Source organism: Sesamum indicum, linkage group LG1, assembly GCF_026168435.1.
Source record: "Sesamum indicum cultivar Baizhima isolate 11 linkage group LG1, ASM2616843v1, whole genome shotgun sequence".
NCBI lineage: Eukaryota > Viridiplantae > Streptophyta > Magnoliopsida > Lamiales > Pedaliaceae > Sesamum > Sesamum indicum.
The window spans coordinates 12530139-12591086 of NC_142657.1; the positions used below are offsets into that span (position 1 = coordinate 12530139).

At 32.7% G+C, this 60948-nt stretch overlaps 7 protein-coding genes and 1 pseudogene across 10 annotated transcripts in view; 5 read left to right on the forward strand and 3 right to left on the reverse strand.

Annotated features, from left to right (window-relative positions):
- Positions 1 to 4576, forward strand: part of LOC105159034 (uncharacterized) — a 15462-nt gene extending 10886 nt beyond the window's left edge. Inside the window, exon 6 of the mRNA XM_011075965.3 lies at positions 1 to 4576. This exon is cut by the window's left edge and continues 1099 nt beyond it. Coding sequence (XP_011074267.2) covers positions 1 to 4234 — 4234 coding nt within the window. The 3' untranslated portion in view covers positions 4235 to 4576.
- Positions 4577 to 7845: 3269 nt separating this feature from the next.
- Positions 7846 to 13691, reverse strand: LOC105158572 (mitochondrial adenine nucleotide transporter ADNT1). Of its 2 annotated transcripts, XM_011075374.3 has the most exons (9): positions 13375 to 13691; positions 12439 to 12487; positions 11493 to 11656; positions 10691 to 10728; positions 9870 to 9982; positions 9649 to 9762; positions 9111 to 9455; positions 8189 to 8295; positions 7846 to 8093 (listed from the first exon to the last, which is right to left on the reverse strand). In XM_011075374.3, the coding sequence occupies exons 1-8, from the start codon at positions 13539 to 13541 to the stop codon at positions 8212 to 8214; spliced, it is 1074 nt and encodes a 357-aa protein (XP_011073676.2). In that variant the 5' UTR covers positions 13542 to 13691; the 3' UTR covers positions 7846 to 8093; positions 8189 to 8211. The 2 variants fall into 2 exon arrangements, with proteins under 2 accessions (XP_011073676.2, XP_011073667.2); XM_011075365.3 differs by having other exon boundaries at positions 7846 to 8295.
- Positions 13692 to 23886: 10195 nt separating this feature from the next.
- Positions 23887 to 29264, forward strand: LOC105158588 (uncharacterized). The gene is made up of 5 exons (XM_011075385.3): positions 23887 to 24671; positions 25116 to 27459; positions 28114 to 28174; positions 28308 to 28531; positions 28832 to 29264. The coding sequence occupies exons 1-5, from the start codon at positions 24557 to 24559 to the stop codon at positions 28896 to 28898; spliced, it is 2811 nt and encodes a 936-aa protein (XP_011073687.2). The 5' UTR covers positions 23887 to 24556; the 3' UTR covers positions 28899 to 29264.
- A 2506-nt stretch (positions 29265 to 31770) lies between these two features.
- On the forward strand, positions 31771 to 34973 carry LOC105158597 (protein trichome birefringence-like 23). The gene is made up of 3 exons (XM_011075397.3): positions 31771 to 32363; positions 32660 to 32967; positions 33839 to 34973. Exons 1-3 carry the CDS (start codon positions 32117 to 32119, stop codon positions 34610 to 34612), a joined length of 1329 nt encoding a protein of 442 aa, XP_011073699.2. The 5' UTR covers positions 31771 to 32116; the 3' UTR covers positions 34613 to 34973.
- Positions 34974 to 37314: 2341 nt separating this feature from the next.
- On the forward strand, positions 37315 to 38157 carry LOC105158604 (uncharacterized). Its single transcript, XM_011075412.3, has one exon. The coding sequence runs from the start codon at positions 37393 to 37395 to the stop codon at positions 37873 to 37875; it is 483 nt and encodes a 160-aa protein (XP_011073714.2). The 5' UTR covers positions 37315 to 37392; the 3' UTR covers positions 37876 to 38157.
- A 2694-nt stretch (positions 38158 to 40851) lies between these two features.
- Positions 40852 to 42867, forward strand: LOC110012146 (uncharacterized; annotated as a pseudogene). The gene is made up of 3 exons (XR_016066753.1): positions 40852 to 41328; positions 42213 to 42230; positions 42322 to 42867. The product of XR_016066753.1 is annotated as an uncharacterized LOC110012146 (transcript).
- A 117-nt stretch (positions 42868 to 42984) lies between these two features.
- On the reverse strand, positions 42985 to 44395 carry LOC105158610 (putative WRKY transcription factor 53). Its single transcript, XM_020695816.2, has 3 exons — positions 44085 to 44395; positions 43864 to 43992; positions 42985 to 43754 (listed from the first exon to the last, which is right to left on the reverse strand). The coding sequence occupies exons 1-3, from the start codon at positions 44393 to 44395 to the stop codon at positions 43148 to 43150; spliced, it is 1047 nt and encodes a 348-aa protein (XP_020551475.2). The 3' UTR covers positions 42985 to 43147.
- An 8094-nt stretch (positions 44396 to 52489) lies between these two features.
- LOC105158621 (putative polygalacturonase) lies at positions 52490 to 56514 on the reverse strand. 2 transcript variants are annotated; one of them, XM_020696359.2, is made up of 6 exons: positions 56365 to 56514; positions 55434 to 56163; positions 54833 to 54953; positions 54355 to 54529; positions 53943 to 54013; positions 52490 to 53258 (listed from the first exon to the last, which is right to left on the reverse strand). In XM_020696359.2, the coding sequence occupies exons 2-6, from the start codon at positions 55773 to 55775 to the stop codon at positions 52618 to 52620; spliced, it is 1350 nt and encodes a 449-aa protein (XP_020552018.1). In that variant the 5' UTR covers positions 55776 to 56163; positions 56365 to 56514; the 3' UTR covers positions 52490 to 52617. The 2 variants fall into 2 exon arrangements, with proteins under 2 accessions (XP_020552018.1, XP_088741949.1); XM_088885823.1 differs by having other exon boundaries at positions 55434 to 55781; positions 56365 to 56513.
- Between the last annotated feature and the right edge of the window lie 4434 nt (positions 56515 to 60948).

The window sequence follows — 60948 nt, forward strand, 5'->3', positions numbered from 1 at the left end:
ATATCTTATTACTGAATCAAGCCAGTTAAGTGAAAAATTGGCTGAGAAAGAAAGAGAGCTTTTAAGTCACCTGGAGATTCATGAGGCTCACAAAGAAGAAGCAAGAGAGAAACTGGAAGCAGCAGCAAACGAAACTGCTAAGCTAAGTCAGATGCAAGAGGCTGCTGAAGAGGAGAAAGCTAGTCTTTCCTTAAAGATTTCAAAGCTTGAGGACGAGATAAAACAGGCTGAAAACAAGATTCAGGATCTTGCTACTGAGTCAAGCCAGTTAAGTGAAAAGTTGGCTGAGAAAGAAGGAGAGGTTTCCCGTCACCTGGAGATTCATGAGGCTCACAAAGAAGAAACAAAGGAGACACTTGAAACAGCAGAAAAAGAGATCGCAAAGCTAACTCAGATGCAAAAGGCCTCCGAAGAGGAGAATGCTAGTCTCTCCTCGAAGATTTCACAGCTTGAGGGTGATATAAAACAGGCTGAAAAGAATATTCAAAATCTTGCTACAGAAGCAAGCCAGTTAAGTGAAAAATTGGCTGAGAAAGAACAAGAGCTTTCTAGTCACCTCGAGATTCATGACGCTTATATACAAGAAACAAAGGAGAAACTGGAATCAGCAGCAACAGAAATTGCTAAGCTCAGCCAGATGCAAGAGGCCTCCGGAGAGGAGAAAACTAGTCTTTCCTCAAAGATTTCACAGCTTGAGGATGAGGTAAAACAGTCTGAAAATAAGATTCAAAGTCTTGTTATTGAATCAAGCCAGTTAAGTGAAAAATTGGTTGATAAAGAAAGAGAACTTTCGAGTCACCTGGAGAGTCATGAGGCTTACAAAGAAGAAGCAAAGGAGACACTGGAATCAGCAACAACAGAAATTGCTAAACTACGTCAGATGCAAGAGGCTGCTGAAGAGGAGAAAAGTAGTCTTTCTTTAAAGATTTCACAGCTTGAGGATGAGATTAAACAGGCTGAAAGCAAGATTCAAGATCTTGCTACCGAATCAAGCCAGTTAATTGAAAAATTGGCTGATAAAGAAAGAGAACTTTCCAGTCACCTGGAGATTTATGAAGCTTACAAAGAAGAAACAAAGGAGAAACTGGAATCAGCTGCAGCAGAAATCGCTAATCTAAGTCAGATGCAACAGGCCACCGAAGAGGAGAAAACTAGTCTTTTCTTAAAGATTTCACAGCTTGAGGATGAGATTAAACAGGCTGAAAGCAAGATTCAAGATATTGCAACCGAGTCAAGCCAGTTAAGTGAAAAATTGGCTGAGAAAGAAAAAGAACTCTCCAGTCACCTGGAGATTTATGAAGCTTACAAAGAAGAAACAAAGGAGAAACTGGAATCAGCAGCAGCAGAAATCGCTAAGCTAAGTCTGATGCAACTGGCCACTGAAGAGGAGAAAACTAGTCTTTCTTTAAAGATTTCACATCTTGAAGATGAGATAAAACAGGCTAAGAATAATATTGAAGATCTTGGTACAGAATCAAGCCAGTTAAGTGAAAAATTGGCTCAAAAAGAAGAAGAGCTTTCCAGCCACCTGAAGAGTCAAGAGGTTTACAAGGAAGAAGCAGAGGAGAAACTTGGAATAGCAGAAAAAGAAATCGCTAAGTTAAGTGAGATGCAAAAGGCCGCTGAAGAGGAGAACAGTAATCTTTCCTTGAAGATTTCACAGCTTGAGGATGAGATAAGCCAGGCTGAAAACAAGATTCAAGAACTTGTTAATGAATCAAGCCAGTTAAGAGAAAAATTGGCTGAGAAAGAAAGAGAGCTTTCAAGTCACCTAGAGGTTCATGAGGTTCACAAAGAACAAAGCTCAACTCGTATGAGGGGTTTGGAACTGGAGCTGGATTCATCACACACTCAAAGAAGAGAAATTGAGCAACAGAAGAATGATGAACTCTCTGCTCTTCTTAAGAAACTTGAGGATCAAGAGATGGATTCTTTAAACAGAATAAATGACCTCAGAGTACAGATCAATGCTATTCAAGCTGAGGCAGAGTCCTTGAGGATCCAGAAAGGTGAATTGGAAGAACAAATAGTACATAGAGGCAATGAAGCCTCAGCTCAAGTTAAGGAATTGACAGATCAGGTCAGTGCAAAGCAGATGGAACTGGAGTCTCTACTAAGCCAAAAAATGGAGTCGGAGATACAACTAGAGAAAAGAGTTCAAGAAATCTCCAACTTCCTAATCCAGATAGAGAGTCTGAAAGAAGAGTTGGCAAACAAAATCTCAGAGCTAAATAGGAACATAGAAGAAAAGGAGACTCTTTTGTCACAAGTAAAGGATCTGGAACTAGAGGTCAACTCCATACGTACTGAAAAATTGGAAGTGGAGGAACAGCTAAAACAAAAGAATGACGAAGTTTCAGAATCCCTTAGTCAGATAGAGACTTTAAAAGAAGAGTTGGAGAAGAGGACCACAGAGCAAAAGAAAACACTGGAAGAGAACGAGAGTCTAGTCTTGCAAGTAAACAACCTTAATGTGGAGCTCAATACCCTGAGCAACCAGAAACATGAATTGGAAGAGCAGTTGAGGAGCAAACGCGAGGAGCTTATTCGGTTGCAAGAAGAAAAAGCAGAGCTGCAAGATAAAAGTTCTGAGGTTGAGAGAGCATTGATTGAAAAAGAGAACGAACTCTCCACTTTATGCAAAAAATCTGAAGATGCAGAGAGTGAAGCATCTGCCAGAAACATCGCATTGACTGCTGATGTGAACAGTCTTCATGAGCAATTGAGTTCTTTGGGTGCTCAGAAAAGTGAGGCAGATATCATTCTTGACAAAAAGACTGCAGAAATATCAGAATTCCTTATACAGGTTGAAAAGCTGAAAGAGGAATTATCAGGAAAAACTGTCGAAGAAGAAAGACTGCTGGAAGAGAAGGAAAGTCTGGCAGCACAGCTAAAGGATCTGCAACTGGAGCTGGAGACTCTTCGACGTGAAAAGGATGAACTGGAAGATCGGATTAGTAGCAAAGTTAATGAGGCAAATCAGCTGAGGGAGGAGAAGAGTGGCCTAGAGAGCAAGATTTCTGAACTAGAATCGACGCTAACAGACAGAGGAGATGAAGTCATTGCCATCCAGAAAAAATTGGAGGATGTGCAGAAAGAAGCATCCACTGAAATTGCTGAATTGCAAAAACAGGTTGGCTCTTTACAGCAGGAGCTGGATTTGCTGCATTCTGAGAAAAGCGAATTGGTAATGCAAATCGAGAGAAGTAAGCTAGAGTCCACCGAAAGGTTGGCTTTGGCTGAGAACAGCAACACTGAATTAGTGAACAAGATTATAGAACAGGAGAGAAAGCTGAAAGAACAGGAAGATGTATTCGTAAAATTGTGCGACGAGCAAAAACAACTGGAATTTCAGTTCCAAAACTCTGAGGAAAATCTCAAATCCTCAGAGATGAAGATAGAAGAGATTACCCAACAGTTCCAAAACGGCATTGATGCAAAGAATCAGGAAGTCAGTAAACTGGAAGAAGAGATAGAAGAGCTGAAGAGAGAACTTGAGATGAAAGTCGAGGAAATCAGTACACTGGTAGAAAACGTACGAAATACCGAGGTTAAGCTACGGTTAACAAACCAGAAGCTGCGTATCACAGAACAGCTATTAAGCGAGAAAGACGAAAGCCACCTGAAAAAGGAAGAGAAGTTAAATGAAGAACATAAAGTGCTTGAAGACAGAGTTGCAACATTGTCTGGAATAATTGAAGCTTATAAAGAAGTTCAAGTGAAAACAATAACAGAGATCACAGAGAAGGTAAACGACACATTGACTGGAGTCGATGCATTCAGCATGAAGTTTGAGGAAGACTACGGCCACTTAGAGTCTCGCATTTATGAAACAGTGAACGAGCTCAAGGTGACAACAAACATGATCAGAGAAACCATTAACGAGAAAGATCAGCTAAAGAAGGAAGTAGCCAACTTAGTTCAGCAACTGAATGATGAGAAAGATCAAGAGTCAATGTTGAAAGGAAGGATCAGTGAACTGGAGAGCATACTGCACAAGGAAGAGGACGAGAAGAAAAGCTTGATACAAAGTGTGCAACAGAGAGATGAGAAGATGGGAGAGTTGGAAAGAAGGATGACGGAGAAAGACATGGGGTTGGTGAACTTGATTGAGGAAAAAAGAGAGGCCATAAGACAGTTGTGTATCTTGATTGAATATCATCGCAATCGGTACGATGATCTCAAGGACATGGTGGAAAAAACAAGAGGCGCAAGAAGGCAGCTTGCTGCTTAATGCAAAGAGCACATCAATGATCAAACTCTCTTGGAGTTGGAGGTATGGTTAGCGTTCTTCATCTATACTTTGAATTTGATTTGTTGGTATATTTCGTCAAAGTCAAGTCATTTTTGTTGAAAGGAGTTGTCAGTAAAAGAATTTCTATTCTTTGGGGTCAGTAATCAGCATAGGGTGTGTGTGTGTATAGGAAAAATATTACTCCGATTTGTTTTGTTTGTGTAGTCATTCAGTTCAATTTTAGCGCCGCCGGGTGCCAGCTATTGCCTAGTGATATTTATGACATCACTGGGCATTTTCTTTGTATAGCAAATTCAGCAAAAGTGTGGTTTTATCGTCTAATCTCTTTTTTACTTCTGATTTTGTTTTTCCTCAAGTCTCCTTCCTTTTTTAAGGTTCATCTCTTCTTATAAATTAGTAGGAATTATGTGTGTTTCACCTAATGCTTATTATCTTGACAAAGTGATTTATATCATTTAAATTTTTAATTAAGTAAAATATAAAAAAATTATTTTAAAATTTAGTAGGTACTTTATAAATAAAAAAGATTATATTTATTAAGATTAATGAGTTTAATTTTTTAAAATTATTGTAAAAAAGCTTTCTATTCAGTGAAAGTTTAAAAGCTATATAAAAATATAATTGACAAAGTGGTTATATAAACAAATGGTTACATTATTCATTTGCTTGTTTGATTTGGTTGGCAGGAGAAATTTCTCTTGCCGGTTTATGAGTTTCTTGATTTTTCTCGATAAAATTATTAATTATCTCTCATTTGCTTGGCGTTTGAATTTTAGTGCCGTCTTTCTTATTCATCATTTAATGTTACCACTATCTTCTCGAAATAATGTATCATGTTTTTATCAATTTAATGTATTGACTTAATCAACGTTATTTAAAATTTTAAACCAATCAAGATTGAGTAAGTTAATGGATGTTTTATTTTTTTATTTCATTCTTTAATAGGGAATGTATCCTTATAATTGCATTAGTCACAACATTCAATTTTTAATCCATTAGCTCTATCTTTTATTTAGTAGCATGAATATTGATAGATGTTTACATGCTCATATCTCCTAAATATTTGGGTTACGTTATAAACTGAAAAATTAGTAATTTTGAGAATCAAAAATACAAAAAAATAGCCAATTTTATTAAATGAAAACTCTTTATGGTGAAATTAGTATTTTATTATTGTTCAAGTGTTAACAATTTATATCAATTATGAGAATATATATGTAATTAATATTGTCGAGACAATTATCAAACTTTTAATAAGTACGTATCTCTTGTTCTTCAAGAACAATGTTATATGTATAATTTACACTCCTTGACTTTTTTCAGTATTTGTTTACATCATATGATTAACGCTAGAATATTAATGCTTTATTATGTCTTCTATTTCTATCCTAATACATGTTGTATATTGCATAAATAATATTAAGGGTGCATGAACTTAAATTTTTTAAATAATTCAACTTGATCTTTAATAACGTATTAACTTTAGTTTCTATTATAAAAGCAATCCAAATTGTGAACAGGCTATTAATTTAATATTAACTTTTATCTTTATATGTCATACTTTTCTAGTTAGTGTTTTAGAAGTGACAATTTTTATGGCATGTAATTGATTATAGTAGGCTTTTAGATATTTTAAACATAGAAGACATTATTGATTCTATTCTTTATGTTTATAGTTGTAATAAAAATATTTTTTTTCTACTTATTTAAGGAATGTATTTGTTCTTCACTTTTTTTTTTATTATTATTATTTTGAACAACATTTGAAAGTGTAACTTTTAATTTTTATTATATTTAAATAATTAAAAATAATGTATCACTAAAGGGATTAAAAAAAGGGTAAATTTTACATTGATTTTCCCTAAAATTTGGCATAACTATAAATACCCCCATGTTATTTGAAAAATTACCAATACCTTCTAATTTAAATGGCAATTTAACAATTAGCTCAATTTGTTAGGCTCCAGTAAGTTTCTATCCATTTTTTGTACTGAACTGACCAAAATGCTATTGTAGACTAAGAACTAAAAATTTATTTAATTTTTTTATTTTTCTATGAATTAAGGGGATAATTTTATTATAATTTTGCAAATTTTTCCATCCACTCATCCGATTTTTTTACAAATTCTTATTTTTTTATAAAAATATATATAGTAAGGACAAAGTTGACAATTTCATACATCCATCTAAAAATTAAATTATTTCATTAAACATCAGGGGATACTTGTAATTTTTCAAATAAGAAAAGAGTATTTATAATTATGTCAGATCTCAAGAAAAGTTGTTGTAATTACCCTTAAAAAAATATGTAGCAATTGAGGAGCCTCATGTATTTTTGATTCATTGTTTGAAAAATCATATAGGTACACAAATTAAAAAGTTATATGTGACGCTCTAAACGCAATACACGAGCTTGAATACATAACACAATGTCACTTGCAGTCAAAATCATATCATAAAACTTCAATCTTTCCTTTAGAGTAATCTTATTAATGTGTTAAAAAATATTAAAACTTATGACATAAGTTTCTAAATATAATAATATGTATCTTGAGGTAAAAGACCCTGCTTCTATTATTTTCTTATAATTCTTTTGATACTTGCCGATGTTCTATAATGTGTAATATATATATCTTCCAAATCTATGTTTAAAATCTCAAAGAGATGTATTGATGCACTTCATTGTTTTACTATTGATTTTTATTTTTTTTTTATCTCATGTTGATATTGTATCATGCGTACATTTACTTTACCATTTTTTATGATTGTCAATTAAGAAATGAAGAAAATGCTCATCAAAAAATTAATATAATTATATAATTTCTCCTTAGAATTCTTCTATAATTTATGTGGTGCTTTTTAAAATTTTGTGGACCTTATATCTTATTCATTAGCACTACTTAAATAAACACGGAAAGAAAAGACAATAATAATATAGATTCAATTCTCTTACTTTTTTTTTTCTATTTTTTTTCTTAAATATTATGATTTCAAAATTAAATTTTAAAACATCATTTTCATTCCAAAATTAATAATTTACTCCACTATAATCCATTTATATTTTAAAATTTTATTTAACTGTGAACATTTTTACTATTTCAAGATATAATATCTATGATAACAATTTAAGTTTATATCAAAATAATTATATAATTATTCAATTAAATAAATATATCATGAATAATTAAATGGGTGCAATAGAACTCAAAAAGAGTAATACCCATAAATTGATAAATTTGAATAAACATCAGGTAGTTATTACTGGATAAGTTTCACCACCTCATGATTGAAAAAGGCTATAAGTTATAACTTAGTGAATGACCAAATTAATAACTATTTCTACAATACCTATTACATTCATATTAGTAATATATTATATAAAACTATAATTTATAATCAAAACTTTTACAAGATCTCTTTTTCATTGGCAGTTTTTATAAGAGTATGGCAGTTAAATTATCAAGACACCTCTAGTCTCCAACTGATATGGCAGTTTAATTATGAAAACAATCTTGCAGACCAACCGAATGAAGTTTCTGACGCAGGCAATATCTGTGAAGCCCAATTTATGACAAATCAAGGACCAGTGGTAACATCCAAAAGAAACCATCAACTCTTTACCAATTGAACTATAAAAGGGTAAAATATGAAACTGAAGGCGACAATTGTGCGAAAGTGAAACCCCAACGGTAACTAAAGAGCAGCTTAAAACCTAGAGAATGAGCTTTCTATTTGACAATTCCTTTACTAAGTGTGTCCCTATTACCACAAGAAAAAGGCCATAGAATACAAGGCCGACGGTCACAAAATGGCTCAAACTTCATAGCTTCCTAGTTTCCTGTACATGGAGAAAGCAAAACATAAAATTTCCCCATATATTCATCTCTAACTATTCCAGGGTGCACGAAATCACATGGAAGTTCAACAAATAACCTCAACTCCCTTAGGAATGTGTTTCAATCTGGTATTTTCATCTCTACTCCAAGAATGTCCTTTACCACCTCATATGTCACAAATGCAATAGCAATGGAAGGGACCACCTAAAAGAGAGAAATTTTGTTACACAATCTAAAAACTCTTTCAAGTCTAACAAAGATGATCAAAAAGCTCTTCACACTATGTAAAAAGGGCATTACAGCTTTGAGAAAACTGCAATTAACTACCACATCTTAGAGGATTTAGTTCAAGTATTAACATGATACACTTATTAGAAGATGTAAGGTTGAGCTATAAATAGAACTTATAAGATGTTGTAAAATAGCTAGCAAAAGTTTTTTGAAAAATGAGCTTTTAAATTCTAAAGAAAGATGTTATGAACATACAAGCTCCTTTAGAAAAGATAAAAGAGTTCCTATCATATTTTTTGCATTGAATAAGCTAATTCATATTTAGATCATATTCTTCACTAAAATATAATTACTGAGATCTTATAATTATTATCATATTAATTTATCCTAACACTTTAATAGCTTATTCTTAAGATAATATCGAATATTTTATCAGCCCCAATAACATCTTGTAAAATGTTAGTTTATAAGATTTTTTTAAGCTCGGCCAAACACTCTCTTAATGTCACATGGACTTATGGCTGGGTATCCAAAATTGTCGAATAAGGTGGTCTCTTGAACAGTAATCAAGAAAGAAGCTCTCCACTCTAAAGGTTGACGCTGCTTCAGCATCTTATGCAGTCCAGCCTAGCAAACTTATGTCACTCAAATATCTATTTCTATATTGCTAGAGACTTTTGGTTGTGTGTGGTATTTTATTCTTTTCCGGCACCCTCATATGCAGATTAAAATGCCAAATAGTGACCCTAGTAGTATCAATCAGATATTAGAAGAAGCAGTTCACTAACCTTGACAGAATTTGGAATCAAGCCCTTGTACAGAGCCCCAAATCCCTCGTACCGAACTGTTTTCCTAAATGCATCTACCATTCCTGTATACTCAAGGGGTGTTTTGCTCTTTCCGTCTCCAGTGACAACAGAAGCAGCATGCCTCCAACCCACCATCTGCATTCTTCGACGGATGACATCAAGTGGGTAAGCAACTGTCTGGCCAACAGCGCCTGCAGCAGCGCCACAGGCAAGCCTTGTGGTCACATTCAAGTCGGAGTTTTCTACTAATCCATATGGATTAGTTTTGATCAACCAATCTTTCAGAGACTCATATACAGCAAAGTTGAGACCCACATAAGGTACCTGAAAATTAAGCAAACATATGAGGCTGCACTAATCAAAAGTAGAAAGGATTTTATGTTACAAATAACATACCAGAATAGTATAATGAAAATTTTAAGACAATGAAAGCTAGCACTTGATTGACTCCTACCAGAGATGGTTATGTTATCTGCCATGTTTGGGTGATTATCAGAAGTAGTGAAGAACTACTTACAACTCCTATCACAGAAGGAAGCCATCCTTTATATAAAGCACGAGGACCTTCTTCAGTAAAAACTGTTCTAAGAGCATGAAAGATTCCCCTGTACTGTGTAGGTGATTTGTTGGTCTGCGAAGAAGGCCAAGTTAAAACTAATTCTTAAATGCTAAATATATTACAGAAAATCAGCACCTACGAGGAATGCAATAAGAGAGAACTACATATCCCAGCAGTACCTGGACAGTAAGCCGACCTCGTACCATGTCCATTGGGTAAGTAGCTGACATGGCAATGATCCCAGCACATGCTCCAGCTCCAAGGCGTAAAAGTGGGGTCAGTTGAGCATCCTCTGCAAATGGAAATGGTGGAGTGAGAATCTAATAGTGGTTATATAAGTTCCCCACACAAATAAATCGACCAATTTCCCTATGTCTTATAAGTACCCTATAAAGTGTCCATGCCATTTTGCACCAATGCCATCTTGCGAGATGTGCGATTTCATTGAGTACTAGCACTACACAAGCATAAAAATGACTAATTCTAAAATATTAAAGACAACACGTAGCATGTTTCTCAGGAAATATGGCATTCGAAATACCAACTCTTCAGGGTTTCCAATATCAAGGTCTTCGTCTTAACATTATTGTTAAGGGAAAATATTCTACAAAGGCCCTGTTAACAAAGCCTGCCTTCAATACTTTTGACCAAATCAGAATGTTGAGGATCAAACAACAACTTAAAACAGTGTATACTCCTTTGCAAACATGAAGCTCAATACTAACTTTTGAGTCCATTCTCATTCACAAACATACTCACCAGCACTACAAGATCATTAATATATGAATAAACTAATCCAAAAAGAATCAACTGAATCCCAAACAAGGAAAAAAAAATGCACATGGAAATAGACCACCAAGAAGACTGGCAACCCAGAAAATAATTTAAATGCCACAGGCATGCATGAGCAAGCCATAAACCATCAGAAGCATTGAATGAACTCCACTCTCCACAAACTCAAGATTAGAAGCAGAGGAAGCAAAAAGAGACAGGACTCTACCAGTTCCTGTTTGCTGACGATATAGCCATAATATTCCCCTGTTCAAAGAGAGAAAAATTAGGAGAAAAGAGGCATCTACCATCAACTCACTGAAAGAGAATACATATATGTATATATATTACATGAATAGACAGACTGCATACCAAAAACTAGCCAATGATAGGACTGCCACTGCAAAAGCAATTTGAATGCTTAACTATTTTTTCCTTAAAATTCAAATCAATTAATGAATAATCATTCCAGCAGATTCTCAAAGCGCACAAGGTGGGAGAACACAAGAACACCAAGAAAATCCATAAGCAAAGCAAGTTAACAGTTGAGCTTATATTCTGGGGGTTTTATGGGGGGAAAAAAGAAAAAGAAAAAGAAGCAGCAACAGATATCAGGAACATCTCCATATTTTGTGGTCCAACTTAAATGTGTTTCAACTTGAGGTCAACGATGGTAAAAAGTACAAGTCCTAGACCTATAGCAACTCTTTCCCTTTTATAGTTTCCATAGTTACGAGAAATAAATAAGAAATTAAATACAGTAACAGAAGTTAAGCCAACTAAAACAATAGCTTTCGCTAGCACCATGAACAATTTTTATTGAAGAGATCATAGAGCTAAAGTTAACCAGACGTTCATTGTTGACCAATGCAAATGTTGCAACAGGATTTGTGAGAGCATTTATTTCCTAAGTCAATGCATTTACAGATCATAATGAAGGGCCAGGGAGTAATTGATACGATAGGGCTTAGGTATGAAGATTTTCTTTTCATATTTAAAGAAAAAGCATAAAATTGAGCACTGGAACCTACTTTGACGCCTCCTCATAGCTGAAGAACTTGACAGCTGAGTTTGGAACAATACGAGCACAATTAGTGCCATTTCCTTTGAACAGTCCCCTGAAGCCCTCTGTTCTCCATATGTATTTCAATCCCTGAACTGTTCCATTATACTTGATGTTGTGTGGATTTTGGACCTGCAATTTTCACGAATAAGTATTTGTGGGTTGACTGCTCACAGCAACAAGTAGATAGACAAGGTCAAACCAAGTAGCAATGCTTATACAATACAAAGTCTTTAGAACACAGTTCAGACAGTTATTGTTGGCAAGGAATTGTGGGTTGAATAGAGTTGATGTTAGAGAAATGCAAGTGAGATTGGTTTAAGCCACATGTAAAATATGTTACCTTAGCAATAAGGAATACTATCTAAAGTTTACATTTGCATGTACATTTTTCTTATTTTGCTATGCATGAGAAGAATTTTCAAGAATTTATTCCTTTAGCAAAAGAGAACAATGTTTTCACATGGCATACAAAATATGCAGGTTGTCTCAAAGAAAACTTCATAAATACAAACCAACAATGCATTCAGGAAGCTGACAAACATCCCAAATATGCAACATTAACCATTAGAATAAGATAATTTGTCTGCATTAAGTCATATCATCACCAAGAATTATGAGAGCTGAAAAACCAACTTATTCACACATCTTCTCTAGTTTTGTCTGCATGCACCTTGTTGGCTGGCTATGTCTTCTGAAAAAGGATGACTGAATCATCGAAGAAACGTAGGAATAATGACTGGATACAGTTTCAAACCAGGTTACTTCCTATGCTTGACATTTATCAGAATAAGTGTTGGAAAGAAATTCAAATGTCAACTGTACACAGTTCAAAAACAAGCATCTCTCATCATCACCAGTTGGCTAAAAAATGACATATGTAAAAGTATAATCAAGCATCCAGAGTTCTGAACCTGAAGTAAAATTTTCAACCGCTCCAGTGGAGCAACTGCAGTACGTGACCTGTGACATGAGAAAAAATGGATACCCAAATATCAAAGACAACACAATTAATTCAACAGAATGCATATATCAGCTCTATTAAAAATGATATTAGCCTAGAGAAAGAAGTAAACATCGATCTGTCTGAAACAAAAAGAATGCAGCAAAATGATGTGTTGCTAATGCAGATACAGGGTTCAAACTTTCCATTTCTCATAACACCATAACCCCCTTACCCTCCATCTATTCTCGTTTTAAGGTTTGAGGATAGGAAGCCTAAACTCAGAAAACGTTCTACAAGTTAGTTTTAGAGGATTAATGAATAATTAAGACGAAGAATTTGTGTTACTCATATTTGCCCTTATGTTACTCTACTTTGAAGTTCTTTTTTGGATTAAGGCTTCAAGCAACAAAAGATAAAACAAGAATCAGCAGAGTTGAACCCTAAATTAGTAATACTTGTATTTACAGTTCATACACCTCTGGACCAAACTTAATAGAGCACGTCCATTGCTTCCTTGTTTTTGGTTTTGCCCATACAAGTTCTTAATTAGCAATAACAGATAACTGGAAGCATCAATCACAACAGATAAAACCGAAATCCAGAAATAATGAACAAAATTAGTATCACTTTCAAAATCAGAACTCAGATAACTTAACTAAATCCAGAATTGAACTAATAAAACACAAAGCATATCTTCATAACAACTCTGAACTCACGAATTACGAAGTCTAAAACGCGTCATTTCATTTCAAAATCTACATACATGTCCACCGTTCTCAACACATAAATGTGCTAGCATGCTGAAACATAAAAGTAACTCTGTTCATGTATACTTGTACATGTACGGGTATAAGTATTTTAAAATCGCTACATAGAGATACAGAAAGAGAGTGAGTGAACTGACACTCCCCCTGCGACGCCTCCAGCGAAGAGAGATTTACAGATGCTGCGGAAAGTACGGCTTGGAGGTGTAACACCTTCAGGATAATCCTTGGCTTCCTCAGCAAGATTTACGATCGTCGATACTGCTTCAGTCTCGCCTGTCTTCCCTACCGTATCCTCCGACCCCATACAGATGAACTAGACAAACTCTCGGAACACAATTACTCTATATTCCCCTGGCCGAACCCTAACCCAAACCGCCGAACGCCGTGACTGGATTCTCCGGCGAACGAGACAAAAAGCGCGGGGCGGGGAATTGGAGTTCAGTGATAACGAGAAAAGACAAAATTTATAGTTGGGCGTGCGTGTGAAGCAAATATCTTTCGCACGTGTGATTCTCTTTTAATTTATTTAGAATGTTAATTTTTTATTTTTTCTAAATTAAATAATTGTTTTTATTTTAGGTAAATTTTTTAATCTATATAAAGAAAATAATATAATTTAAATATTTTATAAAAATTATTCACATGCATAGAATGTATCATACACACTAGTAATAATTAGATCAAATTAAATGTATTGTAATTACCAATAAAAATAATTAATAGCCATAAATATTTATTTAGTCAAAATTTATTGAGATATTATCCAATATAACTAAATGAAAAGGTAGGAATGCAACACATGTTTCAAATCACACTTTGTATGAAGTTCCAAATATAACATGTTTCAAATCACACTTTATATGAAGTTCCAAATATAAAGATTCATTTGAAAATTTATTGGATATTTAGTGATTAATATCAAATATTTTGTTAAAAAAGTCACTTTTTTCGAAAGTTCATTTTTAATTTATTTTGGTGTGTTTTGTGGAGATAGATAGAAAAAAACAAAGATAAATAAGTATGTGTTAAAGAAAGTGTGTATGTTTAGATTTGTTTTTAGAGATAATATAAAGTAAGTATGGTATATTTGATGTTGTTTAGTGGGAGACAAAAAGTATTATTCATTGCCAAATCATGTCTTTTTTATATATATATGTGTGAGTATGTATATAATTTACTTAATTGTGAATAGATTAAAATAAATAGTATTTTCTAATTATATAAATACGCTTTATAAATAATTAAATGCACTCTAGTAATGGATAAACAATATTTTTGTTAGTCATTCTATTCGAGGTGATAAATTTAAATAATGAAAAAAAATGGGTTTTAGGGCTCTGAACCTATTCTATATTATTTGTCCTCATAATACTCTTCCAAAACACCCAAAAGTTAGTCAAAAATGGACAAAACAATTCAGGCAGAACATTTCAATGTTTTCTGATGGGCCAAAATCGAAACCAAACACTATGAATGATTTTTCAAAAAGCATTTATTGCAATTTTTGTCATGCAAATTACTAAAGGTTGATGTTTTTTTAAATAAAAAATTTATTTCTAAAGCATTTACTACAATTTAACTATTGAGGTCGAAAAGAAATATACATACTATTTGTTATATTGTATTTGGTTCGATAAATTTAAAATTAAGATTTAAATTCATTGTAATAAATTTATCGAATTTATTTGGATAATTAAATATTATGAAAAAGTTTAAATTCTTTAATTTCATTTTGAATTATAGTTTATCACATGATCAAAGATTTTAAATCATTACCAAACACAGTCTTAGAGTCTTTCAAGGGACGTTTTACATCGAGCCATGGTTTGAACTAAAGTCTTGCAAATATTAGTTCGTTGTATTTTTTTTATAATTGTAAAAAAATATACACTATTATATTTGTTTAGTTTATTATATTTTTTAAACTAATATAATTTTAATATTATAATTTTTTTGAATTTTAATATATTATTAAAAATAAATTAAATAAAATTAATTTATAAAAATAAACAAAAAAATATTAAAAAATGGGGAATCACATCCACGACATGACCAATATTTAAATGAAAAAAAAGAAAATGTTCAAATCGTGGATGTACGTTATAAATCTATTATACATTTTGTATATATTTATATAATTTTTTTTATAATAATAAAACAATTAACTCAAATTAAAAATTGATTATAACTACGTAATAAATTTAAATTAACAATCAATATATGTCAATTATCATTATCAAATATATGTATATATATAATGGGTAAATTACAATCTACTTACATGTATTATAGAAAATAAGCAAACAACATTCTTATGAAAAATAAGATAGTAATTTATCCATATGTGTTTTAAAAAATGAAGCAATTTACCTCCTTAGACAGGGAGAGAAATTGCTTCTTTTTTTAAAACACAAGGGATAAATTGCTATTTATTTTTTTCATATTGGGTGATTTGCTCATTTCTGATATCACAATAGAGTAAATTGCTACTCGCCCTGTATATAACTAATTAATAACTATTATTAAAGTAGACTAGCTCACAGTCTCACATATTGGTGGGATTCAAATACATGATCTTTTGATCATAGTACTTTAACTTCGCCAATTAAATTAGACTTCATTAGAAATTAACTACGTGACTATGCATGTGGAAGGTTAGAATTCGGCTGTTCAGATTTGAATCTGAAAAACTGATTAATATAGTTAAAAGTGGTTATATAAAAATATCAAATTAAATAATGAGTAGAATAACTATTATATCATAAAGTAACATTCAAATTAATTCGTTGTCCAGAATAGGCTGAACTCGGTACATTTTTATGGGGTGTTTGTAAGAACTGAATTAAAGTGCTTATCAGCTAATTACAATTAAGTACATATTTTATTATTAATTTTTTTTTGATACAAAAAGTCTGACATGACATGACATGACACGATCATTGGCAATGTATAAATGCGCTCACGCACACATATATATGTTAAATAAAAGAAATAATATATAAGTGATGTAAACACGATACTCATAATAATTTTACGAACAAAACAATTAGATAATTTAATTGTTTGAGTTCTAAACTTATAATTTATTCTTTTGATAAAAAAATAAATATGAGATGATTATTAGTATAATATTTCGTATTCTTTCTCATTTCATAAATACTCTAAAATTAACGCTTTAAAAGGCCTATAATGATGTCTTGGTCTAAAAAGTTAGTTGAGATTTCATGAACAAATTCGATATCATCATAGGTTCGAGTCTCATAAAAGATACATGTATTACGCAGTCTGTTGATGTAATTATATAATCACCGCTTCTTAAAAATAAAAATAAAATTCTAAATCCTTCCAAACATCTCATGTGTTAGATTGTTACAAATTTCTGACCATCTTTAAAGGCTATTCATGACCCTCATGGACAAAACAAGAGTTAGAGTAGGGTTAAATGCAATTTATCACCTACGAGCATTAACGAAAAAGTGTAAATTGCATCATTTTAGAAATCACAATGGGTGAAATTGCACTTTGTTTTTTCACATGGGCTTTTTGATATTTTTTTATTAATACAGATGGGTAAATTGTATTTAACTTGTTAAAGTTTTGGACTGTTTTCTACTCATTGCAATTAAATCACACAGTAATATTAATGATATCTTAGCATAGTGATTATGATTGCAATTCTATAATAAGTTTGAGATCAAATGTTGGAGTCTTATCGAATGGGTGAGTGTTTATCTTATTTTTATCTCACATAATTATGAAATTAAAACAAAATCACACATTAAACAGATAAGGAAGAAGGACATGACATTTAGACAATAGAAGTGGTTAGGACAGCCGGCGGTTGGGTGGTTGTGTAGCTTCATTCATTAACCTACTCTAACATGATTAGAAACATTATTGAACCAAACGTAACAAAATCTTACATCCAATCACATCACCCCACGTGTTCGAAAGATAAGCAAATAGTACTAGTTTACATGTGCCCGAGACGAGAGTCCACTCATCAAAGCCGTCGCTAAAACATGAAGCAGTTAGATTGAGTCTGAGTCTGACATTAACTATCATGACAACGAGCGGAGAGGAAGAAGAAAGACAAGGAGTTCCCGAGGTGTGGGATTGTGGGAGTCCGTTGTATGATGCTTACGAGCTGGTTTCCGTCGCGAATGTCATTGAGAGGCACACAATGGCGTTGCCGTCGCCTTTTGGGTTTACGACAAGCTCGTTAGAGTTTGAGGAAGACTGCAAGAAGACGACCGATATTGTTATTCGTAAAAGGAGGCATAGGGAGAAGGCCAAAGGTGTGAAAAGTAGAATTTCCACTCTTTTTAATCGAATTCGTAATTTGATCATGATCAAGAGATGATCATTATACCATCTTTTTTTTTTTTTTTTTTTTCACAGTCTATTTGATTCTGATCGGGAAATTATGGTATTATGTATGTTATTATGGTCTTTCATATGATATACATATATGTATAAATGATTAATTTTGATTGTACAGACAATTACTGACTACGTGAATGATAGTTTTATCGATGAATTAAGTTCATGAAATCGAGCCATAATAAATGAAAAGAATCTATCTATAAATATATGTTGTTTTGTTCAGACATTTTAATGAGGCGATATTATTACAACTGCAACAAGAGCATCATTAACTGCAAGAAGTTGGGCAAAGAAACGCTAAGATTGATGTATGAAACCATTCAAAATTAAACCTAACTTCTCGAGATACGTCTGAAATTGATCGATAAAAGTTTGTACAGACTTGATTCACTGAATTTGATAAACCAATCTTGAATAATTATTTTTGTTTGAGGAGTACTTTTGAAATTCGATTTGAACTTGATTCGATCAATAAAAAAATAACACAATTTAAAATATCAAATTACTCAAACTTGGCTCATCTTTTTGATTTAATTAATGCTCGTTTTAGCCTAAATTGACCAATCATCAAATAAGACCGGAACATAATTTTTTAAAATCCATAATAATTTAAATAAATTGAGAAAATAATCACTATTCTTAGTTTCATGCTTGGGCATTTTTCGAGACAAGATAAAAACACACTCGATGTTTATTTTTGTGATTTTTACACCTTATCTGTATATTTTTTGTTTTTCAACTTTCTATATATAATATATATATACTATAAAAGAGACATGATTTGACAATAAACAGTGATTTTTGTCTCTAAAAAATACAACATTAAACATACAATATTTACATATATATTTATATATAAGAGATAAATTTTGACAATGAATCATGATTTTTGTCTCTCAAATCCCAACATCAAACCTACGCACATTTTAAAATAGTTTAAATTACCTTAAAATACAAATTCAAACATACTATCTATCTCTAACACACACTTATTTATCTCTATTTTTCTCTCTCTATTTCCAAAACATCAAAACAAAACACTCAAAATACAGTTCCAAACACTATGAATAGGTTGAGGCCGAATCCATTTGTTTACACCCCTAAAGGCTATCTATCGCAAACACTTAAGTTACCAATTTGGGGCCCCAATTTAAAACCAAAGTTGCTTATTGTGCTGTTATGGTCAAGCTTACAAATTCCATATTTTTACTAAAAGACTAAGTTAATAAAATTATTTTTAAGTTAATATTATACTAAATTAATTTTAAATTATTGAAATTTAAAAAAATTAATATAAATACTTATCACGCAAGTTCAATTTTTTTTGTACTTATTTTTTTCTCAAAAATTATGTACAAATGTTATTAGCGAGAAAATAAAAAAAGAAAAATTATATATATAGGTAATCTAGTAAATAAAAATAACATATGTACTTTTTTGTTTTTTTTGGTTTCATACTTTCACTTTTCCACTCAATTTTTGGACGAAAATAAAATTAAACTTTGAATGGATTTCAAATGAATTCAACTTTACTTTCCCTTCGTTTATTCTTCCCAGCCAAACACTAACACTATGTTTGTTTTCATTTTCAAGTTATTTTCGGGACAAGTCAAAACATACCTAATGTTTGCCATCATTCAGAAACATCTTATTTAGGTGTTTTAAACTGTTTTAGCATAAATACATACATATATATATATATAAAAGACATGATTTGACAATAAATAGTAATTTTTGTCTCTCAAAACACAACATTAAACATACAATACTTATTTTAAATTATCTTCAAAAATAAATCCAAACATACATACTTATTTATTTTTGTTTTTCTCTCTCTATTTTCACAAAACATAACAAAATACTCAGAAAACAAATCCAAACATTATGTAAGTTTTTTTCTATTGTTGTTTTACTTTCATTTTTATTATACACCTATTTTTTACCCCAATCAAACAAACTCGAGTAATACCGTCCCACCAAAACTAAAAAAAAAAAATAAAAAGTTGCACAAATTATAAATTTATATACTTTTCTAACTTCATATTGATTTCTTATATTGGACTTGGTTGTTTATGGTTGATTCAAATAAATTTCATTACCCAAAGAAAAACAAAGACAGTCCTAATGTTTTATTATAAATATTTGTTACATCTTATATTACACTTTGTACATATTGTTATGAAATTTAAGAAATTCAAAAGGCTGTGGATGTTCATCTTCATCTCCCATAAATTGAAAATGAGAGTTTTGGTTGTAATTTTGGAGCCTTTAAATAGGTCATTTTATGTTGTATGATTATATAGTGAAACGTTATAAGAATACTCTGTCACCTCTAATTCCCATATTGTTGCAATATTATACAAGTTTCATAATATATATGCTGGTATTACACCTTCTATTCACAAGGGCAAAAAAGTAAATTTATATATATGAGTCATAAAATAAGTACATACACTCTACACACTGCATAATTTCCAACACCACTTTAAATACTCAAAATATTATTTTTTACAAGAGGTTACTATTTATTGATTTTGACCTATCATACATACCAAAAATCCTCTCGTATACCGCGTATTTTCACCTGGTGCGTAATTGTATCGTAGGTAAAATTCTTGTTTCACCCTTTCGTTAAAATCACAACCACATCAAATATATATATGCTATCTGTATATTTAAAACATAAAAGCTTTTAATTTTACGATTATTGATCAATCTGTTGAACGTAATATGTTGAACGTCCTAGACGTGCACAGATTTAATGCTTCTAATTCTATTTTAAATAAGATTTGAGCTTTTACTCGGCTTGTTCCGACCTAGCTAGTTTTGATCCAATCTAAGTTCTGGTATGTATGGATTAATGTTGATCAATTAATTATTTTTAAATTTGTGATTCACAAAAAATTATAATTTTTTTTTTTTGTAAATATCAACTCTTCATGCCCTAAGTACAACTTTTGCTATTCTAATATTTCTTAAGGTAAATTACAATTACCTCCCTGAAGTTTGGCAAAGTACAAATTTTTCTCATTGTTTGAAAAATTATAAATACCCATTTAATTTTGATGTCCGTATAACAATAAATCCATTCCGTTATGTTTTTATCAATTTTTATAGTGAACTGTCAAATGCCATTTTGGATTATAAATTATAATTTTTATATACTTTTTAAAATTTAACAAACGACTTTTATGAACTAATATTTTCAGTGCATAATTTACTTTACCAACCCTCAAATTTTCTTTATATTTTTTTCAAATATTTTCTTTTTTTATAAAAAAAAATTGGCAAGGGTAAAGTAGTAATATATATTTACCTCCCCTTTTAAGGACTACATAATTATTTTCATTCGAGTGAGATATTTGTAAGTTTTCATAACGAGGGAGTATTTGTAATTATGCAAAATTTCAGGGCTGTAATTTACCCTATTTCTTATGATCTTAAGCGTACATTCCCTATGACCTATCTAGGTTAGGCATCTAACGTCTATAATCAAAGCTTTTTCAATACGATTCTTACAATTTTTTGAATTGTACGTCTTCTGTTGGGAGGAATTTAGGCGAACTCACACCATCTAAAAAGCATATTTCATTCAGTGACATCAACAAATTTAAGATTAAATTACGACACATCACCTATATTTTGAAAATTACGATACAGGGGAGTAAATTGTTATATTTTAAAAAATACAAGGAGATAAATTGCTATTTTATTTTTCATAGAGGGACTGTTTGCCTATTTTTTATAATACAAAAAAGTAGATTGCAATTTACCTTATATTTTATTACATAAATATTAGATTTAAAATTCATTAAAAGCGTATCTGAATGAATTAAAAAAAGAAAATTGCGTCATATGCTTCCTCAGTGTTTTAGGTTTCACCCCACGTTGACTAGTCGTGGGTTCATTAAATCGAAATCTAAATTTGAGTCGAGCTCCAATTTATCTTATCTAGAGTCGTTGTTTAGATTATAATAGGATCGAGATTAGGCAATCTCGATTTTACTAACATAAAATAGTTGTTGTGAAAATTAAGAAATTCATAAAAAATAAAAATATAAAACTATACAAAATTTAATTATAATAACCAACTTATTTATTTGTTAAAAGAAATGATGTAATTAAGTAGTATATTTTATTACAAGATTTGCATATATTATTCGTTTAATAAAATCAAACTGAGATTTGTAGGCGAATCGATTCGCTGTTTGTAATTACAAATTTTTTTTGGATATTGTTCGGAATTTGATAAGTTGATTTTTTTCATTAATAATATAAATTATTTAAAAAAGAAATCTTAAAAACAATGATTTCTTAAATAAAAATACTATTTCAATATTCAGGACGATTTGATAAATTGGTGCAAAATCTCACAAAATTGAATTTTTAAATTCAGTTCGAAAAACATAATTCTCAATTTTGACTCGATTTATCAAATTGTAAACGCGTATAGGAGTGGTGACATATTCCAAAAATCATACTATGATTAATTATATATGAAAAAGAAAACGCATGAGAGTCCAAAATAGACAGAAAAATGTCACATCAGATGTCCCAATATTATGAATGAAATTAGTTCATATTTAGAATATGGGGATATGAGTTTTAAGGATGTAGAAAGCAAGACTTAGAATGGTCTTCTTGGACAAGTCCACATCACCCCTTCAACACATTTCTACTCTCTCTTACCTTATTACATTGCACTATAAAATCAATACTTCAATATACTTTTTTAATAATTACTAAATACCAATTTCACGTAAATTGAAATAAATACATTTATGTTTGATTAAATTTAAATTCGTGATCCGTTAGATTTTATAAAATTTTTAAATGTAATTATTAGGTTAATATTTCAATAGCGATTCGTTACTGTACGCAAAACACTGATGTAATGTTCTTTCCTTATGTTTTATTTTTATTTTTATTTAAAGTGATGAACTATTATTAATTAAAATAATTCAATTATAAGTGTTCTTGTTAAGTTATTACTTTTCCATTATGGCTTTTATAATTTTGCTAATAAAATTACAAATATTCCCTCGTTTTTCTATATTCCTGATAATAATATTTGTCCAATAATTGACCCATGTTATTATAAAGCTTCAATTAGGGTTTTATCCAAAATCTGTATCGAAAATGTCTTTTTGAACTATGAATTGTACGTTTAAATATTTTTTTTTAAAAAAATTATATTTATTTTATAATAACATTTATCCAACATCAGTTTCTTACAATTTTTTTTATAGTGATGTCCACCCAATATTAGTTTTCTTATATATATATATTTATTTATTTTTTTAAATTAAAATTTTATATAATTATGTAACATATTAGGAGATAATTGTAATTTTTTCATATAACTAGAAAGTATTGGTAATTGTAAACCTCAAGGGAGCTCGATTTAATTTACATTAATTTTTTTTAACTAACTATTTGATCTTATTTACATCAATTTAATCTTTTCATTAAAGAAAAACTCTCCATAACTACCATTCAATGAATCAAATTCCCTAATAATTAATAAGAAAAAAATAATTATTAATTTGCTTCTCAAGTAATAAGAAAGAAAATCGAGTTTATATAGTTTCAAATTATATTATAAAGCAAAAAAGCATCATTAAAAATATAATATTTTTAAGGGGCAATTAGATTGTCATTTCCTAATATTAGATCAAAATGCACAAATACCCCTTATTTTTTATAAAATTACTGCTACACCCCCTAACGGATGTCAGTGTATGCTTTTTTTGTAAGCAGTGGTCTTTACAAATGGGGTATATTTGTAATTATAATTATTTTATAATTTTATAAAGGTCAGGGGATGTTTGTGTTTTTAACCTAACACTAATGTTGTAATTTTATCCAATTTTGAATAAAAAAACATATAAATTTAATCCTTGTAAAATAAATTTATATTAAAAAGTTACAATTTCGAAAGGGTGTATAGATCCATATAAACAGAAGCATAAGGGGCATTTTGGTAAAAGAACAACATATTCCCCAGTGACGACTTTCGGCTAAGAAAGAGCAAAAGCTAAAAATTGAATCTTGGCAGACGTTTTTAACTTTAACAGCGTCCACTGCCCTAAGAAACGGTGTTTGCCAAACACAGCTGCAGTCCGCTTTTGCTTTTGCCAAAGCAGCTTTTGACAAAGTCATAACTACGACGCCGTACTGTAGCTTACACTCTCCAAACTACGCCGTTTGGCCCTGCCCCTCCCCCCCTGCTAATAAATTACTCACTGATCGCAACAACACAATCAAAATTTCATCACAGAAAAGCAAAAAATGTCGGGAATGGAGTCGTTATCATATTCCCTCCTTCCCTCCAAATCCAACCATCCCCTTTTCTTGGAAAACCCAAATCTCAGCTTTTTACATTTTCCTTTTTTTTTAATTTAAAAAATATATAATTTTAAAAATAATTCCTGCACTTTTGTAAATCAAGCATAAAAACAAAGAAAAACAAACAGACCAGTAGGAGTCTTGTTTTGTAGTCCCAGAGAAGCTTTGTTTGCTTGTACTTGCATTTGTTGCTGTTCCTGAAAACCTCTGTAATTGGGAAACCAACGAAGTCAAGCATTTCCACTCCATGTGTTTTTAGTACCATTCCCACGTCTTGACTGTGACATTTTTACTTAATGTTTCCTTTCATTTTTTTAGCAGAACAAAGAAAAAAAATCCCATTTTGTGGTTGATTTGATCTTTTTGGTTAGTTGGGGTGCATTGATGATCTTGGCGTTGTGGGGTTCAAGATTTTTAAGGTTCACTTCATGGGATTACTTGTTTAGGTTGTCTGGTTTTGATTGTTTCTTGGTGGCCAGTAAAAACGTGAGCTACAGCGTAAAAGATAGTAGGATTTTGTAAATAAAGATTTTGATTTGGTGAAGTATTTGGAGATAAAGGAGAAAAAATAAATAAAAAAGAGAAATGGCAGAAGCTGCAAAAGTTCGGTTGGTTCGTTGCCCAAAGTGTGAAAATCTCCTCCCAGAGCTCCCTGACTTCTCTCTCTACCAGTGCGGCGGCTGCGGTGCGGTTCTCAGAGGTAAAGTTCGTATTTTGTGCATTTTTTTTGTGTGTATTTATGTGGGCTTGTTCTGGGTGTATATGTTGATGAAGAATTTGTCCGTGCTTTATATTAGAGAGGAACTCTTAGTTAGGCCCTTGAGCTACTGGTTGAATATGTATTTCAAGACCTATAGGTTGTGTGATCTTGGAAGAATCATTTAATTGCAGATGCTATGTGCCTAATGAAATGGAAAGATTCTTCTTTTAGAAACTATTGAGCTGATTTGATGTGAATCTTGATGTGTGTGTGTGTCTGTTTCTGTGTTATTACAACTGGAATGGCAATAGTTCCGTGTTATCAGGTAGATTGATTCCTTGGAAATGAAACGATGTTATAGTCATGATATTGGGGCTCAATGGTATTTTTCTGGAGGGAAAACTGAAGATTTGATTGTTACTTGTGGTTCTTTTGATTATACAGCTAAAAAGAAGGGGACTCCGGAAGATGGATTGACAAAGATATCTGACGATGTTGATGGTGGAGGAGCTTCTGAGGAAGGTAGCATAGTAAAAGTTTCCGAGGTTAACGTGGAAAGTGCTGATGGGAGTGGAGGCACTGGAGGGGAGAGAGTCCAGAGGGAAGGAGTGGCTTCAAATGGTAGTTCCATAACCGGAGCTGAAAATAGGGAGGTTATGTCAGATTCAGATATTGGTCGGAGAGGAAAAGAGAGGATGAGAAGACGAGAAAGTTTAGATGACGAGTACATGTCATATTCTCAAGGTTTTGTTCGTAACAGAAATTTAGGCAAAAATGGTGACTTGAATGTGGATAGGCCAGAATATGTTAATTTTCATGGTGAACATGTTAAAGAAATTAGGCCTCCAATGGAGTCAGTAAGGTCGAGGCCTGCTATGGACCAGTGGGCTGTGAAAAATAATGGGCCGGTGGCGTCTTATCGGCCTGCTGAAGGTGCTCCTGCACGGGTGAGGTTTGATGATTTTCTTTATCATGATGAGGGGCAGTCGAGTTATGATGTTAACTCTTATTATCAACAAGGGGAGAGGACTAGATACCGAGGTCACGATTTGGACGAACATGCTAGACTAGAAAATTTAGAGAATGGTCGCGCTGAGCTCCTAAGGAGACTTGATGAATTGAAAGATCAACTTAGTCGGTCTTGTGAGGTTTCAGACAAAGCCAAGGAAAGGATAGGCACCGACCGGAGAATGGTCTCTCCAACTTCACCCAATCCTTGTGGTAGACAAAATGCTGCTTATGTTCAAGAAGGCTTAACTAGTTCACAATGTGTAAACCAACAATCACTTGCTCGTGACGATATGGTGCCTCCATATCTTGGCTATCCTCAGGGATTTGTTCCTTACACAGATAGGTTTGGTTCACGAGTGCCGGATATGTATCCCCAAAGGGGATACCCACATGAGTTCCGGCATTATTCTGGTACCTACGAACCAGAAATGCTTCGGAGGCCTTCTCATCAGCCCCAATCTAAATACATGCAACGACACTATTACGAGCATTTTCCTGGTTACTATGGAGATGCCAATCATGACCTCTTCATGTTACACCGCCATGAAAACTTTTTTCATCAGCCTGCATGTTCTTGTGTTCACTGCTGTGATAAGAATTGGCGAATACCTCCTACGATTGAACCCACAGGTATGCATAATCATAGGTCTCAAATTGAACCTTCTAATCTCAATTCTCATCAGCATCCAAATCCTATTTTGCATCGAGCGTTGGGTGATAGTTCCAGAGGCTCAATTTTACATCCATTGCGTTCTCGACAGTCCCTAACTCTGGATTCGAATGACCTTGATTCTGATATTGATGGTCTCAAGTACCACCGTCCCAGAAAGTTGATGGTAGCTCATAGGAATGGAAGAGTGAGCCATCCCATCGCTGGTGGTGCTCCTTTTATAACGTGCAGTAATTGCTTTGAGTTACTGAAACTTCCAAGGAAACACATTTCATTTGCAAAAAATGAACAGAAATTGAAATGTGGGGCCTGTTCTTCAATTATCTCATTTGAACTTGGGAACAAGGGATTTACGGCATCGATTTCTGCACATGTTGACCAAGTAACAACTGAGATTGACGAAGGTTCTATTGGTACAGTTGATGAAAATGTGAGGTACTGGGGTGATGATTCTAACGGTGCCAACATGGACACTTGCAATGATTATGATGACTCCCAGCACAAGTTTTCTGCAGCAGGCAATAAGTCAGATTCTAGTGAGTCTGAGAAGCAAACGGATCCTCTTTCTTCTACCTCAAGTCTCCCCCAGGATGAGCGGCGCCTAGAAAATATTTTATCTAGAAAACATGGTTCCCAATCTGAAGAGTTACCTATGACAACCGTCAAGTCGTTAGCGGATCCTGATTTCTCCCCCCAAGAATTCTCTGATCATTCTCTTGATAATATTGCGGTCAGCAGATTTGACAAAAGGAACAAAAGTAAAAGACCTGATCAGGAGAGGGTTTCTCTTGGCAGGACTGCCTCTCAGCAAAATGTGAAAGATGCAGCAGTGGCAACTGAGATAGATGTGCCCTTGAATGAATATTCGAATAGCTATGCATCTCAGGACTCTGCTGAAATAAGTAAAGAAGATCACCCGAAGGCTAACAAAGGCGGTGAGTCTTTCTTGGCAGGTCTTATAAGAAAGGGCTTCAGAGACTTCACAAAGTCTAATCAAGGTGTAGAAGCTGGTGGATCAAAAGTTTCTGTAAATGGGCATTGCATACCAGATCGTTTAGTTAAGAAGGCTGAAAAGCTAGCTGGGCCAATTCAACCCGGAGAATACTGGTTAGTACAAATAAAAATAGATCTTGGATACTTGTTCTAGAAATGCATTGCTGGTTCTTCCCGTGTTCGAGCGATGCTATGTGCCTTGGAGATGAGTTCAATATAGCATGCCTGTCTTGCTAAATTTAATAGCATATGACTTTTGATCTATATTACTCAGACTCTTTGAGTCTAATTGTCAAACATGGAAAATCTTGAACTTTTATTACCTGAAACTTGATTAAAAAATGTCCGAGAATAGCCCATGAGGAAACACTATCGGAATAAATTAGTTGCGTATAATCATAAGAGATGACCAGAAATATAAAATTAACAAAGCAAGTTTCTCGAGAAAATATTCATAGTAGGTCGAAAGAATCCATTGCGGTAGAGAAAGTTTGTTAATGTAGTTTTAGGGTAAAGCATTGACTTATATGAGATGTTAATGATGGTTGGATACTAAAAGTATATTATGTCGACGGTTGTATGTAATGGTTATCCTAACTGGGGAGTAGCATATATTTTAATGTATGCACTCAACTTTAAACTCTCTTCTGCTTGTTCCTTGCAATGGGGTATTGATGGATGCTTCCATTTTTGGGAATATTTTTGTAGCTTTCTTGTCATTTTGATCCAAAATGCTAACGGGTCTTTTGCAAACTTTTTAAAACCCAGGTACGATAAGCAAGCTGGGTTTTGGGGTGTGATGGGCCATCCTTGCCTTGGTATTATTATGGTGAGTTTTTTGTAGTGAAGGACAAGATTGTCCCCCTGCACAGTCTTTCAGTTATTTTTATTATCAATCTCATTCCTGAAAAGCGATACTTATGTGCATTACGAATTCACAAACAAATGCATTCATCGTGCAGCCGAATATCGAAGAATTCAATTATCCTTTGCCGGACAACTGCTCTGCTGGAAACACGGGGGTTTTTGTAAACGGGCGTGAACTTAACCAGAAAGACTTAGACTTGCTTGCTAGCAGAGGTCTTCCAATCACGAGAAACAGATCTTATCTGATTGAGATTACTGGAAAAGTCGTTGATGAGCAAACTGGGGAAGAACTGGACGGTCTAGGTAAACTTGCACCGACGTAAGTATTTGTCACTTGGTACAAGAAATCACTTCTGCAACTACTGCTTTTAACCGGTTCTTAGGTTTCTGATGAATTTGTCTTCATATCATCTCTTTCCCGTTCATCTTACTTCATTTCTCCTTATTCTAGTTTTATGTGAAGTTTCCTCCAGTCATCACCGGCTGCATTATCCGGTGGCAAACTTACTATATATGTATAAACAACTATAAACTTAAATTGCGAAACCATAGAATATTTCTTGTCAACCATAAACCAAAATCCTTGGAGAAATTCTAATGATTGTTGCTACTTGAACAGGGTGGAGAGGGCTAAGCATGGATTCGGCATGAAAGTTCCGAGATTCATTGCTCAGTCGCAGAGTTAGACGCAGATTGCTTCAGACTTCTCAACCTTTTTCACACGATGAAATTTGGTTCGTCTCTTGCATGCCATCACAAACTCGTATTTGTTCATTCTTATTCAGAAATCGGAAGAATTTATCGTTCTTAAGTTAGTAATGATCATTATTTCTTTTGTGTATATCCATTGTTGTTTCTGCTTTTGGTAGCAGCACCTCAGTCAGGATTGTGACTACTGCTTTGCTAGTGTTTTGGTTCGAATCAATTTGTAATGGTTTCTGTTGAGTCATGAAATAACTATGAGTCGAACCGGTTCGAGGTCATATCGGTCCGAATATGACGGTACCTTAGTAAATAAGACATGTTTGGCTCGATGGGAGCTTCTCAACAAAGACCCTTCAATAATGAGTGTGTTTGGTTGGGGGTGTAAAATAGAGGAATAAGAAAAGCGAAAGTAAAAATGGATGTATAAGAGATAATTTTGTGTTTGGTTAGGAGGAAGAAATGGAAGTGAAGTAAAACACGATTTATATGAAACTGTTTTAGAGTTCAATTTTGTTTTCATCCAAAATTGGGTAGAAAAGTGGAAGTATAAGACCAAAAAGATAAAAAAAAAAAAAAAAGTACGACTTTTATTTTTATTTACTCTATTATTCATATGTATATCTATATATAATTTCTCTACATTGAAGTCAACAATCAGGTAAACAATTTTGTTACTAATTTTATTTATTTAAGCTAAATAGTTTAGAAAAGAACAATACTCATTTTGATAAATACTTTATTAATGAAAAATGTTCTTATTCTTATTCAATAAATATTTTTATTAATAAGATTTTTAAAAATTTTTGATATACTAAAATTATATTTGTATAATATTAATTTATTTACTTTCTGATACAAAGTGAAAGAAGGGTAATCAATAAAATTATAAGAGTTAGTATTTTCTTCTCAATCTGTTTTTCTCGTACTAAACAAGGGCAAGTATTTGAGATTTACTCCCCTTTCAATCATACTAAACAACTTAAAGAAAAATTATTTTTTTTTTCTATTCTCCTTCCCCTTCCATTTTCTTTTTTCTCTCACTTGGACTAAACGAACCCTTCAATTAGTCAGAGCATTGAGTTCAAATAGTCCAAAAGCTACAATATAGTAAATAAGCACAATCCAAAATCATACACTCATTATGATGGTCTGATGGATATGTAAGACTCCAACGCTATGTTTGTTTTCATTTTCAAATTATCTCCGAGACAAGTCAAAACATACTCAATGTTTGACATCATTCAAAAACACCTTATTTAGGTGTTTTAAACTGTTTTAGCATAAATACATACGTATATATACACACATACATATACATAAATATATATAAAAAAGACATGATTTGACTATGAATAGTAATTTTTGTCTCCCAAAACACACCATTAAACATACAATACTTATTTTAAATTATCTTAAAAAACAAATCCAAACATACATACTATCTCTAGCACACACTTATTTATCTTTGTTTTTCTCTCTCTATCTCTATAAAACACAACAAAACACTTAAAAAACGAATCCAAATATTACGCAAATGTATGCATTCATGTGGCAGAATTCCAGTATTCCATTTGTCCTTAGATCAATGATTTGTGACCAATGTTCATGGGTCCGTTCGAACAAATTCGATGTAAAAACTTGGATCCCAATTATATTTTTGGCAACCCTACAGATTGTGAGGCTATTAACTTCATTTTGCTTACGCCTGGAAAACTAATCAAAAGAAGTTGGTTTGAATTAGATTTGTTAAACATACAAACAAAAAATTTTGTTCGATAAGCGTTTAAACTTGACTCAAACTCGATTGATTAATTCAAAAATAATAAAATATATTTAAAAATATCAAATTATTCAAATTTGATCTATATTTGATTAAATTAAAACCCGTATGAGCTCAATTAAATTAATAATTAAATCAAATCAAAATGCAAATTTTCAATCCGGATAATAATTCAAATAAATTTGAATAATGACGTGCTCCAGTCAGTTGTAATTCAAGTGTTAGGTAGCAGAGTGATCACACAACATTTTGGTTTGATGCCGATGTTAAGCAATTTGCAAAGAAAGCTTGCCTAATAGATCCTGATATTCCAACTGCAAAAACCCGGAAAAAGCCAAAATGGATCGGGCTCAAAGGTCCTGTCCATTTCGATATAAGATCCACTTTTTGCCAATTGGTCCAGTTAAGTTCGACCCGGCTCAATGTAGGTTGCTGCCTTGCAACTCTAAAATGGGTTTGAATTTGGATCCAAGAAAACATCTCATTAGAAATGGGGGTCATACGACATGGGAATAATTTCAGGGGCCATCTCCTAATATTTGATTTAATTGTACGTAAATTTTTTATAATTTTAAAAAATTATTTTTAATATTTATAAAGTTTATTTTTAATTTTTATTAATTATTTATAAAATTTGTTGCTGTTAATATAAAAATTGAATAAAATTGCATATTTATTGATTCATCATAATCTATTACATATCAAATAAATTTTTGAACAAAAAGTTGAAGCAATTTCATATGATATTTCAAATGAGCAAATTACCCCTTATAAAAAAAATAGCAATTTATTCTCCTATTTTTTTTTAAAATACAACAATTTACTGATGTGTTTTTTAAAATGAAGCAATTTACTTGATAGAGTGGTAAATTGCTTCATTTAAAAAAAAAACAAAAGAGGGTAAATTGCAGCATTTTAAAAAATACAAAAGAATAAATTATTATTTTTTTATTAAAGAATAACTTACTTATTTATAATATTATATGGGATAAATTGATTTAAATCTAATATTTTTAATAATAAAATTACCCTTTTACATACGTGATGTATTGTCGAGAAAAGATTTATTTGAATAATGTTGCGGCCCATTCTCAGAAGTGGTTAGCAACATAAGAACTCTCAACGATTTGGAGGAAGGAGGAGGTGCTAATTTTGACAATGATGAAAATTGAAAGAGAGAAAGGGGTGGGGAACGGCTGAAGCGGTGCTACCTGAGCCCTCTCTGTTTGTTGGTTAAATCCCGAATGGAGCTTCAGCTTATCACGTAAACCACTTGTCTCCAAGAACTGTAGAAGCAGTAAGAAAGAAAACTCAATGCAATCAAAATGTAAAGAGAGAGAAGGAAATAGGAAAAAGATTCAAAAAACCCATCTTTCAAAGACTGCACATTACTGGAAATAGAGCTCAGAATCAGCGCCAATGGTGAAGAAAATGTTTTACAATTGGAAATCTTGGTGGACGGCACATCGCAACCGCAATTACTTTGTTTTCAAGTTGGCGGTCTCAGTTCTTGTTGTGGGTATTGCATTTAGGCTTCTCTACGGTAGATCCTTGGAAATTTCTCCAGTTTCAGACAACCCTTTTCTTGAAACCACTCAGATTTCAATACCGCCTGTTGTTTCAGTCAATTCTCAAGAAGAAAATGCTCATCAGATTGCTCTACAAGGTCAGATCTTTCTTATCCTTTGTTTTTTTTTTTTTTCTGTGTGTATGGTGAGAATGGTAATAGAAACTCTGATGAGGTGCTGCAGCATGAGAAAGCAAGATTTTTGGTTCAATGTTGTTTGAGATAAGTGTAGGCAGTTGGAATGTGATGTATTTTTTTTTGTCCAGGTATTGTTTATTGGATTGAGAATGTGTTGGGATTTTGGTCTGATTAAAATAATAGTAAATGATGGTTTCTGGTTTCATAGCTTTGTGTGCAGATGGATTAATTAATGATGATATACATTTGTGTTACAGGTTATGGTAAAAAATCCAGTGAGAATGGAAAAAAATGTGATCTTTTTACTGGGAATTGGATTCCTAATGCGGCAGGACCAATTTACACTAATAATAGTTGTAGTTTTATTGAAGAACACCAGAATTGTTTGAAGAATGGACGACCGGACACTCGTTATCTCTACTGGAGATGGAAGCCCCGTGGTTGTGATTTGCCTCGTTTTGATCCCGGCAGGTTTCTTGATTTAATGAGGAACAAAAGCTGGGCATTGATTGGCGATTCGATATCGCGAAACCATGTCCAATCGTTGCTTTGTATGCTGTCTACGGTAAAACTGGATAAACTTGCTCGCATGATTTGTTTTGAATTATATGATACCCTACATGTTGTTAGATATTTATTTAATGATTAAAGCTGTTATTCTAATACTTACACGAACTCTAGGTAAATGATGTTCCAAATGTGAGGCTTTCCTCCTGTATAGGGACTAGGGTGTGACCACACTTGGTTTGAGCAAGAATTTTCTCCAGGTTGAAAAGGCTGACAAATGAACTGGAAACCAGCTTTAAGTGTACCTGTATATTCATGGTACTTGTTTTGCGTGTTTTAGATCAACCCATAGGCCATATGGATATTTAACAGCAAATGGTTGAAAGCAGTGCAAACCCTGTTTCTTGATTGTTGAATATGAGGGAGATTTGTTTGCTTACCTGCCTTTATTTGACTTCGTGTTCCTCGAAATGGGTTTTGGCTATTCAGTATCAGTTCTGTTCCGGACAGCAAAGTGAAAAATGAACAAGGATTCCAAAAATTTACATTTTTCCACTATTCTTGAAGTAGAAGTGTATAACTCATTCGTAGTTACTTCGTGTGGTTACTAGTAACTGTGTCTGGGAGTAGTTCCATCCATACTTTGGTTGTAAGCTTTTGGAGGTCATTGCTCATTCAACTATAATCTAATGTTATCTTCAATTTTCCTTTGCGATATTGATGAGGTATGTTCATATATGCATTTTTATGTTCCTAGCATCTGTTGTTCTTTTTACGTTTTTGGTTTTGGTACAACTGCATCTAGTCTTCATGTCATTTTTCTTAGGCCCGTATTCATTCAGGTAAATGCCGGATTATAAACTAGTGTAGAGACCAAGAATGTTTTCAAGGTCACAGACAACTTAAAACTAGGCTAATTTGCTCCTCAGGTTGAACAAGCTGTTGAAGTTTACCACGACGAGAATTACAAATTCCGACGATGGGTCTTCCCCTCGCACAATTTCACTGTTTCAGTCATTTGGTCCCCTTTCCTTGCTGAAGCGGCCATTTTTGAAGATATGAACGGAGTTTCCTCATCCGAAATTGAACTGCAGCTAGACATACTCGATAAGAATTGGACTGAGCAGTACAAGAATTGGGATTACATGATCTTTTCCAGTGGAAAATGGTTTGTTAAAGCTGCCATTTACTATGAGAACAATACCATATTGGGTTGCCACTACTGCCCCAAACTGAACGTTACAGAGCTGGGAATCGAGTTTGCTTACCGCACAGTCATTCGGAATGTGTTCAAATACATCATTGCATCAAAACACAAGGGGATGATCTTTTACAGGACCTCCACACCGGATCATTTTGAAAACGGCGAATGGTTCAGCGGTGGAGTTTGTGAAAGAAAAGTACCAGCAAAGGAAGGTGAATTCAAGTTGAATGAGTTGAACAAGATTCTCCGCGCTGTAGAACTGGAGGAGTTTGAGAAGGCATCATCAAAAGCATCTGAAAATGGGGTAACTCTTAAGCTTTTCGATGTTAATCCTCTTTCGTTATTGCGGCCTGACGGGCACCCGGGCCCGTATCGATTTTTCCAACCATTTGCCAAAGATAAGAATGCAAAGGTCATCATTGACTGTCTGCATTGGTGCCTGCCCGGCCCCATAGATTCTTGGAATGATCTCTTGATGGAAATGATAAAGAGTAGTTGAGATAGAACTCTACCTTGCATTTCTTGAGCAAATGGAAGATGAAATTTTAAAGTCTATGCATGTGAATTTTAGGGTTCATGCGTAACACGAACGTCCTTCGTTTTTTGCGAGTTGATTAATTTTGGAGGGAGACGATACGCTTATATTCTTTTCATCGGCAGAACAATTCAAACGGATCTCCTCGTACTCGCATGTCATTATGGTGACATATATGGTTTAGATTATCTGTTTTACTGTACTTGAGATCAACTGACATCTGAATCCGAGTAATGTTAAATAGGCCAAGAATCAGATGACTCTGCTCTTTCTGGGCAGTTGTTCTTTGTTTGATGTTAAGAAATTGAAATGTGCTTTGCTGGAACAGTGGTGCTGGAAGGACAGTTTTTGTGAACTTCACCACAAGTACTTATATTCACTACTTATCTGCTGGAAAGACTCTTCCTCAGGCCTACGCAGAAATACCATCTCCTGTATAAAAATAGCAACACTCCTAAAGATTTGGACATGGAGAATTGGTGCAATTTGGGAAAAAATTATCATAGCCACTCAATAATAAGTGGGCATTTATTTAATAAATAAAAATAGTGATGTATATATAAAAAATGGATAATTTACAACGGTTTCTCTTAAGATTTGTCTACGAATATTCCATCGTTGTTTGGGAAAATTATCAATACTTATCATGTTTGATGAAATTACGCAATTTTTGGATAGAGCCCTGAATTTGTCAACTTTACCATTCTTCTATTTTTTTCTTCTTCTTTTGAAAGAATTTGAAAATTTGAAAAAAAGAAAAAACCAGTGATGATGGAAAATTTTAAAAAATTGTAAAAAGAAGGTGCACTTAGTTCATAAAAAGATTTCAACAAGTTTTTAAAAATATATAAAATTATAATTTATGGTACACATGGGTATTTTTGTCACTTCACTAAAAAAATGGATAGAAACCTAATTGATTGGCTAGTAATTAGATGATTGTTAAAACAAGGGGTATTTATATTTAGGGTTAATTACATTTAAACAATACGAAATTACACTTTTCTTAAAAATGTTTTCAAATTACACTTATAATTCCTTAAAAAATTCTCCATTTACACCTGACCCTCTTTTGTTAAAGTTTGGACAAAAATATTGAAATTAGCAAAAAATATATATAAATTTTTAATTTTGTCTCTCATTTAACATTCCCACATATGTTTTTGTAATTATAAAGGGATAAATGCAATATATATATATATATATATATATTTTTTTTGGAGTGCGGTTAACATTATTATAATTTTTTTCTTGGAAGTACAAAATTATTACATGAAAGTATTAAATGCGGGGTAAATTAAAAATTTATATAATTTTTTTGCTAATGTAAGCATTTTTTATCCGAACCATAACAAGAGGGGATCAAGTGTAAAAAATAAATTTTTGGAGGAAACGTAAGTATAATTTCAAAACTTTTTTGAGGGTGTAATTTGGCTGTTTTAGAAGAAGTCTAATTAACCCTTGTAATTATGTTAAATATAAAAAAACACATCGTAAGTTATCCAAAATAATAATAATAATAATAACCTTTGAATGTTGTGTTGTTTAGGATAATAAATGAAACCTACCCTCTTTCTTTTTGCAGCCTCTCTATATGTATAGGTCATAAATAACAAGAGTTATGTGCATTCATTTCAGTATAATCATAAAAGTTTGAATATGATCTGAGGTTGATTTTTTGTGAAAAACTTACGTAATTTTGATCAAACGGCTACAATGAATTTGTATGTACTCGAGTTTTCATCGGTATAATTTGATGATAATGCGTTGCTTCAAGACTTATTACGATTAAAAAAATTATGTAAGAAAACTTTTTCGTCATTTCAAAATATTTATATATAGTTTTTCACATACGGATAGTGTTTGAAAAAACATACCTATATATACATCCCCAATCAATTATTGTTTGGACCACTTTGTTAGTGAATTTTGTTCCTATGTATCTCATCATTCGGACCAAACCACAATAGAGTGGGAAAAAAACGTATAATGAAATGATTGTTAAATTTGAACTCAGGAAAGTCTTCAAAAAATAAAAAAAAATAATTGAAATTTCTAACACATCAATTTTTGTTAATGATAATAGTAAATTATAACGAGCTCCTTTAATACTTTTTATTATTATAAATATATAATTATTACTTAAAAATTATAAATACTTTTTAAAATTAATAGTTGTCTAATAAATACTCCTCAAATTAATAGTTATTTAACAAATATTTTTTAATATTAGCCTATTATAAAGGTATTTGTTAAATGATCGTTAATTTTAAGATAATATTTATAATTTTTTAAATGAGAGTATATTTATAATTTTGTATATTTTTTTAAAAAATTCTTTATAATTTACCTTTTTAATAAATTTGATTTGACTAGTTCTTAGTTGCTAACATTTCAACGCCGTGTATGTTCTGCAGGAAAATATTATAAATGTATCAAGACGTATATCTTTGTATGAAAAAGATTGAATTGTTTTAAATATATACTTACTTTTTTTATTTAGATTTTTTTGTTAATATCAGTCAATTTGGTGAATTTTGACTAACGAATTTTTATCAGATAGAAGCAAACTTCAAGAATATTAAATGTAATTTTTTAAATTATAAAGGATCTACGTGTAATTAAATAAATACAGCAGGGGATTGTAATTATCCAAATTATCTTTAGTTTCTCCTATTTTTATTCAACCTTACTTTTGTGAAAGGTAGAGCAAAAGAAGATAAAGAAGAAAAGGCAGAAAGGAAATGGAGAAAACAGTAATGAAGAGACAGTCATCAGAGAGTGGGAAGAAGCAGCGTCTACTATGGGACTGCGGCAGCTCTCTCTACGACTCCTTCGAGCTAAAGGCGTTTGAAAGGGAACTCGACTCCGCCATAGCTACATCACGAAGTTTGTCGATGCCCCACTTGCCCGACTGCAGCCGCCTTGCTCCGCCGCCGTCGAACAAGAAACCCTCCTCGAAGATATCGCGGTCTCTGCACAGGCTCATCCGATCGGTTTTCAGGCACAGGAACGACAATAGTACGAAGGCGAACACAAGTTTTGGAGGAGGATTTGTGCAGAGAGAAGGATGTAATTATGTCGTTCGTGATAGGCCTGCTGCGCTTTCTACGATCCCGGAAGGTCCGGAGTTCGATGGGCTGTCGCCGGAAATCAGGTCTTTGGTCTTGAGAACAGCGTCTCATAGATGTACTTCTTCCGCTTCTATTGGTATTTATTGTGCTTAATTATCATACATATATGCATATATGAATGCATCGGGATGGTAGTTTAAGTGAAACGAACCGGGCTTCGTCGTAAAGTATATTATGAAATTGAATAAATGTTTATGATACATATATGTATGTATGTATATATGCATCGAGATAATAGTTTAAGTGGAACGAACAGTGCTTTGTCGTAAAATAAATGTGATTTGTTACGAATCCATTTTGCATATTAATGGATCGGACGACTCGTTTGTTCTTTTAGACAGTAATTATTACTTAAATCAAACATTCAAATGATTAGTACGTTTCTTGCCGATATGATTCAAAGTTGATGCAGTCACGATGGGACGTGTATAGGTATTCCTCATAAAATATATTTGTTATGCTGATGTATAATTTAAAATAATATATCAATTACACGATAAATATACATATTTATGTTTCGTTGGTTAAATTTCAACGTTCGTCATCTAATTTGAATAAGAATTTATCGTTCTTTTTTTATTTTTAAGGGGAAGCAACTTAATTTGTGAATAGTATAGGTGGAATCATTGGTGTTTTCTTAGTTAGTTGAGTTAATTTAGGTGTGTAAAATATATGATAATGGGAGTTTTTGAGGGTTGAGGGATAGGAAAAGTAGTGATTTCCTTTGGTGGAAGGAAACCAATATATGGTTCCTGGTATTGAATGGGACAATTCTTCCGTTTATTTAGTATAAAACATTTATTACCCGACATACAGTTTCAAACTGTCTGTCTACTCATCACTGATCAGATTGTCAGGTCCATATTTCAAAATTACTGATGCCACCAATTTCCTGACACAATATTTGAAATTTTTACCAGATTTGAATTTTTGTAGCTTAAAATATTATATTTAATATTTTTAAAGTTTGTGTTTATTTAATAAATAAATTTTGTTATTAGTCAAAATACATTAAATTTGTTAAATTATTAAACAAAAATCAATGAAGATCATATTTAACCCCAATTAACTTGTTACTGACTTATTGTATGTTAAACAAATTTTTTTATGACCTAAATGTCTTTATACATCTTCGCACGTTAATCTATGTGATGAGTTATATTTTTCAAACTTATAAGGAGAGTTTTGTTAGAAAAAATTTGTTTGACATGCAATGAATCAGTAATAAGTCGATTAAGGGCAATATCAATTTTCATTCAATTTTTTTTTTTTTTTTTGTTAAGATTAACAAATTTGGTGAATTGTGACTAAATGAAGGACCTATTTGTTAGACGAAAACAAATCACAAGAGTACTAAAAGTCATATTTCAAACCATAAAGATTCTACATATATGTAATATACCAAACCTCAAGAGGAGGCATTGTAATTATTCCAAAAACATATGACATTGTACTACCTTGCAATTTGGTGCAACGAGACGTCGACCTCTAGTGATCTGGGAAATGACATCTAGTACCCATGATGTTTGTTTTTATCTAACAAATAGATCACTTTGTTAATTAAAAATTCACCGAATTTGCTAATATTAGTAAAAAAAAATATTAAATAAAATTGCATATTGAACCCCCGATTCTTTAACACCGACTTATTGCACGTTAAAAAAAATTTTTCTGGTCAAATTATGCTTATATATCTTCATACGCTAATGTATATGAGGAAGTATATCTTAACTTTTATAAGGGTAGTTTGGTCAGAAAAAAAAAATTATTTACTCTGCAATAGGTTAATAATAAGTCTATCGAGAATATATATAAACTCTCACTCAATTTTGTTGGTAATATCAACAAATTCAATAAGTTTTTATTAATAGAGGGATCTGTTTATGAGATGGCAACAAACATTAAGATAATTTTTTAAAATACAGTGAGTTTACGTATAATTATATCAAACTTTAGGGGAAGACAGTGTAATTATTAAATAATTTGTAATCTTAGCATAGTCAAATCAGATGAAAATTTGAGCGTGGAATTCCAGGGATAAGTAATTTACTTAGCTGGATTGGACCAGATATCTAACCCAATACAATTTAATGACTTTTTACTTTTTAAAATGCCAATCCAAAATAATAAGATTAAGCCCAATTTTACCAAGGATAAATGATTGATGATAGGATTAACTATCCCACAAAACCCACCGGCCGAAAATGATTTTTTATCCCCAATTTTATTTTTATTTTGGGTGTTTTGAAAACTTAATAAAAAAAATAATTAAAATCTAAAATTGCTAATTGAAAAAATTATATATATATATATATTTTTTCCAATGACCATTTTGTCTTATTAAGGGATAATTTGATATTTCATAGTGTTTTTTTCAAATGAATGGCATGTTAGTAAATTTAAGATAAAATTATGACATTAATTCAATACTTGAGTAGTCACCCCATTTCTACCTAATATAAAAAAATCATTGTGTCAATGCCTATTACATTACTGCCCTCGACTGCTCCACTTGTATTTCTTAAACTATGTGATATTTTCAGACCAAAACATGCGATTTGCTAAACTAGGTGATATTCTTGGGCCCATGCTTTAATGGAAACTGATGGACTGTGTAGAACCCCTAAATAGTCCAAAATGGGCCTAACATGTACACTTACTCATAGACTGATACGATGTATCGGAGCCCATAAATCTTTTTCCAAATAAATATATTTTTTTATTTTCAAATATAGTCATCACTGCGATTTTAATTCTCAAACAATTTAAAAATGCAATTTTAATTCTCAAAGTTTACTTTTTGGGTCATTTTGGTCTTTTCATTAAACTTAATGAAAATTTTAATTAAAAGTGAAAAAAATTACAATATTCCTCCCATTTTGCGAGGAAAATAGTAAATTTTTTTATTTTAAATAAAATTCTTGTTAAGTTTAACGAAAATTAATGACAAATTAAAAGTATTAAAAAAATAAAAATTTTAAGAACCAAATTATAATTTTAAATTATTTAAAAATCAAAACTACGTTAGTAATTACATTTGAGAACTACAAATACATTTATTCCATCTTTTTCACATTTGACTCCAAAATTTTGTTTCTCGTTCAATGTGTAACGGATAGCAAAAGCTACCGAAAAGCATACACTTAATTCTACAGCGCCAAAATACTAAAATGGGAAGCTATGCGCAAATCCAATGTTGTTTCAAGAATCCCATGTTTGTGGGTTCTTCATTCTTGAACAAATACTACAGCTTTCAGACAAAGCCTTGCAGCAGAGAGACTACTCTCAATCCCAGGAAGCATTTCCAGCTCAAATATTGGGGTGGAACTGAAAATGGAAAGAGAAGAGGCAAAGTTTGTGAGGGGTTTTTGTTTCCAACTGATTCATGGCTACCAAACATTGATTCTTCAGTCATAGCTACTCGGCTCTCTGCGCTCTCTCTGTTGCCTTACCTGGGTTTTTTGTATTTTATCACCAAATCAAAGTCTGCCCCAAGACTCACTCTTTTTGGATTCTACTTCTTGCTTGCCTTTGTTGGTGCAGCTAGTACGTTATTTTCTTGTTTGTATCTTTTCTATTTCTTGAATTTGATGCTTATCGCCAATGTGAAATTTCTGATTGCTGTTCTGGATGAGGATTAGAGTTAGTGATTCGTCTCCCTTAGTTCCTTGTCTCTCATTACTATTAGGATAATTACAACCTGCTCCCATGATGTTTGCCGTAATCACCTCGCCGTGTTGTTTGAAAAATTACATCTAATACTAGGTTTGACTTCATCTACAAATAGGTCCCATAGATAGTCAAAGTTAACTGAATTACTTGATTAATAAATACCGAATGAAATTCTATATTTAATTAGCTAATTACTGGCTTATTGCAAATAAAATAAATTTTTTTGTTACTAGCTACACTTACAACGGTGAAGATGTACCTCCTCACATGCATATATGTATATAAGGTTAATTTGATCATAAAAAGATTTATTTGAACAACAATCAATAAGTAATATGTCAATTTGGGGGGTAAGTGTGGATTTTTATCCAACTATTTTGTTAATATCATCGAATTTGATGAATTTTAAGATAGAAGAAACAAATCTCAGGGGTACTAGATGTAATTTTTTAAAGGATTTACATGTAATTACGCCAAGCCTCGGAGAATGGGAGTTTAATTATCTCTTACTATTATGATATTTGCCCTTAATGAATTGGTCTTTCTTTGTTTAGCAATTAGATATGTCAATGTCATGGTAGTTTGTGTGAGCCTTACGTATTTGATACAATGTGGGCATAGTTCTTGTAAGTCATACACATGCAGACAGTAGCTTCTAAGCTCTAGTTTGTGTGTTTCTTTGTGGCACAATACATAATTGCTAAATGTTATACTGACTCTTTCCTTGTCTGTCTTTACTATGTCGCCTCCATTTGCAGTACCAGCAGGAATTTATGGTAACTTTCTTCGGCAAGTCATGTTCAGTAGTTATTGGAATCAAATTTTGCATTTGTTAACTATTGTAAAATTTCAATCTTCTGTCGACAGCAAAGGTTCACTATGTAACATCATTGTCCAATGTCGACTGGCTGCATGGTGGAGCTGAGGGATTGCTTATGCTTACCAACCTATTCATCGTGTTGGGCCTCAGGGCGGCTCTTAGGCAAGCTAAGGATGAAAACGGCACTCTTTGAGTGTTGCTTGTAGAGTCGAAGAGAAGGAGAAGTCATCAATCTAGGTGATAAATGCATGTACATATGCTCCAGAAAATTCCTGTGTTGTAGATTTTGCAGCTAGGATAAATCGACCTCTTTCCGTGTAACGCAATGATATGCAGGGCATCTGATCTTCAGCAGTACTCTAAAATGCTTCTGTCAATGTCTTGTCTTTGTTTGAGTAAATGCTTGGCCACTCGTGATTCTTGTTGCACTTTGTTCTTTTGTTATTAGTGATCATTTTAGTACTCTGCAACTGTGAACCTTGAGCAGGCTGTCTACATGAACACGAAAGATCATGCTGGTAATCTTGTCTGCAACCATTTCATGTAACTCCAACTTTTAGTCCACTTTTGGGTAGTAATTTAATTGATTGGAACAGATCTGTGAACTAATAGGCTGTTCTCGAACTTTTTTTGGTTGCTTTGTCTTGACGAGCCGTTGTACAGAAATTAGTTTGTCGATTCTTGTTCCTGGTTGTAAGTGAAAACTAGACTGTGGAATTTGTTAGTTATTGATAAATATAAATTCCTAATTTTGCATATCATATTACACATCTGGAGAAGTTTCTGCTACAATGTCTCCCTCTAACATTTAAAGAAAACTAGATCTTAATTGTTGGAAAACCTATACCTCTTATTATCAACTTTAAGGTTCAATTATCTGAAAAATTCTGAGGCGTTAAATGGGAAATCTGGATCAAGCTCTACCGGATCAAAAGGGAACTCCATGCCTCCAATTGGGGAATTGGTTGTCGAAGCAAAAGCTGAAATTATCTCAGGAATATCAGATTCTGAATGTTGGTAAGTAGGAGTCCCTCCAAAGTTCTTGATTTGGCAGGTTGCTGGAGAGAAGTAATTTGATTCTGATGTTGCTGGAGATAAAAACAGTGAGGAATATGCTCCCAAATGACTGTCGTCAACAAGAGCAGAGATTGGAAAATAGTGATTTTCCTTGTCATATGTTGATGGGAAAGAGAACTGGGGCGGCATCGCCTTGTTGTCCAAGTTCTCAGTGGCAACTCTGAGGTTAGTTTTGAAGTTCAAAAGTGTCTGATTCGGTTGCTGTAACTGATGTTCGTGAGAACTATGTTTCACTTCTTGTTTTTCAGGTGATGCTGGCGGTGGAACTGCATTTATCGACTGGTTGCACGTGTGTGTTCCTTTATATGTTATCTCAAATATGGTAGGGTCATCATCAGATCTTTGCACTTGCTTTGTCGCCCAGCAATTTTGAACGAGACGGTAAGTACATCGGTAATAGCTCCTGTTACATGAACACATATATGTTAGATTTTCTCAGATTATGCACGTCACATGATCTGTCTTGCAATTCCCTAAACACTTTCCATGTGTGAAAAGGGAAAGAGATAGACCTTGGATATTTAGCTCCCAAAATGTCTTTCTGCCCATATTTTCTCCAACTATACCCATCGTCAGTTGGCCCTTCAAGTCCATTCTCGGAGTTAACTCTCACTTGTTCCGTCCATGTTGGCTGAAGCTTTCTGCAACACCAATCAAGAAACAAAAATCTTAGTCGACGATTTCTTTAATTAACTTCAGGAAATTCCTACAAGCATCTTAGAGTTGAATTCACCTCTTCTTTGAAGTACTGTAGTCCTGATGATCACTGAAATTCTTGTTCAAATTCTCACTTCTTGGACTTCCATCTACTGAAACTGAAGACTGGGGCGCCGGCACGGCTGCTCCAGTTTTTCCATCCAATCGGCTCCACCTGAGAATCAACAAAGCCTTCTCATAAGAAGACAATATCCTCTGCAGAAGCAAGTCCTGTGCTTCAGAGGGGGACGTCGAGAACAAATGGAACCGGAGCTGCTTAGCTTTCTCCATCCCTTGAGTTAGCTCGTCAATCAGCGTCTTGTATTCCCAGGTAAAAGCACTCTCCATTTCCTCTTACTGTTGACCTGAGATAAACTGTCACTTCACTTCAAGGACAGAGGAACGTCTACCCGTTGAACTTGAAGAAATTTACCTATTCCTCGTATGCAGCAGAAGCAGAAAACTTTCATAAATTTGAAAGCCCGGAACTCAGAAAGCCGCAGAACCTTAATGTAAGCAGCTCAAATCCACAAGGCTGATTGAGGGTTGTTCTTTTTAGTATTTGATCTGGTTCAGATGTTTCTTATGCTGGATTACGAGGTTTGAGTAACTGTTATATATATGTAATGAGATGGGAGGATAGGGAAATAGGCAAAGATGCTGTTGTTGAAGCTGAATTGCTGCTGCTGCTGATGAAGTGGAAAGTGAAGCATTGGAATTTAAAGAAAGAGAGGAAGGAGATGTGGAAAAGTGTGGTAGAGTTGAAGTTTGACTGGAGAAACCGAGTTTTTCTGGTTGGACCAGTCATTTGGCTGACCAATTCAAACCCTTCAAAAGTCTCCCCCTCATATCATATCATGTGTCCTAAGAGTAACACAAACGGCAAAAACCACTGATCTTTTTACTCCCTTCACAATCTTGGCCATGAATTATATGCATTCAGCGTATAAATTCTAGCCCATCAGTCGCAACTGCCCGTATGGAAATTGCAGTCTGAGATTGAAACTTGATAACCGTACTGAATCAATCACATTACAAATACATAGTGATTAAGTGGGTAATACTCTCTTTTACGTAGATCAAACAATCTCGCGTACTCTCAATCTGAGTGTTTTCAGTACAAGAACAAGAACGAAAGCCCTTGTTCAAACACGGGTAGGAGTTTCTATTTTAAGTTTTGGTATATTTTCAATTACACCTGCCCGTTCTTACAAAAGTTACATTATCTACTCTATTTAAAAAATTTGAAATAAAAAATTCAATCGGATCCAAATAACGAAACAAACAAGCCCTATGGTTCTAACTTTTGAAAAAAGAAATGATATTTTTGTGAGCTTAAGATGTAGAGAGAGTGGAAGGTGGGAGTGCTGACTGATTCAAAATTCTGGAAAAGAGTCCATGTGGTATTGAAATGAATGATTGAGAGAGTATTTGAGTTCAAAGGAAGAATGAATTAATATATATGAATAATAATGAGTCAAATAAACACACAGAATCTTCAAATTCCGCGTTTTTTTGATGAATGGACTGTGGTGGGCTGCTGATGTGTACCAGTGGTGTGACGTCGTTTTGTCTATGTTGTTTTAATTAAATTTCTGGTGTGTACCAGGTTTCTCCTAATTTTTCATGTGCTCAAACACCATTCATGTCTTAATTGAATAAGTTCAATTTATGGGTTCGAGTCCTACCAAATGTATATGTATTTTTTTTATTTATATGAATTATTGTAATTTATTTATTATTTTAGTCATATTTATATTGGTTTAATTGATGTATCTATTACAAGTTATTGAGGTACAGATTGGGCTACAAGAAAATGGAGGGGGCAACACATTATTAATCTGGTTTCTCATGCGCTACTGGCTTCATGTGTGTATCATATTTGGAAGGAACGGAAGTTCAGACGTTTTGAACAATCTGAACGAGAACCGACCGCACTTGCTGGACTCATTGTGGAAGAGGTTAGACAGAGGATTCTTGGTGCTTCTTTAGCTCGCTCTGTTAGTTCTTGTGCGTTATATAGACTTTGGCGTATCCCTTGGCCTGTCGAGGGAGGCGCCACTCATTGAGCCTTATTGTACTGTACAATTGTATTATTTATTCAATAAAAATTATATTTTACCTAAAAAGAAAGTTATTGAGGTATTAATATAACCATAAACGTAATTACCAATACAAAGAAAAAAAAAAAAAAGCTTGTGAGAGTTATCACAAAATTAGAATCTCCTTGAAGTACTTTTTTATTTTTAATAAATTATTAAATATTTTAAATTTAAAGAAAAAAAATATCAACTTTTTATTTAAAAATACAATGATTGATTTTTGTTTGTTTTTTGACAAAAGAACATTTGTCTTTTTACACTGTGAATTCTATGTACATTTATAATTCAAAATTAGTTCTGTTTTCTAACGTCATGTGTTTATTTGTACTAAAGCCTTTACAAAATTTCATTTGTGAACTTTGATTTTTTTTAATCTTTTTGTCTATTTTAGTATATTAAGATTTACAATTGTCCCTATTAATATAATTTATTCTCAACAATATTTTCCTGACGGACTTTATTTTTAGGGATAATTATACTCCCTTCTACTGAGATTTGGTGTAATTACACGTAAACTCTCTGTGATTTGAAAAATTATTAGCACCCCTAATATTTGTTTCCACTTAACAAATAAGTCATTTCGTCAGTCAAAATTTACTGAATTGAGCGAAAATTAATATTTACCTTCGATTAACTTATTACTAATTTATTGCAGGTCGAACATTTTTTTCCCATTAAACTACCCTGATAATAGTTAAGATATACTTCTTCACATGTATCAATGCATGAAGACATGTGAGGGTAATTTGATCATAAAAAGATTTATTTGACCTACAATAAGTCAATCGGGGTATATTTACAAGTATCTAAACATAGGCAAAAAATTCATTACGAAGAATTTGAAATCCATGATCTTTAAATCATTCCATCCAAACACAATCTTAAACTAAGAGAAAATGACATATATAATTTAGGGCTTTAGATATTTATTTGGTAGGATAGTTGATACGACTGAACCACGTCAATCCTCGTTTTATCATTTCTGTCATAACAAGATACTATTTTCGTGCATTTGATTTGTTGGCAACGTAGGACTTTCCAATTGAAGCACATGCTGTTTTATAATTATCACCTTGCATTCTTTTGCTGCCAATCCAAGACTTGAACAAATATTTGAAGTTGAATATTCCAACCATGATCTTTTTGTTCAAACGGATGTGTTCACAATCAAGAATCCATCCTTCAAATCATAATTACAAATATTCTTTTATTGTTTAAAGAATTATAAATATCCCATGAAATATAATAAACGGATGTTAATTTTATGGCGTATTTATAATTTTACAAATAACGGGAAAGTATTTGTAATTATGGTAAATCTCGGGAGAACCCTTTGTAATTTGTCCGAATATTAGTTGACTTTGGAGTGACTTTGTCTATTTTACATTATCGACATGTGTAATTCACCTGTATAAATAAGTGAACATACTAATTTCGGATTAAAATTGAATAATATAGTTTAAGTATAGGATAATTACACTCCCCTCCCCTGTTGTTTTGCGTAATTACATGTAAACTCCTTGTGGTCTGAGAAAATTATATCTAGCACTTTTGAAGTTTACTTTCGTTTAACAAATAAGTTCATCCGTCAGTCAAATTTTATTGAATTTGCTAATATTTAAAAAAAATGAATGAAAATTGAAACTTACCCTCGATTGACTTATTGCAGGTTAAGCAATTTTTTTCTAACTAAACTACCCTTATAACGGTAAAGATATACCTCCTCACATGCATTAATACGTGAAAAAGTATGAGGGTAACATGGTCATAAAAAAGTTTATTTGACTTGCAATAAGTCCGTAATAAGTCAATTGGGGATAAATGTAGAATTTTTTCTAATTTTTTCATTAATTTCAGCAAATTCAGTTAATTTTTATGGAGAAACTTATTTGTTAGATGAAGTAAACCTTAGGAGTACTAAATATACTTTTTTAAATCATAGAAAATCTACGTATAATTATATCAAATTTTAAGAAATAAAAGTATAATTATCTCTTAAAAATATTGGGAGACGTAGGACAATCACTAGCAAATATCAAAAGTGGAGCCTGGGCTGGTCTTGCATTTTGAACTAAGCCCATAGAGTCAGAGCCCAAATTAGGGCCCAATTAAAGCCCAAGATACATTTTTGGTCTTCTGAGCCACTTAACTTCAAACATGCTCATAATCAGCACCACCTCCTTTCACCAACTATTTACCTAAAACTTCTGAAAAGGAAAGGCGCTATATTTCTATTTTCAGAACAAAAAAATAGTAGTAAAATATCTAAAGGGTAATTATATTGTCTTTTTTTAAGATTTGGTATAATTATACGTAAAAAAATTTATAATTTATAAAATTATATTTAATATTTTTATACACCTTCACAGACTAATGCATGTAAAGAGGTATATTTTCATCCATATAAAGATAATTTGATCAGAAAAAATTTATTTAATTTATAATAAATTGGTTGGGTAAATCTTGATTTTTTATTCAATTTTTTTGCTAATACCGACAAATTTAATTATAGGAGATATATTTGTTAGATGGAGACAAATGTTAGAAACTAGCCTTTTTACTCAGGTTGAATTGTACCTAAACCATCGGATTTGGGAACCCGCTTTAACGATCGTTGATCTTCGTCGGATCATATGACATGTAAAATCCATATATCTCCTAACACATTGATCCTTTATAAATACAAATTGACACCATTTGGCAAGTATGTACTTATAAAATTGAGATCTGACTCTTGGACCCCATCTTATTTATTTTTACTCTATTTGATTTAAACTTGAGAGGATTTTAACTGAAAGCGCCCCCATCAGTCCGGACCTCTATCTGTATCATATATGTGTACGCGCTTTGGCGCAATAACATGTGAGCTAAACTTTTTAAACGATTACTTCATTTGAAGGTTATAAAATGTTATAGAAAAGAATAATTTAATAATGAGAGTCGAACTAAAAACCTGCACATGAAAATTTTCTTTTATAAATAGGTGAAATAAAATTTGAACTCAAAATCTCTTGTTTGACCTGATCCTAAACGGTCACCTCATTTAAAATTTCAGTTGTTTGACAGGAGAATTATTTAATTTTATAAAATAAAAAATGAAAAACTCGTAATAAACTAGTCAAAATTATTAAAAGAACAAAATTAGATGCCAATGGCATTTCAGAATGGATGATCCCTTATCCATTTTGAAAGAAAAGTAAGAGATAAGTAAAACAAAAAAAGCAAGAATCTAAGAATGTCAAAATATATTGGACCTGCAAAACAAGAAGAATGTCAAAACATGCTATTGCTTCTTTTTCGTCTCCAAAAAAAAGAAATAAAGACTAATTATACTTACATTTAAAATAATAGTAATAAATGTACTAAAATTTTTAATGATTAAAAAAGTTTACAGTAATTAAATATAAAATAGCAAATACGTATAAACATTATAATAATAAACGGATCTTGAACTCAGGACCTCATACTTGTGGAGTGATGCATGTCGTCGCAGTTACTTACTGTATAATAATATTTAATTGAAGTAATTGAGATTGTGAATATTGATGTAATTAGGAACCCATTTTTATTCCAATATGATTGAGAATCATCCAAAATAAGAGTTATTCGACTTGCAAAGTCAACTTGAATTTGATCAAATTGAGCAACTGGGATTTGAAGTGCACCCAACAAGTTGATTTTGGACCTTAGGATATAACCCCCCCATACTGCACTTATATATGAAGCCCTTGCAATTGCAAATTATTATTATTACATTGTCAAAAACCAAACACCAATGCAAGAAACATAGAATCTCACAAAGCATTGGTTGTTCACTCTCCCTCAAGGGCTTCTGCTCTCATCCATGCCCAATATCAATGGCTGTGGCCAGAGGCTCTATGAGGGAGAATGAATAAACCTTTCTTTGAGACAATTTTTTTTTTTTTAAAAAAAAAGTAATTCAGGTCATTTTGCATTGAGACAAGATCGTTTAAGGTGGTCGGAGGTTTTAGTTCGAATTGATTTCAATCGCACCCAATCAAATCGGTGAGTGAATTATACTTTTACACTTGTAAAGTGATTTGACGTTTACTTCAATAATTTCTGATTTCTAGTGGACCTCTATCAGTAGGATTCGAACCCAAATGAAGTTCTGACCATCTATCAGAGAAAAAAGAACGAATCGATGCTTTAAAGTATGGATGGGATCAAATCATATTCAAGTGTAGAATTGACTGAGTTGGAGACTTGTCTTATTTCTTAAGAATTCGGGACTCCTGCATTCGGCTCCACACCACTTCCTCCTCGACCTTCTCCTAGGATGAACCAGAACCCATCCGATTCCAATTGAAACCCTACCCTACGCCACCTCACCTCTTTTCTGAACCAGATAGATACCCTAATTTTGAATTTTGGATTCTCTCAAAATTATCAAATTATTTATTTAATTCCAAACCTACGCTAATGTGAGATGGGTCCAAGATAGAGTCTGGTCTATCCTGCTTCAATTATCATCTCTAATTTAAAAAAAAATAACGAATCATATATATATATATATATATATATAAACTAGCACTTATTATTGAATTATTTGGATGTTTTATAAAAACCAAATTATAACAAAAAAAAATGATGCTGATCACATGTTGATTTTCATGTGATGTATTAGATTAAATTTCAATATATATTTTACTTTAGTGACGTGTTACGTAGTTATGTCCCATGAAAAATAACTCTACTTTGACTTGGGACATAATATTTAAATGAAAGTTGAAACATTGGATAGTTGAATTAATATTTCATATAATGTTTCAATTAGTGATTGAGATTTGAGAGCTATATATTCCAAATCATACTTTAGTGCGATGGTAATTCTGGGGTAAAGAAGTACTAAGTACATATATATATATTTATATATATTAAATATTATAAAAATAATAATAGAAATGAAAATAAAAAAAATGGAGTAGAGTTGAATGTTGATGATTACCTAACATCCTTAACTCAAATCCTAGGACGTAGGTTTTCAAAGTTCTTGAGGTTACCTAACATCCTTAACTCTTTCCCTCTTCCCCAAAACCTGGACAATCTCCCTCTTTGCCCTGCTGCCCGGAACTCACCTCTTCCTCCTGCCCCAACTGCCCCCATCCCACCTATTTCAGATACCAGATATGCCTACACCAATTATCTCACCCTTCTATTCAACACCAATCAACCACCAACTTATACTTAACTATGCCGAAACTCACCCCCACCGCCGTCGCTCTGTTCTGCTTATTCTCCGTCTCACTTGCCTTCTCTCCGTCGGAAAACGATGACGCCACCACTGCTGTCGCCCTCCCCCTTTCTGTCAACGCCATCATCCGCCTCCCCACTGAGGCCGTCAACACAGACACCTCAACATCCGCACCTTCGACCGAAGTAACTTTTCAACCGATCGACCGCCACCACTTGGAAGTACTGGAACCCAGACCGAGGGAGCACGTGGAAACTCCCTATGGTGACGACATGATGGTTCCCTCCGGTGAGAACAGTGACTTCGACGACTTGGAAATGATCCACGGAGGCAGTCGGCGGTGGGTGGCGCTGCACCACCACGATGAAGCGAGTGACAGCGACAGTGATGATGATGACGACGACGACGACGACGATGAAGATGAAGATGAAGGCGTGAAGAGCGGGTTTGGGTACTATGGGTTTGACAGGAAGAAGCTGAAGGCGTTGGCAAAAATGAAGAATTTCGGGCTTGAGAACGAGAAGGAAGATGAACAGAAGAACGGGGGTTTCATGCAGCGGGTTCGCAAGTTCTTGGGCCATTACTTCTAAGATTGTCTATATTGGCGTTTAACAGATAAAAGCACTTCATATATGCGTGCTATCACACACTGTGTGTGTGTTTTCTTCTTTCTTGGGTGGGGTGGGGTGGGGGCGATTGTGATTGGATTGTTGTGGTTTGTAAATAATCCTGCATCCATTTGAGATGGAGATGAACCTCATGTAGATACACATATATGCTTTATTTTCTACTTGATTGTGAAGATTTCACGTTTCCATTTGTTTTGTTTGAGTTTGAGACAGTGAGTGAAAATTAAAGATAAACATATTAGTATGTTTAATGAAAATTTTTAATTTAAATCGAATTTAGTTAAATCTGCATTAATTATATGCAATTGCGGTATGAATGGTATATATCAAACAAATTAACCAATCACATAATACTTATATCATAATTTGATTTGGATAAGAATTTTCCATGTTTAATTTTGAATTTTATTCATGAGGATATTGTTTTGCTATCTCTTGGTATTATGGGTTTGAGTGTGAAATTTGGTTGTGGTCATGAAATAAGGACAATCAAGAGTTTGCAAAAAAGTTTTCTTCATATTTAGACAATATTCTGAGTAAATTTAACTATTCTTACAAAGTAATAACCATAATATTACTACTCGTTAATTATTGTTGAACAAAGATGAATAATTTTCATAATTCTCAGAAGGAAGAAGCGCATGCACCAATTTGCTGGCTGCTGGTCAGTTCAGAACAGGGCAGCGGGCTAACTTGGACCGCGCCTCCACTTACATCAGAACACTGCCAGGGCAAATCTCTCTGCCCTGTGGCGCCACCGAGGCTAATATTCGAGAGACAGATCCCAGAAAACGGTGCATCCTTCAGACCGCGAATCAGACCAGGTTGCTGTACTCTGTCACCCCATACATCCTTAATTTTAACATCCTTCAGAACAGGAAGTGCTTTCGGGTTATAATTCTCGTCTGGATGGTCTCCAACGTCACCCGAAATCTTTATTCCCTTTCTTGCTTTGTCCATGTAAACATTTGATATTGTGATGTTTCTTATAACACCTCCTCTACCGATGTTTGTCTTCAAATGAATGCCAAATCCCATATTGAACAGGTTTATGTGCTCGGCTAGAACGTCCTCGACACCTCCGGATGTTTCACTTCCGACAGCAATTCCAGCAAAGGGCGATGACCCAGTTACCCTTCTAATTGTTATATCCTGACTAGGCCGACCATAAGCAATTCCGTACTCGTCCCATCCACTCTTCACGGCTACTAGGTCGTCTCCTGTCGATATGTAGGAGTCCTCGATGCATACATGGGAGCTCGAGTCTGTATCCGGAAATCATGAGGATAGAAATATCAGTATATGCCAGAGGGGCACCTGAATCTAAACTAAGGCCACAGAGTTTTGTTAATGATGCCTTATCACACAAGACATCGTACATATTGGTGAAACTAGGTTTAACCACAACCAACCAATTACACAAGTGTTAGGAGCACATACCACATGATTGGTCACTCTTTCTATACTGCACATCAATTACAAAACAAGCGAATGCAGTAGCACATGATTTAGTTGGATTTGACCACACCTAATTCGAACTAGAAGTTCCTATTAAGCCAAAGATATAAAGGTGACATTCAAGTATCTAAAATTACAAAAATTCTTGACCAAACCAGTCACATGGCAACTAATGCAGTTGCCATTAATACCTCAGCCGAATCTGGTTTGAACTAGGATTTCCCAATTAATTAATGGGCCAAAAGAACTTCTGTGGCATGAACATCAATCTAAAGAGGAAAAGGGTAAAGAAGAATTGAGAAGATACAGAGAACATAAATTCTGTTGATATATTACAGAAGGGGGCTTTACATATTGAAACACTAGTTAAAATACTCTTGACTTCCTCTCTTACAAAATTATAAGTGAACTATAAATATTTATGGCATTTTATGTGATGAATTATGGCTGAATCAATCTTGAAGCGATAAGGATATTACATTATAGCATACCTGGATCAATTCCATCAGTGTTGGGAGAGTCAGCAGGAGCCACTATGGTGGCATAATTTATAACAACATTGCTGCCAACAGGAGAAGAATGAGTAAAACCAGGTCAACTCTATATCACTAACAGGAATATAACAACCAAACCAAGTGCATTATAGTGTAATGGATGATACTTTTTTGTTAAAATTCCTGATATTCTACTACTTGAAATAAGCAAAACAACAAAGTATGTAATATTCCCTGGTTAAGATGTGCATTTATATGTCACTTGCTTAAAATCTTTTCCAAACATTTTAAGCAGGGAATAACAAGTGTTTGATAGTTTACAACCACAAAAGAAAAAGTAACTCTCCACATTATAAACAACTCATAGCAGCTACTAAGTTGTGAGATGATAGCAGATAGATGTTATTACCTGCAATATACAGGGTGTAGGTTCCAAAAGGGCGAGTTCTTGAAAGTTATATTGGAAATTATTATACTTGTGGAATTCAACAATTCAACCAGGTTAGGTCTGGTAAACTTCAGAGTTCTTTGCCTCCACATGTTCCACCAGACGTCACCTTGGCCATCAATCGTCCCATTTTCACCTATAAAGAAAGCAAATATATGAACAAAAGAATGAAAATAAGTCAGCTATTTCCACTTAAGAAACATGACTCAAGTTAATTGTTGGGTCTTTAATGTCCATCCAGTATCATATTCCAGTAAATCATGAAATTATTTTGGTTAATCATTACCACTATTGTGTTAATCCATGAAACCACTATTAAAATTTTTCAGTTAAACCCTCATGATTATCTGAAAGATTTCCTTGAGATTTTTGCTTCTGAAGTCTAAAAGGTATTGTCTCATACGTTCACAGCCCATGAGATGATCTCTCTCAGACTGACCTGTGATTATCACATCATGGAGCCCATCTCCATGTATGAAGCTCATATATCTTCCGCCAGGTAATTCTCTCCCTCTTCCATAAGAAGGCAAGGGAGATAATAAGGGCCATTCCTCAGTATCCTGCAGCAATGAAAACGGAAACATACAGTTCAAAACAATCATGGGTTACCATGTAAAGTAGAGATTGCTCTTAATCAAGACAAATTGCCTGATTTATCGTAACAAGATACATTTCAAAGCACAGATAATTAAACTTTCTAATTCTTTGGTCCAAACGCAGATACTAACTGAAGTTTTAAGTTTGTCCATTTGAAGCAATCAAATCGACTGATAATTAGAATGCTGAACTTAAACATTACTCCATTATGGTTGTGCCAAACCTCCAGTAAAAATAAAATTGAATAAAGCCCCACAACATAAGAAAACATTCACCTACACCAGAGGCAGATACATCTTACAACTCAATGCCTGATACCTACTAACATATGCAAGACAATGATAAAAATCAAGATATGTCGAATCATCACAAGCTTTTTCAACTAGTAAATAAAACGTAGAACACAATTTCAAATTAAGATGATGAAGGGTCGATTATAATACCACTGTGGCTTTGATAACAGCACCTCTGGCCAAGTACAGAGTCATGTGGCTAGTGAGATTAAAGGGTCCAGTTAAATACTCCCCAGGAGGAACGTAAAGAAGAGTACCACCTCTCCTGTGCAAATGCTCAATTCTGTATATTGCTTCCTTAAAAGCTTTTGTGTTCAGAGTCACTCCATCACCCACTCCTCCAAAATCCGTGATCGATATCTTATCATCACGATACCTCATTGGCACAATCCCCGAGCACGTTACCTCCTCGGCATTTGCCAACGCCAAGCAATTTATCAAGAGTACTATAATTCCAAAGCACACGAAAATTGAAAAATCAAGGCAGCTCATCTTGATCTGATTTTGAATCCAGAGAAGGAGAACCTCAGAACAATTGGTGGAAAATAAGTGGATTTGGTGAAGAAAAAACAAACAGAAGGCAACAAAAAAGAAGTATTCTGTAGAGTTGGATTTCGCCGACAATAATTAGCAATAACCAATAATTTGTGGTTAATGCAGTTGCTAAATTCGGATTATGGTAGCGATTTTGCAGTTGAGTACAAGCAAAAGAGTACAAAAGAGGGTTTCCTTGTATTCTGCTTCTACAAAGGCATTATAACGCAGAAAAACACAGAACGAAATCCTATTATTAAATCTCCATACAGAAAAGTGAGATCTGGAAAATGATCCAACGAGAAAACTCCAAACACGGATCTCCTACAATGATTATACAGCAAATCTGCGATACAAAGAAAAAATGAGCAAAACCAAAAGGAATGAGATATCAAATAGAGAAAATAACCGCAGCAAAACGTAGAAACAACTTAGAAAGCTATGGCAGAAAAGGGAGAAGAAAACACAGAGAAGTGAACAAAAATTACTCAAACGAAAAACACTCACGCAAACACAAGTGTGTAGTGTGTGTAGTGTGCAAAGCTACCTGAAGTTGCAAGCAGAAATTTTGCTTTGTCTGCAAGTGGTTGTCTTCACTTCTCCAGAGAGAGAGAGAGAGATTTAAGCGGAACTGAGCATCTCTCTCTTATTTTTTAACTTGTAGGAAACGAGTAATAAATTAACGGATAGTTCTCGGGGTCTGAGGGATGTCTGATTTTTTAATAGAAGTGGGGGATGTCGGATTGACGCCGTGACTGTTGTCGGATTTATTCTTTCTATTCTTTATACTAATTTATATTTCTTTTGCTCATCTACATATTTAATATTCTTAATTAAACAAACTTATTACTGACTTATTACATGTCAAATAAATTTTATCTGATTAAATTACCCTTATAATGGGTAATATACCTCATTACATACATTAATGCATGAAAATATATAAGGATAATCTAGTCATAATTTTTTTTTATTTGCTATAATGTGAAATAAGTCAATCGAGATAAATATAAATTTTTATCCAGCTTTTTTGTTAATATCAGTATCCTGCAATTTTGACTCACAAAGTAACTTATTTTTTTAAGCTGAAACAAATTTCATTGGTACTAGATATAATTTTTCAAATCACGAGGATTTAAGTGTAATTATATCAAAGTTTAGAAGAAGAAAGTGTAATTATTCCATATGTTTATAATAATATTCACCCTCTAAAATATATTCCTTAGAAAAATGATTTGGTTTTGATTAAAAAAATTAAAATAACAATACTCTTTTGTTTCAACTCGTCTGCGCCATGTGTGGTTGTCTGAATTCTTATTGCTAACTTATTGTAGGCAAAATTTAAAATCTAACCACGTAGAAATCAAAAGAGAAATCAGGACATACGCTTAGCTCCACCAAACGTCTTGACATCATGAATATGTGTATATTCACAAACTTATCTTCACTTAATTTAAGGATAATTACATTTATACCTCTTGATTTATAATCTATTTATATAAACTACCTATATTTTTGTATAATTACAAAAATCAACCCTAACCCCTAAAAGTAGGAGTAGTTTGTGTAATGATTTTGCCTTTGTTTTTTTTTTTTGGGGGGGGGGGGGGGAGGGGTGTAACTTTTTAAAAAATATGGGTGGTTTATGCAAATAATATTGACGTTTCTGATGGATGTATGTATATTTTTTTAAAAGATATAGATAATTTGTGCAAATAAATTATAAATCAGGAAGTGTAAATGTAATTATCCCATTAATTTAAGACAAACATAACACAACATATCTTTTTGAATACTCAAACAATAGTACCTATCATAAAGAATTATAATATTTATTAATTAAATATAAAATAATAATATTAATATAATATAAATATTATTTCTATATAATCAATTTATATATAAAAACTATATAAATATATGAAGAGAATACTGAAGATTGAAGTCATAAATTTCCTTTCAAAGGCCACCCAAACCTTATAAGCGCTTCAAAATATTTTATAAGATGTTTGAAAATTTATAATATATTAAATAATATTCGATAAATTTAAGAAAAATCTTATAAGATTTAAAAATAAGAACTTACGAGCTTATAATTAGCTTTTCAAAAGTAAGGAGTCGTCAATTTATTTCTAAGATCTGAATAAGTTTTATCAAATTAAATTACAAATTTATCAGTACTAACATCTTATATGCCGTATAATCTTGTTTTTATCCAAACAATACTTTATAAAATTATTTTTAAAATTAAATCTAACCTCTTATGAGCTCAAAAAATAAGTTATAAGATGAATGGGTTTATAAAAATTTTCAGATAAATTTAGCCAAACACCCTCTTAATAATTTCAGATAAATATGTATTCATTAAGATGGCATAACATAAGGTGAGTACGAACGAGAGTTAGAGAGCGCGATAATTTGTCTCAATAATTGATCCATATTAATTTATGGTACAACGCGACGTGATTGGTATTCTATTACGTAAGATATTGTCCGTTTTAATTTTAAAAGTCAGATAATTTTATACTGGTAAAAGTGTATAGCTGGGACAAGAGAGTTTAGAGTTATACCCATCTAATGCCTCATCAGTCATCAATGTGGGAAGAGAAATTGGTGGGAGGGGGGCCCTGTAATCATACTAGAAAAAACCTACCACACACAAAATCAACAAATCACTTTAAGAGAATTTTATGGGTGATTTTTGAAAAAGTGCTTTCAATATATAATTTTGAAATATTTAAAATGTTAATTTTTTGTTTTTAATACTGTTAAAAGAAATGTTTTTGAGCTAAAAGCTAAATATATTATGGTGTTATTTTATTTTGTACTACTTTACGCTTATTATAATAAATTTAATTTATATGTCCCCTTTAATTTGTTTTTTTTTTTTTTAATATACATGTCTCAAATTAATATTGGAGATTTTAAGTAATTTGAATAATTTAATATCATCAAATTTTACAATTTTACCTATTTCATATTTCAAATTTTTTGTATGTTATTTGGTACATATCTTATATTATTCCGATTGAAAAATATAAATTAAGTAGCTTTAATTAATGTATGAATATATATGATGCGCATTAAAGTCACGCGGTACTATAATGGTTGAAGAATCTTGAAAGTCCTAATATCAACGGAGGACTAATCTGTAAAATCGAGATTAGCACTTTGATGCTTAAGTCAGTAACTAGATTTACTGAAAAAGAATATGAAAATACTCGAAATAATGTAAAAAAATTACACTGTGGAGTTAAAATATTGAAACTGACTGAAAATAAGTGTGTGGAGTGCAAAAAATGAGCAGGGAGCTCGTAGCCTTGTTGTTTCGTGAGAGAGTAAAAGTAGAAAATCTGCGTGATCAAAATTACCAATTTGATTGCACCATGACTTGTATTGATAGACAGTTCTGGAGTAAAATTTGAGAATTTGTTATGCTGATATGCATACCATTGGAAAGATGTAACAAAAAGATTGGAATGGAATCTGAACTTATTTGGACAGAGATATGATGATTTGAATGAGTTTTGACTCGATTAATATAGAGGAAAATAGTTGGGATTTATTAGTATGATTTGACAGGAGACGTGGAGAGTTCATATGACATAGAATCTATGTTGTTTCACGAGTCATTCTATTAAATCTGATTTGTTTATAGATCATGTCAGGTTAATATAAATACAGAAATCATAGACTTAGTACTTTGCTCATAGGCCAGCAAAGTTGGGCTTGCTGAGCTGTTTGAGGGGCCCACTCTTTGTCTTTGGGCTTTTGAAAGAAAATTAAGAGGGGATATCAATATTTTTTTTTAACTTTAATTTACTTTTTCATTTTATTTTAACAAATAATACTCATTTTTTATTTTGCTATAACGTTCAAATTTTTTTAGAAAAATCACTTGTCGGTGGATGTCATTACCGATGTTGAATGATTACTTTATTTAAAAAATTAAAATCACTAAAAATATGAATAATTTAATATTCAATATATCTAATTCATCCTCTTGGTATTTGAATTTTAAAATTCAATTTTTTTCATGGAATATTTAATACGTGAAATTCTTTTTTCATGAATATGTGATGGTCTTATTTCAAAACCCGTCTTTTATTCCGTTTGGTTTATGATATTATATTAAATAATCATTCAATTTAAACTTTTAGATTACGAGAAAGAAAATTTTATTTAATATTTTGGCATTGATTAAGGAATTGTTCATAGTAAAATAAAAGTTGATTTTAGAGGGTGTTTGGCTAACTTATTAAAAAATCTCATAAACTTATATATCTTATAGAATATTATTTTAAGTTTATAAGATGTTCGATTTTATTTTAAAAATAAGATTATAAAGTTTTTAAATAAAATAAGATTATGGTGATAAATTTATGATTAATTTGAAGAAATATTTTATAAAATATTTTAAAAAACTTATAAGTTATAAGCTCATCAACCATTTCGACATAGGACATGCACACTTTACTTCGTATTTGATTGTTAATTATTACTAATAGTTCGTACCAGTTATTCCCTACTTGAGTGGTGAGGTTGAGATCTCATAAACAAAAGATCATGAGTTTGAGTCCTACGAATATAAATATTTAGTATTCTGTTGTTTTCTTATTTACTTTGAATTTATTGTTTGATTTATAAACACTGATGTGTTACGTATTAAATATTATAATATATTAATTTATTTAAAAATGTAGATTAATATTTTTTTAAAAAAATAAATAAAAATAAAAACTTTTACCAACAGGCAGTGGACACAAATGTAATTCTGAATAATTTGGGGGCAAATATTACTTGCCAGCCCATTGGGCCAATATGGGCTGCAAAATGGGTAAAGTGTTAAGGTCCCACAGTTGTTTTCTGAGCCCAGTCGAATCTATGATGCATTCTCGTCATTTTTTATGCAAGCAATCCTCTTGTGATATCGCAAATGAACAAATTACCCCCTTATGAAAATAAATAACGATTTACCTCCCTGTATTTTTTAAAATACAATAATTTATCCCTTTATAATTTTTAAAATGAAGCAGTTTACCTCTCTATATAGGAGGTAAATTGCTTCATTTTAAAAAGTATTAGAAGGTAAATTGCTATATTTTTTTTCATAAGGGGTAATATGCTCATT

Bases quoted from the DNA above. Each gene is read 5' to 3' on its own strand.
- LOC105158572 (XM_011075374.3), bottom strand. From the start codon at position 13,541: ATGGGGTCGGAGGATACGGTAGGGAAGACAGGCGAGACTGAAGCAGTA. The intron at 10,729-11,492 runs GTAGGTTCCAGT...CTCTTTGAACAG, and splicing joins AGCTATGAGGAGGCGTCAAA to GGGAATATTATGGCTATATC. The intron at 9,983-10,690 runs GTAGAGTCCTGT...TTCCATTTGCAG, and splicing joins TCGTCAGCAAACAGGAACTG to AGGATGCTCAACTGACCCCA.
- LOC105158588 (XM_011075385.3), top strand. From the start codon at position 24,557: ATGGCAGAAGCTGCAAAAGTTCGGTTGGTTCGTTGCCCAAAGTGTGAA. The intron at 28,175-28,307 runs GTGAGTTTTTTG...TTCATCGTGCAG, and splicing joins CTTGCCTTGGTATTATTATG to CCGAATATCGAAGAATTCAA. The intron at 28,532-28,831 runs GTAAGTATTTGT...CTACTTGAACAG, and splicing joins CTAGGTAAACTTGCACCGAC to GGTGGAGAGGGCTAAGCATG.
- LOC105158597 (XM_011075397.3), top strand. From the start codon at position 32,117: ATGGTGAAGAAAATGTTTTACAATTGGAAATCTTGGTGGACGGCACAT. The intron at 32,364-32,659 runs GTCAGATCTTTC...TTTGTGTTACAG, and splicing joins TCATCAGATTGCTCTACAAG to GTTATGGTAAAAAATCCAGT. The intron at 32,968-33,838 runs GTAAAACTGGAT...TTTGCTCCTCAG, and splicing joins TGCTTTGTATGCTGTCTACG to GTTGAACAAGCTGTTGAAGT.
- LOC105158604 (XM_011075412.3), top strand. From the start codon at position 37,393: ATGGAGAAAACAGTAATGAAGAGACAGTCATCAGAGAGTGGGAAGAAG.
- LOC105158610 (XM_020695816.2), bottom strand. From the start codon at position 44,395: ATGGAGAGTGCTTTTACCTGGGAATACAAGACGCTGATTGACGAGCTA. The intron at 43,993-44,084 runs GTGAATTCAACT...TTGGTGTTGCAG, and splicing joins TACAGTACTTCAAAGAAGAG to AAAGCTTCAGCCAACATGGA. The intron at 43,755-43,863 runs GTCTATCTCTTT...TTCATGTAACAG, and splicing joins TTGGGAGCTAAATATCCAAG to GAGCTATTACCGATGTACTT.
- LOC105158621 (XM_020696359.2), bottom strand. From the start codon at position 55,775: ATGAGCTGCCTTGATTTTTCAATTTTCGTGTGCTTTGGAATTATAGTA. The intron at 54,954-55,433 runs GTATTATAATCG...TCATTGCTGCAG, and splicing joins CTGTTATCAAAGCCACAGTG to GATACTGAGGAATGGCCCTT. The intron at 54,530-54,832 runs GTCAGTCTGAGA...CTTTCTTTATAG, and splicing joins CCATGATGTGATAATCACAG to GTGAAAATGGGACGATTGAT.